General features: G+C 46.5%; 3 protein-coding genes across 8 annotated transcripts; all 3 read right to left on the bottom strand.

Annotated features, from left to right (window-relative positions):
* Positions 1 to 22,687: 22,687 nt before the first annotated feature.
* LOC123135917 (laccase-12) lies at positions 22,688 to 25,265 on the bottom strand. 2 transcript variants are annotated; one of them, XM_044555166.1, is made up of 3 exons: positions 25,108 to 25,265; positions 23,305 to 24,817; positions 22,688 to 23,163 (listed from the first exon to the last, which is right to left on the bottom strand). In XM_044555166.1, the coding sequence occupies exons 1-3, from the start codon at positions 25,216 to 25,218 to the stop codon at positions 23,033 to 23,035; spliced, it is 1,755 nt and encodes a 584-aa protein (XP_044411101.1). In that variant the 5' UTR covers positions 25,219 to 25,265; the 3' UTR covers positions 22,688 to 23,032. The 2 variants fall into 2 exon arrangements, with proteins under 2 accessions (XP_044411101.1, XP_044411108.1); XM_044555173.1 differs by having other exon boundaries at positions 22,688 to 23,215; positions 23,308 to 24,817; positions 25,108 to 25,255.
* A 4,859-nt stretch (positions 25,266 to 30,124) lies between these two features.
* LOC123135915 (ATP-dependent zinc metalloprotease FTSH 8, mitochondrial) lies at positions 30,125 to 36,175 on the bottom strand. The gene is made up of 8 exons (XM_044555164.1): positions 35,886 to 36,175; positions 35,576 to 35,777; positions 35,417 to 35,488; positions 34,857 to 34,990; positions 33,504 to 33,989; positions 32,562 to 33,329; positions 31,519 to 31,746; positions 30,125 to 30,924 (listed from the first exon to the last, which is right to left on the bottom strand). Exons 1-8 carry the CDS (start codon positions 35,946 to 35,948, stop codon positions 30,439 to 30,441), a joined length of 2,439 nt encoding a protein of 812 aa, XP_044411099.1. The 5' UTR covers positions 35,949 to 36,175; the 3' UTR covers positions 30,125 to 30,438.
* Positions 36,176 to 38,406: 2,231 nt separating this feature from the next.
* LOC123135888 (uncharacterized) lies at positions 38,407 to 42,709 on the bottom strand. 5 transcript variants are annotated; one of them, XM_044555146.1, is made up of 4 exons: positions 41,928 to 42,709; positions 41,447 to 41,717; positions 40,361 to 40,460; positions 38,407 to 39,903 (listed from the first exon to the last, which is right to left on the bottom strand). In XM_044555146.1, the coding sequence occupies exons 1-3, from the start codon at positions 42,639 to 42,641 to the stop codon at positions 40,408 to 40,410; spliced, it is 1,038 nt and encodes a 345-aa protein (XP_044411081.1). In that variant the 5' UTR covers positions 42,642 to 42,709; the 3' UTR covers positions 38,407 to 39,903; positions 40,361 to 40,407. The 5 variants fall into 5 exon arrangements, with proteins under 5 accessions (XP_044411081.1, XP_044411087.1, XP_044411074.1 ...); XM_044555152.1 differs by lacking the exon at positions 41,447 to 41,717 and adding an exon at positions 41,324 to 41,428; XM_044555139.1 differs by having other exon boundaries at positions 41,324 to 41,717; positions 41,928 to 42,708.
* Between the last annotated feature and the right edge of the window lie 28,849 nt (positions 42,710 to 71,558).

Raw genomic sequence — 71,558 nt, 5'->3', positions numbered from 1 at the left:
CGCTCCGTGTCCCGATCGGCGCCTGAAGGGAGGCGGCATCCAGCGGCCTCGAGAGAAGTGCCACGAGGGAGGCCGGCAGAAAACCGGTGGCGGTGGAGCCGGACGCAGCGGCGGACGTCATAGCAGTCGGGCGACGGCGACGGCGGTCGCGGCGGCGGCGGCGGTGGCGGCGGCGGCGGCGGCGGCGGTTTAGGGTTTTTAGGCGGAAGCGGACGTAACCTAGCGTGATACCATGTAAGACAATAGGCTTTGAGGGGAACCGGCACAACCCTCTAGGGATGGCCTATCACATATATATATAATGAGGTGGTATACAACGTTACAATATACACATGTAAATACAGTCTAACAATCAGGGGAGAGGAGTTGTGGATGCATCCATGGTCCAGTGTTGACTGATGGGTCGTGGGACAAGAGGCCATTAACCCAAAATGGGATTAATGTCCGGTGAGCTAGTCCGGAGCGGCCGTCGCGTCCGCGAGGTACCCTTCTCCTTTTCCTGAGCCCACGTACGGGGCGTGTCAACTTGGCTGCCCCAACCACCGAGCACGGCCTTGGACGGCAAGCGTGATGACCAGGGACCCTGTACGTGCGAGCCATGCATGTCGACCAAACTAAAGCCGGTCTTTTCTTATGCGGGGAGTGCGGACGTTCCACCCTACGTGAAGTGATGCGATGAGGCATGCGCCGATGCCAGCCGCCGGCTTCTCCTCCTGGGTGCATGCGCGTACGTGCATGAGAATCGCAGGTCGGCTACTTGCGTTGCTGTGGTGGTTCGACTACCTTTGTGCAACTCGCCGTGGCCTCCCTTTTCCTCTTCCCAAGCATGATCCAACCACGAAAAAGACGCTTCAACGAACCATACATATGGAATCGCAGCAGCTCTCTTGCTGTCTTTCAAAGAACGAACCATACATTCGTACAATGATCATCTTAACCACATGATGGTTAATTAGGGGCACTTCTATTGTAATTCTTAAAACCAGAAATTCTTCTTCAAATTTCAAAAAGAACACTTGTACTTGATGATGTTATGTATCTAGGGTAGGGTGACCTATCTAGGATACCATGCCCAAGGACATCTTTAGACGAAGCTACCTTCCAGTCGACCAAGAGAGACTCCACTCGACCGGCTAGAAGACACTCGACGAACCTAAAGACACTCGACCATGAAGACTCACTCGACCATCAGGAGTTCAGGATCTACTCTGTATCCAAACGGTCTGTAATTAAGTAGTCTTAATGGTCATGATGACACTTTATGTAGGGCGTTACCAGTAACGCCCGGCCTTAATGTACTTTAATCCTCTGCTACGTGGGTTGGCTGGGGTCCTGGCGTCCTCTATATAAGCCACCCCCCTCCACTCGTAGAAGGGTTCACACCCCTGTAATACTTATACACATAAACCAGTCGACCGCCTCTGGGCTCCGAGACGTAGGGCTATTACTTCCTAAGAGAAGGACCTGAACTCGTTAAACACTCGTGTGTACAACTACTCCATAGCTAGGATCTTGCCTCTCCATACCTACCCCCCATTCTACTGTCAGACTTAGAACCACGACAGTTGGCGCCCACCGTGGGGCGGGTGTCTTAGCGACTTTTTTGGAGAAGTTGCAATTTGTCCGATCGCCTTCATCATGGTTTCCGGCGGAGCTCTGGTCGAGGGCCGCGAGATCCGTCTCGGTGCGCTCGCTTTCATCGCCGACGACTCCGCTTGGCTCCAGGAGGCACCACTCGACATCGACGCGCTCCCCGTCCGCGGGGCGACGCACTTTCGGGCGTGTGTCCGCGGCGTCTTGCTGCGGCAGCCGTTGACCCCATACCGGTCGACTCCTGCGCCGTCCTCCCTCCCTGTCTCCCGCCAGCGCAAGCGCTCCGGTCGGTCGAGGCTCCAGCGATGGGTGCGACACGCAGTGACTCGCCAATCGGCCACCACCCAAGTCGCGGCAATTGAGCCTGACGAATCTCTCTACGGCATGTTCGACCTGTCGACTGGCTTCGTAGAGACTGCATCCGAGTGCGATAGCAGTGATCCAGCGGCGGAGGTCCTGATGATCAACGGGCCTCGTAGTCCTCCCGGTTTCCCCCGCGACGACGGGATGGACGACGGGGGCGACCCCGTTCAAGCCCACGAAGAGTATCGACCCGAGCCACTCACTTCTCAGCAGAGGGAAGAACTTCGCCGCCGGAACATGGATGCCCTGCATACTCCCATTGCAGGAGAAACTCCTGAGGCTCATGCCCTGGAAGAGGCGCGTTTAGCCAACCTGGCTGAATGCACTCGACTGGAGAACCTCCAGCGAGCACTCGACGAGCGTGCGCGTCAATGAGTGACCAACTCCAACCGACGTCAGCTCTTTCCACAACCGACTCAGGTATATCGAACCCCAATTCAGAATTTGGCAGCTGCGGCCCGTATAGCGGAGTCAATTCAGCCCTCTCAGTCAGAGGCTGGAAGAGGCTTGATGCAGATCAGAGATTTGCTCCGGGCGGCAGGAGATCAGAATTCAGCTGTGTCACAGTCGCGCAACAGGATTCACAGTCGATCCGTCGCTGCGAATACTGTTCAGTCGGCTCACAGTCCAAGGTCGCCTCCAAGGCGCGTGGGACGTGAAGGCCGGCGGGACCACTATGATGATCGATTTGATCGTGATGATAGGCGTTGAGTGCCCACTCCTCCCCCGAGAAGTGGGTCTAACGCCCATCGGCAGCAAGATGACAGATGCCAGCTCAGTGTTGGGCGGAGAGCTCCAGTCGACCCCAGAGAGCCAGGCTTTGACGCGAGATCCATCATCGTGCAAGGTTTGGTCGACCGGAACAGAGCTCATAGAGGTGGCCATGACAGAGATGTGCCAACAAGCAGCCGAGTCCACGTTTCAGGTCCAGAATGTTTTAGCAGAGCCATCAGAGCCGTAGTGATACCCCCCAACTTCAGGTTGGCGACTGGGGTGAGTAAGTTCACTGGAGAGTCTAAGCCTGAAACTTGGCTTGAAGACTACCGAGTGGCTGTTCAGATTGGTGGCGGTAATGATGAGGTGGCCATGAAACATTTGCCACTTATGCTAGAAGGTTCGGCCAGAGCGTGGTTGAATCAGTTAGCTCCTAGCAGCATTTACACCTGGGAAGATCTTTCTCGAGTGTTCGTCAGGACGTTCGAAGAAACACTGACAGATTACATCCAGAGATGGATCACTTTGCATCATACTGTAGAGAATGTGTCGAACCATCAAACGGTCTGCGCCTTCAAGGATGGTGTCAAGAACAGAGAGTTGAGCTTGAAGTTTGGTCGAACTGGAGATATGACCCTGAGTCGGATGATGGAAATAGCCACCAAGTACGCCAATGGCGAAGAAGAGGACCGACTCCGGAGCGGCAAGTACAAGCCGAGTCAGTCGGATAAAGGAAACTCCAGTCAGAAGCAAAAGCGGAAGGCCGAGCCAGCTGCTCCTGGAGAGGCTCTGGCCATGACTCAGGGCAAATTCAAAGTGAAGCCCAAAGGATCTTGGAACCCCAAGAAGGTAAAAGATAAGGAAGGTAATGACGTGATGGATCTACCGTGTCATATCCACACGAAGAAAGACGAAGAGGGTAACTTCATCTACCCAAAGCATACCACTCGCCAGTGTCGGCTCTTAATCCAGCAGTTTCAAGGGAAACAACCGAAGGACAAAGAGAAGGAGTCGGACAAGGCTGAGGACAAGGAGGACAGTGATGGAGAGTACCCTCATGTCAACTCCACTCTGATGATTTTTTCTGATGTAGAGAGCAAAAGTCGACTGAAAGTGATCAACCGTGAGGTCAATATGGTCGCCCCGGCGACACCAAACTATCTGAGATGGTTGCAAACTCCCATTACTTTCGACCAGTCTGACCATCCTGCTCACATTGCCACCCCTGGGAGGCAAGCGCTAGTGGTCGACCCAGTCGTTGAAGGCACTCGACTGACGAAGGTATTGATGGATGGCGGCAGTGGGTTCAATATACTATATGCAGAGACGCTCAAGGGAATGGGCATTCCGATGTCCGGGCTCAGTTCCAGCAACATGAGTTTTCACGGAGTCATCCCAGGAAAGAAGGCTGAGTCACTCGGCCAAATAGCTCTTGATGTAGTGTTCGGCGACTCGAAGCATTTCCGCAAAGAGAAGCTAACATTTGAAGTCGTGGATTTCCAAAGCTCCTACCATGCTATTTTGGGGAGACCAGCCTACGCCCGCTTCATGGCTCGACCATGTTATGTGTACCTCAAGTTAAAGATGCCTGGCCCCAAAGGCATGATCACCATCACTGGCAGCCGGAAGAAAGTAGAAGAGTGTTTCTAGAAAGGCTCAAAGATTGCGGATGACCAGATAACAGTGGTAGAGATGGAGGAATACAAGAAGAATGCAGATCCGGTTGATTTACTGCGGGCCAAGAAGCCCGCCACAGAGTCAGCATTTCAGTCGTCCGGTGAGACGAAGCCAGTTCATATCCAGCCGACTGACCCCACTGCAGCTCCGACCCATATTTCCACAACACTCGACTCTAAATAGGAAGAAGCGCTCATCCAGTTCCTCCGTGAGAACTGGGACATCTTTGCATGGAAGCCAGCTGACATGCCGGGTGTTCCCAGGGGGCTGGCTGAGCATCGCCTTAGAGTCGATTCAAAAGCAAAACCTGTTAAAGAACATCTTCGACGGTCCGCCGTTCAGAAGAAAAAAGCCATTGGCGAGGAGGTGGCTCGACTCCTTGCAGCAGAGTTCATCCGAGAGATATACCACTCCGAGTGGCTCGCCAATGTCGTCATGGTTCCCAAGAAGGACAATTCACTTCGTATGTGCATTGATTTCAAACATATCAATCGGGCCTGCCCGAAAGATCATTTTCCTCTCCCTCGCATCGACCAAATTGTCGACTCGACCGCAGGGTGCGAGAGATTGTCTTTTCTAGACGCTTATTCCGGGTATCATCAGATCCGTCTGTATGGGCCCGACGAAATCAAAACAGCTTTCATCACTCCATTCGGGTGCTTCTGCTATATCACCATGCCATTCGGCCTCAAGAATGCCGGAGCCACGTTCATGAGAATGATTCAAAAGTGTTTACTCACTCAAATCAGTCGGAATGTGGAAGCGTACATGGATGATATCATGGTCAAGTCGCAAAAGGGTTCCGACCTATTGACTGACCTAGCTGAAACATTTGCCAATCTCAAAAGGTATGATATCAAGCTCAATCCATCGAAGTGCACATTCGGAGTACCTGGCGGAAAGTTACTCGGTTTTCTCGTTTCAGAACGAGGAATCGATGCTAACCCAGAAAAAGTTGGCACCATACTCCGAATGAAACGCCCTGTGCATGTGCACGACGTCCAGAAGCTTACTGGATGCTTGCCGCTTTAAGTCGATTCATCTCTCGCCTCGGTGAAAAGGCATTGCCCCTTTACCGACTGATGAAGAAGGCAGACAAGTTCGAGTGGACTCCAGAAGCTGATGCAGCGTTTGCCGAGTTAAAAACTCTGCTCTCCACCCAGCCGGTGCTTGCTGCTCCAATCAGCAAAGAGCCTCTGTTGCTTTATATTGCAGCCACAGGACAAGTCGTCAGTACAGTACTTACGGTCGAGCGGGAAGAAGAAGGGAAAGCCTTCAAAGTTCAGCGCCCAGTGTATTATCTCTCTGAAGTTTTGACCCCATCGAAGCAAAGATATCCTCATTATCAGAAGCTCGTATATGGGATCTACATGACCATGAAGAAGGTTGCTCATTATTTCTCTGATCATGACATTACAGTCGTCAGCGACGCACCATTGTCAGAGATTCTGCACAACAGAGATGCAACTGGTCGAGTGGCTAAGTGGGCGATTGAACTCCTTCCCCTTGATGTCAAATTCGAGGCAAAGAAAGCCATTAAGTCCCAGGCTATAGCAGATTTCCTTGCCGAGTGGATTGAGCAACAGCAGCCGACTCAAGTTCACTCGGAGCATTGGACCATGTTCTTTGATGGCTCTAAGATGTTAAATGGTTCTGGTGCTGGGGTTGTTTTGGTTTCCCCCCGAGGAGACAAGCTCAGATATGTGCTCCAGATCCACTTTGATTCCTCCAACAATGAAGCAGAATATGAAGCACTCTTGTATGGGTTGCGCATGGCCATTTCACTCGGCGTCCGTCGCCTTATGGTTTATGGCGACTCAGATTTGGTGGTCAATCAGGTGATGAAGGAGTGGGACGTTAGAAGCCCAGCCATGACTGGATACTGCAATGCAGTGAGGAAGCTCGAAAAGAAGTTCGAAGGGTTAGAGCTCCACCACATACCCCGACTGAAAAATCAAGCAGCTGACGATCTGGCGAAGATAGGATCCAAGAGAGAAGCCATCCCCAGTGATGTGTTCTTGGAGCATATCCACACTCCGTCAGTCGTAGAAGATCCTTTTACCGATGAAGCTCCGCAACCTAAGAGTGTTACGGATCCGACTGAGGTTGAAGTCCCAGCAGTGGTCGACCTGATCATGGAAGTTTTAGTGATCACTCCAGATTGGACAGTACCATATATCGCGTATATCTTGAGGAAAGAACTCCCGGAGGACGAAGAAGAGGCTCGACAGATCGTCCGCCGATCTAAGGCCTTTACCGTGATAAGAGGACAGTTGTACAGAGAAAGCGCGACTGGAGTTGGTCAGAAATGCATAACACCGGAGGAAGGTCGAATAATCCTTGATGACATCCACTCGGGGACCTGTGGCCATCATGCGTCCTCTCGGACCATCGTGGCCAAAGCATACCGAGACGGATTTTATTGGCCAAGAGCGAATGAAATGGCGAAGGAGATAGTCGACAAGTGCGAGGGATGTCAATTTTACTCCAATATGTCGCACAAGCCCGCGTCAGCTTTGAAGACTATACCACTCGTCTGGCCCTTTGCGGTGTGGGGTTTGGATATGGTCGGTCCTTTGAGAACAGGCAGAAGCGGTTTTACCCATGTGCTGGTAGCAGTCGACAAGTTCACTAAGTGGATCGAAGCTAAACCCATCAAGAACCTCGATGCCGGTACTGCTGTTAGCTTCATCAGAGAATTGATATTCAGATATGGGGTCCCGCACAGCATCATCACTGACAACGGGTCAAACTTCGACTCCGAAGAGTTCAGAGCTTTCTGCACATCTCAAGGCACGCGAGTCGACTATGCTTCAGTCGCTCACCCACAGTCGAATGGACAAGCAGAACGAGCCAACGGTTTGATTCTCAAAGGGTTGAAACCCCGTTTGATGCGTGATCTTAAGCATGCGGCTGGTGCATGGGTCGACGAACTTCCCTCAGTGCTTTGGGGGTTAAGGACCACGCCCAACCGGTCGACTGGAAGAACTCCATTCTTCTTGGTCTACGGAGCTGAAGCAGTCTTGCCGAGTGACCTTCTCCACAATGCTCCCCGGGTCGAGCTCTACACTGAAGCTGAAGCAGAACAAGCGCGGCAGGATGCAGTCGACCTTTTAGAGGAAGAGAAGGGAGATGGCTCTGATCAGATCGACCATTTACCAACAAGACTTGCGTCGCTTCCACGCCAAAAACGTGAAGAGTCGAGCCTTCCAGGAAGGAGATTTAGTTCTCCGAGTGGATCAGCAGAAACCACACAAGCTTGCTCCTTCTTGGGAAGGTCCCTTCATCGTCACCAAGGTTCTCCACAATGGAGCATACCGTCTTTACAATGTCGAGCATCAGATCGACGAGCCCCGAGCTTGGAACGCGGAGCTTCTCTGCCCCTTTTACACCTAAGTATTCACTCGGATGAGTTGTAATAAAAGTACTTCTGTAGTTTATTTATCAAAGACAAGAGCTTTATAATCTTCCCAGTAATCGTTATTTCTTTTGTCCACTCAAAACAATCCCCCAGTGGGTGGCTTGGCTGCGAATCGATTCGCCCAAGTCTGTAAAAAAATCCTAACCGAGTGATGAGCCAGTCTCCCACACGAAGGCTTAGCTGCGAAATCCGTTTCGCCTAAGATAAACAAAATCCTACCGAGTGGTAAGCCAGCCTTCCACTCGGAGGCTTAGCTGCAGTCCAAGTACTCGCCTAAGATAAACAAAATCCTACCGAGTGGTAAGCCAGCCTTCCACTCGGAGGCTTAGCTGCAGTCCAAGCACTCGCCTAAGATAAATAAAATCCTACCGAGTGGTAAGCCAGCCTTCCACTCGGAGGCTTAGCTGCAGTCCAAGTGCTCGCCTAAGATAAACAAAATCCTGTCGAGTGGTAAGCCAGCCTTCCACTCGGAGGCTTAGCTGCAGCATTGCGCTCGCCTAAGTACAAATATAACATGCGCTACGCAAGGAGGACGAGGTGCAGGTCGACTGCTACCCTCTCCTTCCGAGCTACGCCACAAGTACAACATGCGCTCTGCAAGGAGGACGAGGTGCAGGTCTACTGCTACCCTCTCCTTCCGAACTACGCCACAAGTACAACATGCGCTCTGCAAGGAGGACGAGGTGCAGGTCGACTGCTACCCTCTCCTTCCGAGCTGCGCCACCAATTCAAAATCCTACCGAGTGGAGAGCAAACCTCCCACTCGGGGGCTTAGCTGCAGCCCAGTGCTCGCCTAAGTATTTGAAATCCTACCGAGTGGAGAGCAAACCTCCCACTCGGGGGCTTAGCTGCAGCCCAGTGCTCGCCTAAGTATCTGAAATCCTACCGAGTGGAGAGCAAACCTCCCACTCGGGGGCTTAGCTGCAGCCCAGTGCTCGCCTAAGTATCTGAAGTCCTACCGAGTGGAGAGCAGACCTCCCACTCGGGGGCTTAGCTGCAGCCCAGTGCTCGCCTAAGTGTTTGGAATCCTACCGAGTGGAGAGCAAACCTCCCACTCGAAGGCTTAGCTACAGCCCAGTGCTCGCCTAAGTATCTGAAATCCTACCGAGTGGAGAGCAGACCTCCCACTCGGGGGCTTAGCTGCAGCCTAGTGCTCGCCTAAGTATGTGAAAATCCTACCGAGTGGAGAGCAAACCTCCCACTCGGGGGCTTAGCTGCAGCCCAGTGCTCGCCTAAGTATCTAAAAATCCTACCGAGTGGAGAGCAAACCTCTCACTCGGGGGCTTAGCTGCAGCCCAGTGCTCGCCTAAGTGTATTGGGGAACAAGTCGATTGCAATAAGTGCTTCGCTTTAACCTGCAAAAGACACCTCAAACCAAATGCAAACATATTCAACGACGAATCCAAGTTCGGATAACACCTAACGGAACCGAAAGTGCTCAGGCGCTAGGCCTGTTAAGGTTTGTCGGTTACAAAACTCACTCGGCATACCGAGGCAAATTTAAAGTATCAAGCTCAGAAGTTTTTCACCCCTCCTGTGGAGGGCTGGAAGGTGCCACAAACTCATCCAGATCAATTCCATCTGCAATCCGAGTGGCAGCGGGAATGAAGGTCTCTATGAAAGATCTGAAATCATGCTTCTTGGTGTTAGCCACCTTAAGAGCCACCAGCTTGTCCTCTCGTGCATCCTTGCAGTGAACGCGGACCAGAGACAGAGCAACATCCGCACCGCACCTGGCCAAAGACTTCTTCCACTCCTGCACTCGACTTGGAACCTCGTTCGGTCGAGTCATCAGGGACTCGAGGTCGTTCTGGAGTGTCTCTCTTGGCCAGAGTGTTGTGTCGATGCGAGAAGTTGCGACCTTCAGCCTTGCGAGATAGTCGATGACAGCAGCAACACGAGATTCAAGCCGGAGCACGTTCATGGCGACTTCATCTTTCACAGGAGAGTTGATGGGGTCCAGGTTTACTTCCAGTCGACCAGTCTCCTCTTCAAAGTTCTGACAAAATTCTGCAAGCACAACCACCGAGTCAAGACAAACAGTCGGAGGTTACAATTAAAATATTTGTTTGATACAAAGGATTACCTTCAAGCATGAGGAACAACTTCTTGGCGAGTCCACCCAGATAAGCCTCTAGATCGTTCTTCTTTCTCTTCAACTCACTGGCCTTGTCATTCAGGGTGGTCTTGTCACTTTTCAGTCGACTGACCTCCTGGTTGGCAGCATCAAGAGCAGCTTTCAGATTGGTGTTTTCTTCTTCAAGCTTGGTCACTGAAGCCAGCTTCTCATCCGCAAGCCTGGTCTTCTCTAAAGCAGTTTTTTGCATCTCAGCCAAGTCAAGCTCTTGCTTCTTCAGGGCATCCCTCACTTTGTCTGCAAAGTTACAGTGAGATTAGATTCGGAAACAAGTGAGAGGCAAAGGCAGTCGTCAAAGGCCTCACCAAGCATACCTTTAGCTTCCTCCTTCGCCTTCGTCAAGTTCTCTTGGGCCAGTTTCAGATCGAGCTCGAGCTGAATGTGTTTGTTCTCCAACTCAGTATAACGAGCCGCAAGGTCACAGGATTTCTACGAAGAACCAATCGACAGATGTCAAAGACAATTCACTTCCGAGTGAGTAAGGAAAAATCATAGCGTTTCTAAGACTACGGCCGAATGCAAACATTCGACCATAGTCTCGGGGACTACACCCAGTGGGTGCACTCAGCGTGCCCCCACTAGTTTCATCAGTTAGAGTCGACCAGTCGACCAACAACACAAAAAAACGGGAGATGTTCTTCAGACTATAGTCAACTGCCCGCAGTCGACCACAGTCTCGGGGACTACACCCAGTGGGTGCACTCAGCGTGCCCCCACCGGTCTATGAATCTATTTGACCTAGTCGAGTAAGGAAAAAACTTAAGACATAAAGCCTATGGTCAACTGCCAGCAGTCGACCATAGCCTTGGGGACTACACCCAGTGGGTGCACTCAGCGTGCCCCCACTAATCCGGAATTTCAATCGACACACCCAGTGGGTGTAGGACAAACTCTAAGAATTTCAGAAGGAAGAGTTTGCAGATATCATATTCTAACAGAATAGGCAGTGACCGACTGACCTGAACATTACTCTGAAGAGCCGAACTGGCGTCATAGGCGGCCTGGCTGGCTTCTCGTATTGCCTTCACTTGCTCCATCATGACCCCCGCTTGGCGGATTGCTTCTTTAGCAGCACTAGCTTGGTCTTCAGGAACAGGGTAGGTTGAGAAAAGCGAGGGTTGAGCAGCACTCGACGACGAAGGACGAGCACTCGTCAACGGCACCGCAAAGGTTACGGTAGGCCGAGTGACATTGTCTCCCTCCACGACCAACGTCTCGGGTGCTGGCACGTCCTGAGTCGCATTGCCAGCAGACGCCTTTTTGCTCCTCCTCTGCCTTGGTGGTTCCTCGTCATCGTCATCGGGAAGATCGATAACGATGTTAGATGAAGCTGAAGAAAGAATCAAAATTAGAGACAATAAGTCAGTCGACTGAAAGCGGCATCACAAGAGTCATACCAGGTTTTGAGGTAGCAGCATCCTCCATCTCGTGGTATTCAGCCCTGGCCGAAGTATCGGAAGTAGCAGCACTGCAGTTCCAAAAGTCAGTCGATTGGCCCATGAGTCGACCAAGAACAAGTTCATGAAACGGGGAAAACTCAAGACTACCATTACCCTGAGATAGTGGGGATCACCATCTTCATCTTCGGCAAGACCTTCGCAGGTTTCGACGGTGCCACTTGAGATTGCTTCGGAGCCTTCTCAGTCGGCGCCGGAGAAGTAGTCTGAGGGCGCTTGGTCGACTGGGTAGCGGTCGCGACCCCCTTACCACGCTCAGTCGTGGGATCATGGACAAGCTTCGAGCGTCTTTCCGAGCGGGGAGGTACAACTTCCTCCTCCCCCTCCTCTTCTTCCTCCTCACCAGAGTCATCGCCCTCGTCATCGTCGTCAGCATCCGAATCCCACTCCTCCGGGCTTTCGCCCCCGCTTCCTTCCTCCTCCTCAGTCGGCGTCTGCGCTCCATTGGGCATCGAGTATAATTCAGTGGTGGCCTGTCAGACAACAAAGCAAAACAAAGATCAATCGACCAATTCGCGGCAAAGCAGAATGGATGAAGCAAGATTACAATCGGAGATAAGTGGCCATACGGCGTCCGGCGTATAAGTACAGTCGAGTGGCGGGATCCTCCTAGCCCCTCGAGGGTTGTCCTTGTTCCCTGTGATGGCGGCCACCCACCTCTCCAGCGTGGCATCATCGACTGCTTCTGGATGGACCCGAGTGGTGTCTTCGGTACCGCAGTACAGCCACATCGGGTGGCCTCGGTACTGAAGCGGTTGGATGCGCCGCCTAAGGAAGACTTCCAGAAGATCCATGCCCGTCACTCCGTCCCGAACGAGTTGGACCACGCGCTCCATCAACATTTTTACCTCGGCTTTCTCCTCAGGAAGCACCTTCAGAGAAGACGGTTTGTCCACTCGGTCCATGGAGAACGGAGGGAGACCAGTCGACTGCCCCGGCGTCGACTCGTCTTGGCAGTAGAACCAAGTCGACTGCCACCCTCTGACCGACTCAGGAAGGGTCATGGCCGGGAAAGTGCTCTTATTCCTCAACTGAATCCCAAGACCCCCGCACATCTGAATAACCTTGGTCCTCTCATCGTCCGGACTCGCCTTTTTCACTGTCTGTGAGCGACAGGTGAATATGTGCTTGAAGAGACCCCAGTGTGGTCGACAACCCAGGAAGTTCTCGCACATGGACACAAAGGCAGCAAGATAGGCGATGGAATTGGGATTGAAATGGTGGAGTTGCGCCCCAAAGAAATTCAGAAACCCTCGGAAGAAAACACTCAGCGGCAGAGAAAAACCACGGTCTACATGAGTGGCTAAGAGAATGCACTCACCCTCCTGCGGTTGCGGCTGACACTCGGTCCCCGGAAGCCTTGCTGACCCGTGGGGGATCAGTCCCTCATTGGCCAGGTCGTTGAGATCTTTCTCAGTGATGGTCGAGCGGATCCAATCCCCTTGGACCCAACCCTTTGGCAGGCGGGACCTTGACGACGATCCGCCCCGACTGGACGGTCTCCCCTTCGCTTTCCCCGTCACCGTCGCCTTCTTCGCGCGCTCTAGGGCCGCCTTCTTCTCCTTCACCATTGTCGCCGGTGAAGCGCGCGAGGAGTGGATAGGCGGAGGTGAGAGCAGGCGCAGTGGGCGGAGGCAAAGAGGGAGGAGAGAAGAATGGGAAGGCATTGTTCAAAAAACCCTCCCCCGGCGCTTTATATAAGGACGCTTCCGAGTGGCTGACGAGTGGGTCCGGGCGATCCTGTCACATCCTGAAACAGTCGCGCATGCACGATATGTGGCGAAAAAGGCGGTGCGGAAATCGAGGCGTCCACGCCTTATCCCATCCGATTGACGCGGTCCGCCCCGCTTCGTGCGCTTCCCAAATTTCGGATCCCGCAGAATCCGCTAAACAGCAGATCAATTTGTCAGACGATATCTTTCCTGCGATCCATCGCTCGGAAGTTCACCAAAGTTCAAAAAGTTCACTCGACAGAAGACAAGAATGGATCAAGGCGACTGAAGTAAAAGTTGATGCCAACGCCGAAAGAAAAATCGCCGATCCAAGATACGACATAATCAAAGCACAGGAAATGAGTCGGAGAAAATCATCAACTCCTTCCTCACTCGAACCTCGATCCATTCGGGGGCTAATGATGATGTTATGTACCTAGGGTAGGGTCATGGACCTATCTAGGATACCATGCCCAAGGACATCTTTAGACGAAGCTACCTTCTAGTCGACCAAGAGAGACTCCACTCGACCGGCTAGAAGACACTCGACGAACCTAAAGACACTCGACCATGAAGACTCACTCGACCATCAGGAGTTCAGGATCTACTCTGTATCCAAACGGTCTGTAATTAAGTAGTCTTAATGGTCATGATGACACTTTATGTAGGGCGTTACCAGTAACGCCCGGCCTTAATGTACTTTAATCCTCTGCTACGTGGGTTGGCTGGGGTCCTGGCGTCCTCTATATAAGCCACCCCGCTCCACTGGTAGAAGGGTTCGCACCCCTGTAACTCATATACACATAAACCAGTCGACCGCCTCCGGGCTCCGAGACGTAGGGCTATTACTTCCTCAGAGAAGGGCCTGAACTCGTTAAACACTCGTGTGTACAACTACTCCATAGCTAGGATCTTGCCTCTCCATACCTACCCCCCATTCTACTGTCAGACTTAGAACCACGACAGTACTAACTTGTCAGACTTTTCATTCTAGGCAGGGTTTCCGAAGGCACGATAGAGCAACACATCGACTTGGAACTGATTCTCAAAAAAATAAAAATCGACTTGGAACTGTGGCAGCGGTGCGTGCTCAAGGTGGTAGATGCGATATGGTCGGGTGGTGTCTAGGGTTCACTTTTCTTCCTCATATAGCCGATCGGATAATAAGGGGGTGGGGGAGGGGGAGGTAAACCCAATTTTTCAAGTCGCTAAGAGCATCTACAGCCGGGTGCCCCAAATCGGCCTCAAACGCCTGGGCTGCCCGGCACACCCCTCATATCCAGCCCAAATATGGGGCGGATATCGGGCGTCCGGACACGTCCGGGCCTCAAACATGCCTCAAATGTCTGGGCTGTCCGGCATCCCTCATATCCAGCCCAAATATAGGGCGAATATGGGGTCGTCAGGGCACGCCCGGGCGCGTCCGCCATGTTAGCCCGACCCACCACGATCCCACGCCGTCCCCATATATATCCCAATCCAGAAACGCTAACTCACTCCATTCTCGCTCCATCTCTTCTTCTCCCCTCCGATTCGATCCATCTGACAACTCTGGCGACCATGTTGAGCGCCGGCAGCTGCTTCGACTTTGACATGGACATCGACGAGGAGCTCGCCCTCTGCATTGCCCTCGAGAGGTCCAAGGTGGACATAGGAGGCAGTTCCTGATCGGCTCCCTCGCCTCTCCCTCATCGGCGCTGGCTCCTCCCGGCCCGCCGCAGTTACGCAAGGGCTGCGCAGTCCGCCCTGACCCCCACACCGTCCCCTGTACCCCTCCCCCCCCCCCGGCTGTTGCTCCCCCTCGTGGGTAGCGTTGGGTGCTTGTGCCCGCCCCGCCGGCCGGGATGCGCACGCCGGAGTTGGAGGCGCGCGCCGCCCGCCGCGAGAGGCAGCGGGCAAGCAGGGCCGGTCTTGAGATTTTGGGGGCCCGGAGCGAGACTAAAACCCGGGGCCCTTAATCTAGACATCATAACAATAAAAATTAATTTGCATATGTATGAAATATTGCCAATAACACCTATATGCATCGAAAATCAGTATATATATATATATATATCAAATAATTTACACATATTACCTAAAAATGTCCTAATCCATCATGTGCTGAGGTTCTCTAATTCGTGCTAATGGTAGACATGAAGATCTTATAGTAGAAGCAAAAAAATTGTCATCCTTTGGAATAAACTCCTACTAATGCTGGACTTGAAGATCTTACAGCGGAAGCAAAAAGCTTTGTCGACATCTTTTGAATAAACTAGACATTTTTATCACGTTCCTCTCCATTGCTTAATTTCCTATGATAATGAGCATATGAAAAACATCTTCCTGCATCATGTAGATGGTATGGCATTTTCTGTCCTCTCTCATAGACCCTTCCTCAAGTAAGATGTTTCTTGTATTTTTATCAAGATTATCCTTATTTATTCATAAATATCAGTAGCATAAACTAGTTGTTCATGATCACTAGCTGACTGTGCATGTACATCCAATGAATTACATACATACTCAGAGGTCAGAGCCACTTACGTTCTTATCGTTGCTGTTGTTGTCGATATTTTCTTTTCGCTGATCAAATTTTGAATTACCATTAGTTGGTTGCCCTTCCTCTATGGCACAACTCTCTTAGAAAAAAATATGAATATTTCCACTGTGATTGTACTAATTGATCCACAACTTTCTTACGAATGACAGGATATATAAGACACAATGCCGAAAATAAATAAGTAATAGCATCAATTGATAATTGTTGAACAGTGTCGATGTGTCAGCTATTCATCTAGGAGACTAGGAACCTCCATGATAAGCAAAGTCTCAAGTTTGGCGACTGGCTATACGCTGACGGTCCTACCAGGCCGAGGCCTGAGCAAACCCCCAGCAGGGGAGACAAATCTCGCCCGACAAAGATTGGCAGCCCTAGCGCACCTTTGGACCCTGGCCTCAAGGCTATGGATCCCGAGACGCTTGACACAGCAACAAGCCCCGTGAAGAACCCGGGGACAGTCATGGATGTTGATAGGGATGCGAGGAAAAGATTGAATATGGATAGTGCTGGAGATAAAAATCTAATCAAACCAAAAGGCATGAATGAGATGCTGGCCATTACGGATGGCAGCGGTCAAGATTTAGGAGAGAATGCCTCGCCAACGAGCAGCTCTTCTAGCAGTAAACGTGCAAAGCTAACCAAGGATCTTGCGTCCACTCAGAGATCGGCGGCTTCCCTCGAGGAAGACCACCGAGCACAATGAATACCCTAGTTTGGAACTGCCGGGGGGGGGGGGGACCGCCGGACAGTTCATGAGGTTTTGGCCCTCTCAAAAGCCAATAACCCCAAGCTTGTCTTCCTGTGCGAGACGAGGCAAGCTACTGTGAAAATAGAGAAGATACGTTGGAGACTCGGTCTGAAAGGATTTCATGGTGTGAGTAGTGATGGGAGGAGTGGGGGCTTAGCCCTTTTCTGGGATGAGTCCCTCTCGGTCACGGTGAATGATTCCTGTAATCGTTTTATTGATGTTAGTGTGGTCGATGGTGGATCGGGCACGTCTTGGAGGTGCACCTTTGTCTATGGGGAGCCTCGTGTGGAAAACCGTTATCGCATGTGGGAGCATCTCTGCCGGCTTCGAGCTCTCTCGCGCGAGCCGTGGATGGTGTGTGGTGACTTTAATGAAGCTTTGTGGCAACATGAGCACTTGTCAAGGACAGAACGTTCGGAGGCTCAAATGGTGGCCTTTAGAGATTGCTTGGAGATGTGTGAGCTCGAAGACCTAGGCTTCATGGGGATTCCGTTCACGTATAACAATGGCCAGGATTCAGACCGTAATGTTCAGGTCCGATTGGACCAGGCTTGTGCTGATGAAGCTTGGCGGGATATGTTTCCGTTGGCAAAGGTGGTTCATTTGGCCACCTCATGTTCGGATCATTGCCCCCTGTTGATACACTTGGAGGGTCTGTAGGACCAGCAGCGTCGTCCCACCTCCTTGCGTTATGAAATCATGTGGGAACATGATACTGGCCTGCCTCAAGTGATTGCTGATGCATGGAACACACACAAAACTACAGGCGGCATGGGGTCGGTGGCCAGGTCCCTCCGGGAGGTTCTGAAGGATATGAAAGAATGGAGTAAGAAGCAGTTTGGCAATGTGTTGAAGGATATTGAGAGGCTCTGCACGCAACTGGGCTGGGAGCAGACCGTACTGTAGTCCGGGATAAAATGAACCAGCTCGATGAGCTCCTCTACAGGAGGAGATGCTATGGCTCCAGCGATCGCGGATCACTTGGCTGAAGGAAGGTGAGCGCAACACCAAATATTTGCATCGGAGAGCTATTTGGTGGGCCCATAGGAATCTTATACAACGCCTACGGAAGCAGGATGGATCATGGTGCAGCGTGCCATCGGATATGGAGAGGATGGCCCACTCCTATTTCAAGGAGATTTTCACAAAAGATCCTACCCTATCCCCGGATGAGGTGTTGGATTGCATTGCTCCAAAAGTTACAGAGGAAATGAACATGATGTTATGTAGGCCTTATTCAGAAGAGGAGATTTCTAATGCTTTATTTCAGATCGGGCCTCTAAAAGCTCCAGGATGTGATGGACTACCTGCAAGGTTTTTCCAACGGAATTGGGCTCTACTCAAAACTGAAATTGTTGCTGCGGTTCGTGAGTTCTTTGCGTCTGGGGTTATGCCGGATGCTGTCAATGATACGACTATAGTGCTAATCCCTAAGGTTCCTTTTCCCAAGGACCTGAAAGATTTTAGGCCAATAAGCTTGTGCAACGTTATATACAAGATCATCTCAAAATGCATGGTCAACAGATTGCGTCCTATTCTCAATGAGCTCATATCTGAAAATCAGAGCGCCTTCATCCCGGGGAGGCTGATCTCTGATAATTCTATAATTGCGTTTGAATGTATTAACCATATCCAGTCAATAAGGAACAATGCAGTTGATCTTTGTGCTTACAAACTTGATCTCTCCAAGGCCTATGACAGGGTGGATTGGGTGTTCTTGGAAAAGGCCTTGGCCAAATGGGGCTTCTCACCTGCCTGGATTGCTCGAGTTATGGCATGTGTGTCGTCGGTGAAATACTCGGTAAAATTTAATGGGAAGCTGTTGGAGCCCTTCTCTCCGTCGAGGGGCCTCCGCCAAGGTGATCCTTTGTCGCCCTTCCTCTTTTTATTTGTGGCTGAAGCTCTTTCTGCGTTGGTGGAAAAGGCAGCAAGGGAGGAAGGCCTGAGTGGAATCAAGATCAGTAGAAGTGCTCCGGTGATTACACACCTCTTATTTGCGGATGATTCACTCCTATTTTTCCATGCTACTAATCAGCAGGCATTGTTAGTGAAAGGGGTGTTGAACACATTTGCGACGGCGACTGGACAACTCATAAACCCGTCGAAGTGTTCCATTCTTTTCTCAAGCCAATGCCAACCGGATGTGATACAAGAGGTCAAAAACACGCTGGATATCACCCTAGAAGCATTCGAGCCCAAGTACTTGGGTCTGCCGGTTCCGGAAGGGAGAATGCATAAGGGGAAATTTGAGACTCTCCAAGAGCGTTTGAGGAAAGTTCTTGTGGATTGGAGTGAGCAGTACATGTCTTCGGGGAACAAGGAGATTCTTATTAAATCAGTGGCACAGGCCATACCTGCATATGCAATGAGTGTCTTCAAACTCCCGGCTTCGGTGTGTGATGATCTAACAAGAATGATACGCCAGTATTGGTGGGGGTTGAGAACGGGAAGAAGAAGATGGCATGGATGAGTTGGGATAAGCTGCGTTTGCCCAAACCCATGGGAGGCATGGGGTTTAGGGATATGAGGGCGTTTAACCAGGCGCTACTTGCTAAGCAGGCCTGGCGGCTCCTGGATAGGCCTGATAGCCTATGTGCGCAGTTGCTGAAGGCAAAATACTATCCGTCTGATCAGCTTCTGGATACGGTGTTCCCAAGCTCCGGATCTGAGGTATGGAAGGGAATCCTACATGGCCTTGAGCTGGTCAAGAAAGGCGTCATTTGGAGAGTTGGCAATGGCTTGAAGATTCGTACTTGGCGCGACCCTTGGCTACCCCGGCCTTCCTCCTTCCGCCCGATAACTCCAAAAGGAAACTGTCGCTTTAACAGAGTCTCTGACTTTTTGGATGACAATGGCGCACGGAATCAAGCTCGGCTGAGGGAGTTCTTTTGGCAAATGGATGTTGATCACATCCTGAAAATTAGAACTTTGCCTCGACAACGTGAGGACTTTTTGGCCTGGTTTCCGGAAAAGAGTGGGGGATTCACGGTGAGAAGTTCATACAAACTGGCTACATATGACCATAATGTTATTACGGCATAGGGTGCTTCAAGTAATGCCCCAGATGGGAACCGTTCGGGATGGAACTACATTTGGAAGTCCGGGGTTCCTCAGAAAATGAAGATCAATGCATGGCGTTGTGCAACGGGGACTATGGCAACACAGAGTTGCAAGGCTTACAGACATCTGACGACGCGCTCAACCTGTCAGTTATGTGGGTTGGAGGAGGAGGATTCATTCCATGCCTTAGTAACTTGCTCACATGCACGAAGCCTCTGGATCAACATGCGTCGCCGCTGGCCACTCCCGGAGGATGATTTCCTGATTCATGATGGGAAAGAATGGCTAACTTCTTTGCTGGCGAAGTGTACGACCGATGTCCGAGATATGCTGCTTATGTTTATTTGGCGGATTTGGCAGCTCCGCAATGACTTGACCCATGGAAAGGAGGTCCCCCCTGTACCAGCCACCGTCGACTTCCTTGACAGTTATTACAAGTCCATAAAGCTTGCGGCATGTCACACTACGGAGGAGATTATTAAAGGAAAAATGTCAACCGGGGAGAAGCCGTTGCCAGACCAAGGGGGCAGGGTCATATCGACTCCCTGGCCGGCGCCGCAGCTAGGCCGGGTGGCCCTATCAGTTGATGGCTCGTTCCTGAAGGAGGATGGCTCTGCAGCTGTCGGTATGGTGCTTAGAAACGATAAAGGAGATGTTCTAATGGCAGCCTACCGCTTCATTTTCTTCTGCAATGACCCGCCGGTGGAAGCAGAACTACATGCGATCATGCAAGGTTTGGCCCTAGCAATACAACACTCTGACTTACCGGTGGTGGTTCAATCGGACTCGGCTGAAGCGTTATCTAGCTTGACAAATGATGCACTTCGTCGTTCGGCGTATGGACAGATCGTCATGGAGATTAAAGCACTTCTAGGTACTAGGGAGTTTTTTCCTCAAAAGATTACTAGACTTCAAAATAGAGTTGCCGATCGGTTGGCTAAGTATAGCCGTACTGAGCGTGCCACAGCTGTCTGGCTGGGCTCGGTTTCACCTTGTATTGAGGACTTGTGGCCTCTCGACTGTAACTCTATTACTCTTCAATAAAGCTCCCTTTACACTCGCAAAAAAAAGGAGACTAGGAACCTCAGTATGAATAGAAGATATACCTCGGATGGTCGAACGGTTGATGGACGGAGAGCAAAGCAGGGTTCCGAGGAAGGAAAATTTGTTTTAGAAGGAAAGGGAAAGAAGCGCCGAACTCGCAGTCGCCGAGAGATGAAGCATCGCTGGCCGCTGAGAAATTAGGAATCGCTGCGTGAACTGCATGCGAGATGGACGAAAGGATCAATCTGTTCCTTTTTTATCGACATGCACGTACTAACCTAGGAAATAATCGGAAAGGATCAATCAGTTCCTTTTTTTTGACCTGCACGTAGTAACTACAGTAGGAACGAACGAATCGATCGCTGGCTCCCTTCCTAGCGAGATGCGTACGTTCCATCGTGCCGCCTGAGGCCCAGCCATCTAGTCCACAGAATTTTTTTGATGACCGGAAATATGTTGGACCATAGTCTACATGTTACCTGGGGAGGGGCCCCCCGATCTTGGGGACCCGGGGAGGCCGGCCCTGCGGGTAAGGGAGAGGGACGTAGCGGAGGGCTCTGTCCGCCGCCATCACGGGTTACCGGCGGAGCCCGATGAGGACGAGCGGCTCCTTGCGTGGGTCTACCTCCAGTCGCTTACGACGGCGGAGACGAACGCTCGGCGGCTCCTCTGAAAGAACGCGAAGGCTCTCTCGCTTGCCATCGAGCAGTCCAAGCGGGATGCGAAGGAGAAGGCGACGGAGGCGGCTCGGCTGGCCAAACTCGGGCGCCAACAGGATCGGGCCGTCCAGTGCCTGAAGGGCCTCATCATCGTCTCCTCCTCCTCGCCCGACGATCCTCCACCAGGCGCCGAAGGCTACAGTTGCACCGGCGACCGGAAGGGGAAAGGGCCGGCCCGGAAGTGGTGAAGTTCAATTTCATTTCAAGTATTAGGTGCAGTATAAAATTGTCCGTCGTTTATGTGAACTTTAGTGGACCTGTGAACAACCGTTCGTGATCTTTTGATGAACTATTGTGCTATCCTATATCTGATTCTATGTCAGGTCAGCTGATCTACGTAGTTTGATCGACATTGTATAATTTAGTATGGATATAAGGGTTCGGATATGAGATCCACGGATGTCGACGTGATTTAAGGGGTGCCCGGTCAGTGTTCAGGCGCGTCCGCAGGCGTTTGAGGGGACGGATTTGTCAAGTCCGGCTGTAGATGCTCTAACACCTTGTCACCCATCTCAGCTCGGCTCGGGGGAGTGCATTTCGAGCGAGCGAGCGCGCACAAATTATTGCTACATCTTCTCATTCTCTAAGGAGCTGTGCAAGAGTGTTTTTTGTCATATGTTCCACTCATCTCCCCTCACTCTGCAAGTTTTTTTACAAGTCGGACTAAAACATAGGAGATGTCAAGCAAACATTAATGGATCTTTTAGATTTATCCAGTAATTATTTGTTGGGAGCCTCTATTTATAAGATGCCTGAAAAAATGGTTTATCAGTCTTTTATATGGACCTTCCGATTTTCATCCAGCCGCCCAAAATAGATCTAGTATTGTTCATCTTCTTCCTCCCGCATGCTCCCATCTTGCCCCGCCCCAACCGCCGGCATCACCACCCATGGCCGGCGGGCGCTACCGTTCACCACCTCCACGCCCTGCCCTCCCCTCAACCTCCCCCTATTGTCGTTGCTGGCCGCCACCTCGGCCATCCATCTAAGCCCTGCACTGGTAAACAACTCTCGCGACAGCCCCAGCACCCCGCACCCCTAAGATAGATAACGGGGTTGCTGCTTTTCGGCGAACTTGCACCCCCCCCCCCCCCACACACACACACACACACATCCCTAAGATAGATAGTGATGCTACTTCTTTGCCGAGGTTGCTTCTTTTCTGGCGAGGTCTGGCCTTCCATTTCGCTCGTTCGGGAAGAAGGAAAAAGTGTCTGACGCCAACTAAAATTCCAGGCACCTAAAGTTTAACAAAACCGTTATTTGTTAAATCAGTCTTACTAAGTCTCAGTCGATGCTATATTCGTAAGATCTTACATTGAGATTCATGAAAAAAATTCTTTTTAATTTTTTCATTTTCGCTTTTGCATGTTATGTCACTTGACCGAGACTTGGTTAAATCTCAGTCGACTGAGACCAAGCCACACCCTTATTAAATAGCTAGAACCCATAAACATAAAAAAATGCTCTCCTAATAAAGTGTGCAAACAAAATTTATCCTGACAATGAACATATCTAGGCTTTATTTCGAAATACTCTGCAGATACATACAGATAGGGAAAAAAAGGCACACACAAGCTTTCTGTTACAACTTACAAAGAAGCCCAGCCAATTAAGAAAACTCCTCACAACACCGTGGCAATTAATAAAGTGCATACACCAAGCACGGCGAATCGCCTGAAAAATGAATTAGCGTAGAAAAGAATACATCACTATATTGGAGACAAATCACGAAGAACTCGCTGGACACGCGAGAGCAAAAGCTTGCGGATAACAAAGTGAGGCGGTGGCGAAGCAATGAAGCGACCAATCTTCTTCACCGACGATCGATCTTGATAATCACGCCTAGCATTTCGGGAGATCTGCCGGCGGCGGCGGGAGCTTCTGGTTCGGAAGGCTGCCGTCCAGCACCAGCCACGCCATCTTCAGCCCCCAGCTCATGTGCACCTCCAAATGGCAATGCATGAACCAAACACCTGCCAGAGTAATGCAAGATCCCGTGTCCGTACATGCGAGCAGTTAGCGTTGATCCATGCACATAGTGTACGTTAATGAAGAATGAAGCTCCATGCATGCATGCATGCATGCATGCATGCGTATGTGCGAACGGAACGGACCTGGGTTGTCGGCGCGGAAGCGGATGGCGACCCAGCCGCCGGCGGGGACGCCGACGGTGTTGCGCTCGACGGGGTCGACGAGGTTGAACTTGGCCGGGTCCTTGGCCGGGTCGTAGTTCCCGAAGCCCTGGCCGACGACGAAGAAGTTGAAGCCGTGCAGGTGCAGCGGGTGGCTCTCGGCGCCGAGGATGCTGGTGTCCTGCATCACCAGCTCCACGGCGGTGCCGAACGGCAGCACCAGCGCCTTGGTCCCGGTCATCACGTTCGTGTTGTTGGGCGGCGTGCCCGTGTAGTTGAACGGGTGCGGCGGCGCGAAGGGGAAGTTGGAGGCGTACACGCCCTTGGACATCCCGGTGTAGTGCGACTGCAGCAGCGCCGTGGTCGGGAGCACGAAGGAGACGTTGTTGATGGACGCCGCGAACCGGGACGTCCCGTTGGGGCCCTGGCAAGTGCTCCCGTTCACGGGGGAGCCCGGCGCGCACGGGTGGGTGCCGAGGCCGACGGTGAAGAGGAACTCCCGGTCCACCACCTGCGGCACGGACGCCGGGTACGCGGCGCTCGCCAGGCTGCGCAGCTTGGCGGTGTAGTTGGACACGGCGCTGGTGTCGTTGATCTGCGGCAGGGTCGGCCTGAAGATGGGCAGGTTCTTGCCGTTGCCAGTGGCGGTGGCGGGGTCGTCATGCTCGTACTCGAGGATGCCGGCAACGGTGGTGTTGTCGAAGGTGCCCTGCGTGTTGGTGTAGGGGCGGGCCAGCATGTAGTACCTGGCGCCGGGGTAGGCGGGCTTGGCGGTGAGGAGCACGTTGCTGGTCTGTCCGGGCGCGATGATGAGGGTCTCGACGGCGAAGGGCTTGACGTAGAGCGCGTCGACGTCGACGACGGTGAGCGTGTGGTTGGCTACGGCGAAGAAGAGCTCGTCGTTGAGCGCGGCGTTGATGAGCCGGAGCATGTACGTCTTGCCAGGCTTCACCTTGAGCCTAAACGTGTCCTTCGCCGAGCAGGCGTAGAGCGGGCCGGGGAGTCCGTTCATGGTGTAGGCGTCGGACACATTAGGCCCCCCGCCGGTCTGCAGCGCCTGGGCGATGACCGCCTCGGTGTCGTTCCTCCACCACTCGCCGAACATGAGGGGCACCTCGGCCTCCGGCGCCGGGAACGGGTAGGGCACGCCGGCGGGCGGGAGGATGACGATGGGCCCGTGCACGGTGGCGCGGAGCCAGGAGATGTGCGCGTGCCACCAGAGCGTGCCCCGCTGCCCGACGATCTGGAACCGGTAGACGTAGCTCTGGCCCGGCTGGATCGGGCACTGCGTGACGTAGGAGGGCCCGTCGTACCACCCGCTGAGCAGCTGCCGCACGCCGTGCCAGTGGATGCTCATGTTGTAGGGGGAGTTGTTGACCACGTTGACCTCCACGTGGTCGCCCTCCCGCGCGTGCAGCGTCGGCCCCGGGAACTGCCCGTTCACCGTGGCGATGCTCTTGGTGCCGCACAGCCGCGTCACGCTCGTCATTTGCACCTGCGTACGTGCCATGCATGCCGCCATTATGGTCAGTACGTCGCTGGTTAGCCCTGCATGCACGGCCGATCGGCACGCGTGCATGTCTGCTTGCAACAACCTCAATAATAATCGCAGAGCAGTGCTATTCATACGTAAAAGTTTGATGGAATTGTTACGTGCAACATTCAACAACAGATAGCAATCTAAAAATCAACTACTGTGGTACGTAAGAATAAGATTTTTTTTTCGATAATAATTAACGAAGCCGGACACATGTACGTGCATCATGCATGTATGCACACACTTACATCGAACTGGTACTTCCTCGTCGTGACGGCTTGGGCCGCGGCCAGCGTCGCCGTCGCGCAGAGCAGCAGCGCCGCGGCGAGGAGAAGAGACGGCGAGCTGGGGACGGCCATTGCTAGCTGCTTCCTCTCTTGTGTCGAGTGGGGCTCTGCTCTGCTTGGTGATTGCAATGGTGGCGCTCGGGCTCTCTATATATACTGGAAAACCATTGGTCGATGAGATACATGATGATGATGAGTGGGGCCCAAGCAACCTAATTACTTTTGTTTTCGGCCCTGTTTAGTTACTTTCGATCGTTTGGTGGGTGTGCCTTTGTGTTTGGATTTACGACGAGGACGACGATGATGATGACGAGCATGGGGGTATGCACGCGGGGGTTGGGCTCGACGTCGCGGCTGGCGGCAGTTGAACGTACGGGGCTGGCCCATGCACGCATATTACATGGACTTGTAGCTTTGGAGTGTGGCCAAATTAAAGTCAACCTGATCTTCTATATGGGCTGTGTCCTGTTGTTTAAGACAACTACTGCTCTTCCTCGTTCCTTACTTGTCACGCACGATTTGTTTCTGGCATGTACTAAGCACGGCATTTATAATATTCCACCCAAAGGACGAACTCGAGGCTGTCGTGATTATGTACATGCATTTTGTGCTGTAGCGCGTACTGTAAGTAGGACGAGAATTAAATGCAGAAATTCATCTCCCGCGATTATCGTAATATAATTAAGGTGGAAAGACGTCCCACCGGTGCCTTTCTGTCTGACATGGAGTACCATCGGATGGAACTATCGGACCATCTGTCGTCAAAATCACCGCTTCATGTCGGGGTTACCAATTATTGTCATGGCTTTTATTGTTGAAAGTCGCTAGGGACGAATACATCATTACCCTGTTAAGCGCGTTGTCTACTTGCTATTGTCTTGACCTTCTTCACTAGCTCGTCTTGATAATCAGGATAAATGTTCTTGTCCAGACCGTCTCCGATCAGACATGGCAACGATGACATGGGGACATTTATCACTTCTTAAAGGGGTTGTTACGAAAGAAGTAGACTCAGTAGTAACCGTTAATTTCATAGCTTGTAATGGCGTGGCAGTGGTTGTCTTTGTTCTACTATGTTTAATATTAATAAAAATAATCATGTGCATCACAATTATTAGGGATGCAAATTTAGAACCTACGGGGTACCCTCCGATCCTACTTAGTTCTACCAAATCAACTAAGTTTTTCAGAAATGAGGTCAATTTTGAAAATTTAGTTCATTTAGTTGAACTACGTAAGGTCAGAGGGTACCCTTTAGGTTGTTTATTTGGTTCAACTAAGTAGGGTCGGAGGATACCCTGTAGGTTTCAAATTTGCATCCCTATTCCCTAACAATGATGAAAAGTTCAGGAGGGTTCAGCCTCCTTTTCAAAAGGAAAAAAGAATGAAAATCTGTTTAGAAATCGAAGATATGGCTGATCAAGTAGAATACTGGCAACTGAAAAAAAAAGTGTGATGAACAGAAGAGACACTAGTACATTGCCAATTGACTTGTCTAGAAGAAATAATGGTTTGGTTTATTAACCGATTCCTTTTGGCTAGCTCCCACCTGCGGCCAATTTTCATGTTTTGACCCTTTTGTCAAACAAAATCGGGATTTGACCCCCCTTTGAAAAAAATTCAACATTTGACCCTTTTTGCTACCGCCAGGATGCCCGACGGTAGGATTACCTAGGCTACCGCCGGACACCGCGGCGGTAGGAAACTTATCCACGTCAGCAGCGTTAACGGCCTCCGTCCCACCCTACCACCCCCAGTCATGGCGGTAGCCTGTCCGATCCTACCGCCGGGGTACCTGGCGGTAGGGTGCGGGCAGTTATAAGTCGCCGGCCGCCCCACCCCTCCCCTTCTCCCCCAACCACCCGCCCCAAGAACAGAGGAGTTCTTCCTCTCGCCCCTCTCTCTTCTCCTCCACTCCCCCCCCCCCCTCAGATCTTCGTCGTTTCTTCACCATTTTTGCGGATCGAGATGGCCCCGAAGAAAGAAAAGTAAGCTCCTTCGATCCCTCCAATTAGTTTTAGTCAAATAGCTTCCGATTCGTCGCATTATTTGATTCAAATCACCCCCTTCTTGAACTATTTTAAATATTCAAATCACCATTATTTGATTCGTCGCATTAGTTCTTAGTTCTTAGTTCTTAGTTCTTAGTTCTTTAGTAAGCATGTTAATATGATGCAAGTACTGGATTTGGTTGGAGTAAATATGATATGATATGATTTTGCATTTGACACATCTTGATATATGTATTTTATTTATTTCATCCATATGTTTAGGTTTGCAATAGTGGCGCAGCCATCGCCCCTTCATCTCCAACACGACCCGTCCGGCTTGCCACTTCCGTACGTGTACGAGGCCTACCCCGAGCTTCTGCTGCCGGTGACCGTTTTTTTAGACGAGTTCCTACAGGAGACGAGGGCAGTGCGGTGGCACGAGAGGGCGGAGCGGATCTACGATGATCAGAAGTGTTGGGCAGAGAGTGTGAAGGAGTGGAAGAGAGTGATTGTAGAGATGGAGGGAGATACAACTATCTCCCAAGAACGTCGGGAATGGAACATTGAAGCTGCCAAGCAGCGCTCCAACCGGGAGCTGCGCAATTTGGGCCGGAGGGTCTACTTCGAGAGCAATGCGGAGGAGAGAGCCAGGATGCCGCCCCCAAGTGCATCGGCGTTTGATATCATCAACTGGGCAAGGGTTGAGGCAAAAACTCCAGCGGGCAAGGCAAGGTGGGACTGCTTGAATGGTCGGATGCCGACCAGCGTTCCGCCTCCGCCTGAACCGGTGGATCCACTGTCGTATCTGTCTCCACGCCCATGCCTAACATACGAGGGGGGAGGTTTGTCCGCCCCATAAACATGTCGATTGCATATGTATCTCTGTTTTCGTAGGGGTTGTCAAACTATGTGGACAAGTTTGCTATTTGCTATGTGTAAACTGTTTGATAATTGCTATGTGGAACCATCATCATTATGTGAGCTCATATTTTGCTATTTGTGATGTGAGCTCATATTTTGCTATTTGTAACAAAACAAATTATGTGAAACCGTTTGTTGGATTTCTTTGTGAGCTCATATTTTACAAAAGAAACAATCACTAAAAAAAATGTGAGCTCATATTTTAGGGCCACCCTACCGCCACCCTCCCCCCACGCCCCCCCCCCCTTCTGTGACCAAAAACTCGAACAACTCAGCGGTAGGGTTGTACGCCCTACCGCTAGGGCTCATGGCGGTATGATGCTACCGCTCGAGTTCCTCGGCGGTAGGGTGTACAACCCTGCCGCTGAGCTGTTTGAGTTTTTGGTCACAGAAACTTAACACATGCTCCAACCCTACCGCCAGGGCTCTCGGCGGTAGGTTTGTGCTGACTACCGCCTTGGCTTATGGCGGTAGGTCCGTAAGCAGCCGTTAACGGTTTAACGGCCGTCAGCCACACCTATCGCCAGACCCTGCGGCGGTAGACTGTGCAATCCTACCGCCTGAACGCCTGGCGGTAGCAAAAGGGTCAGATCTCAAAAAGATTTCAAACTAGGGTCACATCTCGATTTTGTTTTAAAAAAGGGTCAAAACACGAAATTTAGCCCCCCACCTAACCCTTTATTAGAGAATGCGTTAAATCAGCAGTGGTTGAACTGAACCTTCCCTTTTGAGAAGGGATGGGAGGCGGACTAGGCGAGCTAAAGCTCAGACACGATCTAGCCAGTGACCGCGAGTGCACTGCACCTCTCGCCCCAAGGTCAGGCCTGATGCAGCTTTTTCTCCAGCTAACCCCAACTTACATGCCAAGCGACTGCACGCAAGCAACTCAAAAGGGGCTTCGTGAAGACACGGACGTGACCAGATCGGAGGGAGGAAGGTGATACTTGTTTGTCTGCTGCCGGTCCCGTGGCCGCAGCTTTGTTTGCACTTTTGTGCTGTTACAGACAAACATTCTGAACTCTCAACAGAGATGGATGGATACTTTGTGATCGATCGAGAGAGAGAAAGAGAGACGGGGGCGGGCTGGGTAGATAAGGGTCCTTCTCCGTGTGCGTGATGGTTAGCAGGTACTCACACGGCCACGCTCGTGCCTTTTCCTCCTCTTCCAATCCTCCTCTCCTCCCATGGGCTGGGCGGGCGCGGAAGGGGATGGCTGAACCGACCCAACCCGGCCTTGCTTGCTCGCCGCGCCATGCATCTTCCTCCCTTTTGCCTTTCCAGCCGCCTTTCCTTTCTCCGAGCCGCTTTTCAGCGCGTGTACGTGCATGGAATAGATGTACAGTAGATGCAATCTAATCAGATTCAGATAGCGTCCGTCCACTATTATTAATACTCGCTAGTCGTCGTTTGGTAGCAGCAATGCACCCACTCGACAACTCTTTTTCTGGAGAACGCGTACAACCCCCTTCTTGGCTACTTGTGATAATGTGGTGTCCAGCAAAGGTAGATTGACAGGATGCCACGGTTATGTCTAAAGGCTATGATTAGTTGATTACGCTGCGTTGAACTACACATAGGTTCTACTGTAGTACGAGCTGACTACCGTGGACCTAAGTACTCCCTCCGTCCGAAAATACTTATCATCAAAATGAACAAAAAGGAATGTATCTAAAACTAAAATACATCTAGATACAACCCCTTTTATACATTTAGATACATTCCTTTTATTTATTTTGATGACAAGTATTTCCGGACGGAGGGAGTATTTAGCTAGATACCAAACACATCATCTCGAGAAAACATAGTACGTGCTTTGTACCGCCGGCTGAAGATAAGTAAAGCAAACCTTCTACTCCCTCTGTTCCTAAATATAAGTCTTTTTAGTGGTTTCAAATGAACTACAACATACGGATGTATATAGACATAGACATATTTTAGATGTAAATTCACTCATTTTGCTTCGTATGTAGTCCCTTGTTAAAATCTCTAAAAAAGACTTATATTTAGGAACGGAGGGAGTAGAATGCAACTCGTTCTACTTGAGACGGTTCGAACTCTGCTGCTTGTAGATCGACGAAATCTTCTTTATAGTAAAATCAAGAGAAATACAGGATCCGTCAAAAACGTCTGGCGACGCCAATACAAGCTCAGAGCATGAACCTCGACCAGCAGCTCATCGTACTGAAGAACAACAGGGCCACGCCAGCTGCGGAAAGCCTACTGCATTCCTTCCAGCTAATAAATAAAACTGGCATGGCTGATTTTTAGACGAGGGCGCTGATTTATACAGTTTTTTCCTTCTTATGCTGCAACAACAAAACCAGAATCTATCGGATGAGAGCATGCCATGTACAGCGGGGTAGATGTTCGCCCTGGATTCCTATGTCGGCACGACGACGTCGGGAAGTGCGGCTGCCGGTCCATCGTCATCGGGAACCTCGGCGTTCTTGGCAGGCTCTGCGGTCTTGCCCTCTTCATCCTGGAACCCCTGCTTGAAGAGGTCGTAGTTTGTTAGCTCGGCTGCCTTGAAGGGTCGGTCTCCTAATACCCTGGTCAGATCGTCCTGGTGGAGGACCTCCTTCTCGAGCAGCAACTCCGCGATCAGAGCTACTTGTTCCTTCTTCTCCGTCAACAGTTCAACGGTTCTTTTGTAGGCCTTGGCGACCCATTCCCTCACCTCAGTATCGATGATGGATGCTGTTTGGTTGCTGTAAGGCTTGTTCATTTCAAAGCCATCCTCCCGCTGAGGGAAGGATAGAAGACCAACCTTATCGCTGAAACCATACACAGCAACTTGCGCATATGTCATCTTTGTAACTTTCTCCAGATCATTCTGGGCACCAGTCGAGATTCTTCCAATCAAAACCTGAAAAAAAAGCACAAACAAAGCCTTTCCATTGGCGCACTTTCATCGGCAATGTTGTGAATAATTTCACAGCCATCCATGCTTATGTATAAGTGAATAAAAATACAACACTACACGAGGCGTTGAGCTTGATACAGGGGATATTAATTATGGCATATAAACATGTATTTTATGCAGTAACCTTAGATTGCATATCCATATTTAAAAAGAAAACAAGCCTGTACCTCAAGTAGAAATATACCATGCACTGGTGTATGTCGAGAAACTCATGATAACAGAGTAAAGTATTTTGATTTACCTAGGCCCGCCAAATTGGGTAACATTGTGCATATTCACAGGTTCACCATAATGGAAGAGGTGAATCATTAACCTAACAACTAGAGTTACTGTACTTCTGATCTTGTCAGATGCAGCACTCAGAAAAGTGCCCTGTATTCATTCTACTCAAAACCCACATATTCACTTGAACAGCTGCTTTAGTGATGGAGACAATCCACCAATGGAGCTAAATAGTACAGATTTTGAGAGATGCCCATGAATCTAAGATACTTAACATAAATCTGCATCACTAAAAATACGTAGGGAATGGCATACCTCCTCCGCAGCTCGGCCACCTAACGTCATGCATGTCATATCAAAGAGCTGCTCCTTTGTCATCAAAAGATTCTCATTTGGTACATACTGTGCAAAGCCTAAAGCAGCTGTTCCACGGGGAACAATTGTAACTTTCAGAAGAGGCTCTGCATGTTCTAAAAACCATCCGGCAACAGCATGCCCAGCTTCATGGTAAGCAACAGTACGGCGCTCCAGTTTGCTAATTACCTGCAATCAAGTGACATGTACAGGCCAGAATCAACATCGAGGGAAATGTAAGATATAACAAGTATCAATACAAAACAAGTTGCATTGTGTAATAAACAAAAAACAAATGTAATAGCTAGGGCACTCCCATGGAAAGTGTACTGCAGACAATCCACCAATTAATAAATTTGTGATCCAACTTTGACGCAAAATGGAGCATGAGGCATGCCAGTGCATGTAGAACTGTAGGTTCGTCCCTCTCTTGCCCTTGTTTATTTAATTAATTCAACCCCTAAAACATTTACTTAGGTTTCTCGTATTTCCAGAGCACTTAGTTGACATCTGCTAGAGAAATCAAGCTACAACATGTAGAACTGTAGGTTCGTGCCGCTCTTGCCCTTGTTTATTTATTAATTCAATCTAAACAATTTGCTTATGAGTGCCCACGCAAAAGATGACCGCTCGTATTTCAGTTGCACTTAGCAGACGTCCGCTAGAAACTGACACACTTTTTATTCCATGTTCATGGCCCACCAAGAACATCATTGCCATTGTGCCCAGTCAATACAACCTATAAAAAGAACATCCTATTTGCTCACATGAAAGCATCATCATAAACAAAGTGACAGTAATGTGTGAATTTTCTCCACAAGAAAATGTGTAAATCAGGCATGTATAAACTTTCTTAGGTTGCATGTCGGTTTGCAACAGTAATACTATTACGAGCAAGAAATTGGCAAATTTTACCCTACAACTTTGGTTTCATTGGTCGCAATGGAACATGAAGTGCTGTCCCTCTGCACACAAAAGATTAAAATAGCATACGATCACGTTACCTTGTTTTTCTTCTCTAAACCACCAATAATCCTATCAATTGCAGACTCAAAATGCTGCATTGTAATCTGAGTTTCATCAGTTCTTGCAGCAATCAAAGCAGCTTCATTACAAACATTCGCAATGTCAGCTCCAGCAAACCCAGGTGTCAAAGCAGCTAGCCTTTGCGAAAAATATGTTGGGTCATTGTCCAATTTAAGTTTTGTAAGATATATGCGGAATATCTGATCACGGCCCTTTATATCTGGTTTGTCAATTGTTATCTGGCGATCAAATCTTCCAGGCCTTAGCAGTGCCTTGTCAAGGATGTCAGGTCTATTTGTACCAGCAAGAACAACAACACCGGCAGTTGTGCCAAATCCATCCATCTCTACAAGCAGCTGGTTCAAAGTACTTTCTCGCTCATCATTTGAACCAGAAAAACCTCCACGGCCTCTCGCGCGACCGATTGCATCGATCTCATCAATAAATACGATACTGGGTGCACACTGACGAGCTTCTTGGAATAAGTTTCTTACCCTGGATGGTCCAACACCTACAAACATTTCCATGAAATCGGAACCAGAGATGGACATAAAGGGCACGCCAGACTCTCCTGCTGTAGCTTTAGCAAGTAGTGTCTTTCCAGTTCCAGGAGGACCTACAAGCAGAGCACCTTTGGGTATCTTAGCTCCCAACTCTTCATACTTCTTGGGATTCTTAAGGAAATGCACAAACTCCATTATTTCTTGTTTAGCTTCATCACAGCCAGCTACATCCTTAAAAAACACCTGTGCCAACCAAAGAGCAGGACTTGTCAGAGAGATACAACCAATATCATGTAGACCAAAAGCTAATGCTACTGCAAATCTAAACAATGGAGACTGTTGGAGCTCCAGAATTACTTCAGTAGACTTTTTTGGATTGCCTCTATTTTGGAGTATATGGAACAAGAAAGAACTAACCTTATTTTTGGAATTCTTGTCCATCTTTGTTACTGTTGCTTTTCCAATGTTAAAGATACCACGGCTACCCTTCCCAGGACCACCTCCAATATTAAATCCACTCTGCATCCTTTTCCCCATAAAATATAGTAGTCCAACAAGGAACGCTGTTGGGGCAAATCGCATCACTTCTTGGAACCAATTTACTTCAGCAACATAAGTTACTGGAACATAATCATGTGAATCTATACCCAAATTTTCCTGGGCTTCCTCTAACTTTTCTTCAAACGACTCAACACTTCCAATATTGAAGAAATACTTGTATTTGCTGGGAGCCTGTCTGCCTGGAACATCAACGGTCGTAATCTGCGTATCAGTATTTTGGCTTTGGCCGTTCGCCTGTGGTGAAGTCCTGACATAGACCTTCGCCACTGATTTATTTGAAACAACAATACGGTCAACTAGGCCAGGTTCCAGTAACTTGTTCTTGAATTCTTGGAAGCTTATCTGCAGAAATTAAAAGCACAAGATATTTTCATGACCATTAAACTAAAGATTCTGCAACATCCATAAATTCAAAGTGAACAAATATGCAAACCAAGAAACACAATATTACAATTAATAAAAACAAAAACTGATACTCCCTCTGTAAAGAAATATAAGAGCACTTAGATCACTAAAGTAGTGATCTAAACGCTCTTATATTTCTTTACGGAGGGAGTAGTTCTGAAGTTGCATTTGCACTCAAAGGTAAGAATAGGAAACTACAAATACAAGGCGCACGTTAGCAATTCGCCACACCAGGTACACATGCGTACAAGCAAGAATTAATTAGTGAGAACAACCTCTAAGTGGGCTATAGAATCAAACATCATCTATTCTACAAAATAGCACATCATCTCTATGAACATATTTTGGCAAACATCTGCAGCCTTACATATTGCATAATGATCACAGCCTGCTATCTGTTATCTGGTGTTGCACACATTACTTATAAACATCTAAAGAGAAAGTGTGGGTATTTTCTCTGCCATCCCATTTGTGAAACCAATAAGAAGACCTCATGGTGGGAAATATGGTCCTACTGTCTGCTGCTGCTTGCCACAATTATTGGATAATAATGCTTAACTAACCTCCAAATTTTGATTGGAGGTGACAGGGTACATACAGATTGTATAGTCCTTATGGTAGCAAAAAAGTTTTCTGTTTTCTTGGGGTTTTCAACACATAGCCATGATTTAGGGATTCAACAAAGAAAGCAAATATATTTGACAACAGAACAGCAACTTGCAGAATTCTTTGCGTCAGAATAAACATATTAGTTTACAGTTAAAAACACTATGGCCAATTTGCCAGGAAGGAGATGAAAACTACCTCCTTCTGGTCTGATGAGCTTGAAGACAAGGATGAGAACATCAGGCCCAAAAGCAATAGAGGTCCCAGGAAGTTCTGCAGCTGCTTGAAAGTACCATCCTGGAAATTCCATTGACCATCTGTATCGGATTCCTCTGCATATCAGAGAATTACAATTTAATCACACTTGAAATTGGCAGCACTTGGAACTGAGAAGTTAAACTACCATCAGACATGGTTGTGACCAATCCATTATCCAGTTATATCCTATTACCTCTGTCCGAAATTACTTGTCTTAGATTTTATAGATACGGATGTACCTAACAGTAAAATGTATCTAGATACATCCGTATCTAGACAAATTTAAGACAAGTAATTTGGGATGGAGGAAGTATTATCCCATTGTTACATCAAAAGCTGCCGGGCACTCATAGGGCAAGGAGATCATCGCGTACATAGTTAACCCATCTTGTTGGCCAAGCACATTCAGTAATAGTGTGTCGTAAGTGAATAATTCACTGGACTCGACACAAACTTCTCTACACGAACAAGATGCACAGATAAGAAAGGCGGCGACTTACGCTTGGAATCCTTGTTGCTCCCATCCCCTTTGGGCGCCTCCTTCTTCCCCTTGGGGTAGTAATTCTCGTAATCTGAAAGCGCAAAAGGATGCATATTTCAGCAGTGCCAGGAGACACCCGACCCGGACTGACCGAAAAATAAGGCACGACAACACTCACTCTTCTTAGAGCCGCTGCAGAAGAGCCTGCGGAACTGCGGGCTGGCGAGGAGGTACCTCCACTCCGAGGTCTTAACCGCGGCAGGGCTACCCAGCGACGCCGTCAGGTACCCGCGCACGAGCCCCAGCGACCCGGCGTCCCCGCCGTGGGCCGGCGGGAGCGGCGGCGATGGCGGCGCCCGGAGCCCGCCCAGGGAGAAACCCTAAGAGAACGAACAGCACAGAAAAAGAATTCATACACTTTTCATGGCCCACCCAGACGCGCGGGGGATTCGGAGAAAGAGACGGTGTGCAGGGGCGGGAGCGCTTGCCTGGCGCGGGCGGGAGGAGCGCGCGGACCGGGCGGCGGCGCGGGCGAGGGAGGCGAGGCTCATGGCTGCTAGGACCACGACGGCGCCGTGCGCATGGGGCGGGGGATCCGCGCGGGACGAGCTCGAGATGCGTTCCGCCGATATGTCCTCGTTCTCCTCTTCTTGTTCCGGTTGCGTGCGCCGTGTGGAGGCCTGGACTGGAGGTGGAGGTGGAGGAAGCGCCGCGGCGGCGAGGGTGGGGGGGAAGGGGGAGCCTGGTTTTTTTACCGGGGCGAGACGAGGGGGAGAAAGGAAACGAGATGCGGCTGCGGTTTCGCTCGACCGACGACGCGCTCACGGGATTGCCGGGGGGGTGGGTAGTGTGCTGCGTGGGCTCTTCCCGCTGGATAAGACCGAGTTTACCGGCTGGGTCCGGGCCCGGCCGTCACCGACCCGTTCGGAGAGGCTGGCGTGGAGTCTCTCATCGACCAGATTCAGGATGTGGACGAACTTGTTTCCGATGATCGCCAAAAAAGAAAGTTGTTTGTTTCCGGGTGATGAACTGCCTTCTTGTTCGATACTGCAGCCGAGATTAGATTTTTGTTTCTGTTTGTTACAGTATACTACGTATACAAGGGAGCTGACCGCGAGATAGGACTCCAAGTAGTAGTACAACATAAATATCAGCTGCTTGTGATTGTGACATAAGAGGCGATGCAAGCTAAAACGTGTCAGGCCAGGGTCCAACTGTTGATCTTTTTGAAGAGAAAAAAATGGGAACGGGATACCCTTTGCATAGGGCAATTCATTCATCTAGAAAACGAGATAGCAGCATCTGACAGAGACAGCAGGAGTAGTTAATCAGCGTTCGATGCTCTCGCCGCTTCAAGGATCCATCTTGTTCCCCAAGAAAGAAAGGCTGATGCTTAATTAGTGAGGCAGACTTGGCTTGCCGGGAATCAAACGATGCGGCGGGGAGCGAAAATAGCAAAGCAGTGACGTTGGTGTGGAGCGAAAATAGCCGTACGTGCGTGCGTGTGGGCAGCGGCACCATCCATCCATGCCTATGGCTTTCCTTTGCCTCCTTGGGAGGCACAAGCTGAGCTGCCGTATCTGCCTTTTGTGTGCGTGCCACCGCTTCTTTAGGGTTTGATTGACAAGGTGTATGAGGGTAAAAGCCCTCACTCTAATTCATTTTTGCTTGTTTGATAAGGTGCACGGGTTCATCTGGGTTATGCCCATCTGATGCAAAAAAGGGTCCTCATCATGCTCATAGAGAGGGTGCATGGAGGTAGCCATGCTCACCCCGACCCTCGTCCTCACCCACCAGGCCACGCCAAGACATTTTTAAATTTTCAAAAAATATATATAATTTTTTTAAAAAAATTCAAAAAAATATTCAGAATTTCAAAAAAGAAAAAAATCAAAATATTTCAGAATTTCAAAAAAAGGAAAATTCGAAAATGTTCAGAATTTCAAATTTATTTAAATTTTCAAAAAATATTCAGAACTTTAATTTTTGATTAAATTTTCAAGAATGTTCAGAATTTTAAAAATGTTCAAAATTTCCAAAAAATAGAATTTAAAATTTTGTTTAAATTTTTAATAGAAGTTCAGAATTTCAAAATATATTTACATTTTTGTTCGCATTTTTTCAATTTTGTACACCATTCAAAAAAATATTCAAAATGTGAATGTGTTCAGTATTTCCAAACACATGCAGGCTGCCAAATAAAGTCTCAGCGCATACACCGCTGCCCAACAACAGCAAATGCATGGACTCAACATGTATCAGAGGAGGACAACTAGGCTAGATCCATACATGCTACCAAACATACCCTTAGAGCATCAACAACCGGACTTGTAAATTCGACCTTCTCAAACGCTCGTGGACACGCATGCGGACACTGACCGGTCAAGCCTCAAATTACTCATCTTACGACCGGACACCTCAATTAGCATATCTCAAATCCATGCAAACCCATGCAACTATGTAAACGATGCTATATCGCTCGACTACTACAACATTGCCATCGGACTATCAAAATTTGGCATGTTTGGCTATGGTGGAGAAGATCATCCATGGCTGCTCTTGCTCTTCCTTGGTGCCCGTGGAAGTACCGGTCGAAGACATAGTAGGGATCGACCCGGATCTACTTGTCACCTGAGCTGTCCTCACCATCGATGTTGAGCGGCCATGAGGCCGTGAGCCGCCGATAGGATCTACTCCCTCTGTTCAGAATTACTTGTCGTAGAAATGGATGTATCTAGATGTATTTTAGTTCTAGATACATCCATTTTCAAGACAAGTAATTCCGAACGGAGGGAGTAGTATTTGCCATCGTTGGCACGCACCATACGAACGTCTACTCCTCCCATCCACAATACGCGTTAAATGAGCCAGCGTACATGCCTTAAAATACCGCATGCGTCGCATATCTCGCAATTACGTGACCAGGCGAGCTCGTCCACGCCTATGAATATTATACCTACCTGCTTATAGAGAATGCCACGGAATGTTCTATTACAACAGAAAACAAAGTTTGGACCCAAAGGATATATCTCAATTTTGTATGATGTAGTGCCAAATACAGTACAAGTGGATACACTTTCAGAAAAGACAACCCCAAACCACAAAATATTCCCTCTTACCCGGGTTTACAACATCCAAGCTTCTATCAAGTTTTACTTTACAACAGTTGTCATAAAAACAAAAGCTCAAAGGCAGAACAAGAAGGTAGCTGACTGAGCATCTGTCAATTGCCCCTCAAAAAGATAACTATGGTATGAAAAAGACAATGTAGTTTCTTGTAGTCAGCAAGCAATGTGGAAGCCTTGAGTTGCACGTGAGCCTAACTGAGCTACATAAGACTCCTATTTGAACAATCACCTTCTTTTCCAAGTTTTTTCAGAAAAGGAATCTTTCAGATTGCGCCGGAGTCAGCTTGGCATCCTCGTTGATGTTTACATTAGTGGGTGGGTTTTTAAGCTCTTCAGGAATTAATGGCGAGGGCAGCATTAAATCAAAATGAGAACGCTGGACACAATTCCGATTTCCAAGTACCAGGGAGCATATAAGAATAGATATACACCTTCAACGAGTAGCAGCCGTCGCGCGCCCGCCTGCCGCACAATATATATCCTGCAACCTCTACTCCCAAGCAGACCTAAAACCAACTCCAAGGCAGACCTACAACCAACTCCCAGGCAGACCTGTACTTCTTTTCATCGTGCAACCAACTCCCAGCACGATCTAGCATAATATAATGTTTCCATCATACACAAGTCTGGATCGATTAAGCAAGGAGCGAAACAGACACCTGGGAGATAATCAGAGATTGATCCATCTAAAGAATTACATTCGGTTCTACTGCATTCCTGATTTAATATGCGTTAACTTCAGTAGTATAAAAAATGTTGAAATCACTGAGAAGTCCAGCAGAGAATGATTAACAGACAAATGCAATATCAAACCCTCCCAGGGTAAGAATGCAACCTCCAGCTGCCCAGTTACTATGGTTTCAAGTATGGTTATCATCAGGTCCCATACCTTCAGCCGCAAACAGTTGAGTTAATTATGAGTACTCTGGCTCGTCTGAACCATTAAAAGGTAAATATTGCACAAGCTGCAGCAAAGCAAAACTCATTCTCACTCGGGACAAAACAGCATGGGCAGATCATGGTAGATCATGATCATATTTAATCGATGGCAATGACATGCTTTTCAAACCACAGCTGACAAGTACACTCAAACACACAAGTTTTGGTAATACATGGGACTGAAACTATCATGGCTCAGGAGAAGAGCTGTCAGGCACAAATACATAACAAAAACAAGAGACGACGAAATCCAGCCTGAAATAATACTGGGTTAAGCTGAAATTCACTGGATCAGGCATTCAAAAGCATCTTGCTAATAGAGACTTGGCTAGACTAAGGCACGGTAAGTCGTTTTAGATAACATATAGACACTGCTGACGACATTGATGCAATGCGACAAATTCAGTGTCAACTAACAAGTGCAGCAGCCCTTCTTCACCTGGGGAAAAAGCACTAATCTGTCACTAACTTGATACATACATACATAACCTAATAGTAGCACCTAGGAGTATGTAACAGTGTATAAACAAGGTATGTGAACTCATCATCAGCTCAGCAACATAAATAAGAGCCATATAATGCCCATAACGATCTCATGCTACTAATATGTTGCTTTCAAACTATAGATTATGAAACAGCTAAACTAAGGGAGAACTCTGGGAATATAACATTTGGATTATTTGCATATCATTTATGGTCCAATAAAGGACTCATCTTTTTCCTTAGCATCACCAGCATTTTAATAGTTTGTCTTTGTTACTAGCATGTGTCCATCCCTATAGCCAAAAGGATAGCAGTTTGAGGGTGCATGCTACCCACAATGGCCGCTAGATATTTTCCAAAGAGAAAATCAAACAGTTCAAATCTTACAAACTATATTCAGATGATTTTCTTACCTGCTGAACCGTTTCAGCACATTAGAACATCAAACCAGACAGTCATCCTATGTATCGTGCAACATTTCAGCTCCATCGCATGCACCAGCAATGGTTGTGCCTAGAAACGCAAGGCAGACATTTAATAAAGTTTTAAGAAATAGACATATGGATATTAGAAGGCAACAGTGCGTCTGTTACATAGGTGAATTCATAAATATAAGAAGAGAAATTAACTCTTTTATGTTTATAGCTCACTACTGATGATGGTACCAGATAAAAAACACATATGTTGCATTTTGCAAGGAATACTGTTGAAAGCAGTATGCATATCAACCTCATAATGAAGAATTTAGCTTATAAGAAAGCAAGACATGGTCTAGCATTTATCTCATTTAACTCATCCCTCCCGATGTCAAGAAGCGAAAACTCTAGTACTCAACCAGAATAAGTGATCTTGGGCTTCAGGTTAAATAAAAGGTGTGTTACATGCAAGATAGTCTTGAATAAGTGAAAATGAAAACTATTATTTCGGAAACAGTTTGGATGAAAAATCTTCTATGGAGTTAGCACGATTAAAAGTATTGGATAGAAGAATATAGCCAGCTGGGGTTAAAAACATGCCGAATGAGTTAACCATTTGACATTTTATTTCACATTATTACTCACTTGTTATTTGATTTGTTATCTCCTATATATGAAGACAATTAAACTGAACGACAACGCAGAAGGCTATAAGCTCGTCTATCTAGCAAACGAATAGTGAAGAGTGAAGATGACTATATTGAATGATAACATATACTCCCTCCGTCCCATAATGTAAGACACTTTTTGATACTAATGGGACGGAGGGAGTACTACACAATATGGCTATAAGTTTGAACACTTGAGAATCACAACGAAGGTATTCGAACATACATGTACATAACACAACAAGAAGATTAAGTTACTCCTGCAATATGATGACTAAGGATGAACAATCACCTGGCGGATAGAAACTCTTGAACGAATGATAGTAAGTATAACCACGGTTTTCACAAAGTTTCCTAGACTGCATCGAATTAAGTTGAACCATATAGACATCACAGCCTACAAATAGATATATACCATCAGTATCCTCAATGCATCCCGCTATACGTATCATGTGTGTCTTCTCTCCTTCAATCTGGGGAGGGAGCCCATGAATGGTATGCATGTCAATGGTCTTCCATAACACCCATGTGGCAACACCATGGACATTTATAATCCTCTGCCACATTTGTAAGTGACTGCAAGTCAATATGGCGAAGCCAACAGCACCATCCTCAGCCTGGACGATCCAATGGCTGGCATGGCGGAAATCATCTGTAATGGGAGGCCCCTTGATCACAGCTAGGCTCTGCTGATCCAAATCAAACTCAAGTATGTCATCGGTCATAAAATCCATCAACCAGTAAAGTGCATTACCAACAAGCACCCCAGGGGTATCAGCACAAAAAGTTACAGGTGGAACGGCTGTTGAGATGATATCACTCCATACTCCAGTCTCCGAGGAGTAAACACAAGCAAAGAATCGATTATCCTCTCCAACATCGGAGATCAACACTACCTTGAAGGGGCTCGAGTGGCAGCTTCCGTGCACATGGTCATGGTCGCTGGCAGCGCAGAGCACAGCCCCGTTGACATCATCGGTGAATTCGAACTCCGACGGAATTGGCAGGTGGCGCTGCTCGCCGGTGATGGGGGTGGACACGATGGCCTCATCCCGCTTCACGTCAATGAGAAGGACGCGACCGTGGCGACAATCGAGCAGTAAGAGCACCACCTCCGTGCTGCTAATAAGGTCGAATCGCTGAGGAGGGATGCGGTCGGGTGCGTCCAGTATTGGGGTGAAGACGATATCATCCCTGTTGCGCACGTGAAAGACGCCGAGGAGGGGCGGCTTCCGGTGGTGCGTGCGGAAGCGGTGGAGAAACTTGGGGTCGGTGGCGGCGCATCGCCACTGCTTGCAGACGGCGGAGGCCCGGAGTAGCGAGGAGGGCTGCGGCGGGAGACGGAGGAGAATCTCCCTCAGGAGGTCGTCGTCTTCGAACGGCGAGGCCAGCGCCGCCGGAATGCTGACGCAACAGATCACTCCGGCGCCCTCGCCGGTCGCGTGGATCTGGGAACGAGGGCGGGCGCGGGGGCGCGTACGGCGCCCGCGAGCCACTCCCGCTCCCTCCTCGCCCGCGTGAACCTGAGGATGGAGGCGGGCCACTCCGTCTGCCTCGTCGTGGGTTTGGGAACGGCGGCGGCGGCGGGCGCCGTCCTCGCTTGCGTTCATTTGGGCGCCGTCCTCGCCACACACGGACGGGAAGCGGAGTTGGAGTTTTTTTTAGCGTAAGCGGAGTTGTAGCACTGAGTTCACCTGTGGTTGTGGCACTGGGCCTTCACTGCCAAAGTGGTGGTGTTGGGCCCCCGCTCACTCAAGAAAAAAAACCCTGAAAAAATTCATTTTTTATTCAGTTTCCTCATACATTTCCAGACATTGTTTTAAACCGGCTACAAAGACTAGTTGAATGCCCGTCCGTTGCTACGGATGACAATACTGCTAAATGAACAACCAATCAATTAAGTGACATGAATAAGTAGTTTAAAAAGTGAAGTCATGGCTTGCATTATGCATTAATTGCAGTATGGTCAACATAAGGAGCTCCATCCATCTGATAGTACTTAATTCACACACAAACTTCACACAGTATCCATATCAACAATTACATTTGAGCAATTTCATTAACAATAGGTGAACAATTATTTGATATCACAATATTCTCCTTCACCTTAAAGTCATAGAAAGAGGGTGCACAGTCTCCTTTAGCTTGATAACACTATTTTTTAAAAGCATGGCATTCAATGGTGTATTGATCTTTCAATGGGGTACACTTGTCCTAATTTGAATTAATAAGTAGTTGAGAAAATCAAACACATATCCCATTTACTATAAATATTATGTGTCTGATTCTACTGATCACAATATATCAATCAATCTGTAAAATCTCTACTACTATAGTTCATATTTTTTTGAATATTTGAATCTACTCTCATCTCATCTGTTCTGCCCGCCTCTTCCAACATGAAGTCATTTGTAGCCGTCGGATCTATTGGATCGAACGGCTCAGAGCGCATGGATTCGCCACTCACGTTTCTCCCGCCAACCTACAAACACTCGGGCCTTCTGGAAGACTCCACAACCCATGGTCGCCTCCTGGTCCTGACTGGATGCATGGAGAAAATTGATTGCTGAGCCCATTCGGTGTGGAGACGTGGGGCGTCTGGCTGCTGAGGAACGGGATGCATGCGCTGCGTCTACGGGGGAAGGCAGGAATGGAGATCTGATTCTTTTATTCTTTTGAGGAAAAGGAACGGGATCTGATGAAGGGCGTGGTGGTGTGCTGACGCTCTGCTTTTTTTTACAGTGGCTATAGCTGCCTAATGGCAGGCTTAGTGGCCCGTATGGCCGAGTGTCAACCAAATTTCGTAGTTCAGTCCAGGCGGAAAGGTGAATGACTATTTGACACGCTTTTCACGAGTATTAGATAATACAAAAAAGCTTTTCTCCAAAAAAAAAGATAATACAAAAAAGCTACTACCATGCATATACATGTATATATATGGACTTTCCAAAAAAAATGTGTATATATGGATACATGTCGGTGAAGATTTTTGGGACAAGGTTCTAGACGCAGCCTATATAACATTAAAAAAATAATATCAAGAAGAAGAATCAGAAAATGTTCTCTTTGCAAATATGATTGAGTGCTCTACTCACGTACGAAGTTTAATGAAGAAATGACTATGGTGTTCATCTAGGCTAGAAAATAAATTTGCAACTTACAAAGTTGAATGGTATTTTTGTAAAAGGAAAAAAATATACAAATAGTAAGTAATCTATTTTTAAAAGAGAAAATCAGATTGTAAGTTTTATATATAGAAATATTTTTTTAACAGAGGATCATAAAAATCATTTCTTCTCGAACCTATACACATGAATATAACACTAGACCATATTCGTTAAAACAAGTTTTAGAATTGTTTACCTTTTTGAATATTTTTTAATTAGGGCGCACCTATAACCAGGTTCCATTATGTATTTTCATATATATCCATTTTTTGCGCAATTCTTTCTGGATATACGACCCTTTAATATCTTGCCTAGCCTCCGGCTGTATTCCATCTACGCCCAGGTGATGTAGAATGCATAGAGATGATCATTTTCTCAGCAAAATATGATTCCATGACGTGAACTACCATTTTGTGAATATTGAATGCAGGTTTGTGAAGTAGTGCTTCCTCCGTAAAGAAATATAAGTCTAAAAAGTCTTATATTTCTTTACAGAGAGAGCATGCACTAACCAACATTTCTTGACATATTTTGGCAATTTGAGAAAATGAAAAATTATCAAGACATCATAACTTGGTACAGGTTGCAAAGCTAAAACAATCCATATAAAAGGTGCTCAGTTTGTATTGAAAATCTGCTTTTTGTGTGAATCTTTTTATTAAGAATGTACACGTGCAAAGCACGTGCCTTCGACTAGTAGGAAATAGTATTTCTCAAAAAAAAAAGACTAGTAGGAAATAGTACATAAAGTCGTGCAATGCACATGTCCGGTAGTATAAACTTAATAGTTAATCAAGCATACATATAACACAACTAATTCAAAAGTCATACTCAAAAAAGTGCAATTACGCCTCTATTAGCACCATCCTGGCGTGGGTCACACCATTCTTTGAGGGTCAGCTCGGCCAAGGATTAATCCCGACCAACCCCAAATTAAGCATTGGTTACTCATGACCCGAAATAAAGCCCTATCCAATCTCTTCTGAACTCACCAATTCCATGGGTAAAGTATCTTCTAGGACCCATGGATTAACATAAATGTTTCAAAAGAGAACTTATGAAATGAAAATTTCAAGATAAATTATAAGAGAACATAATGTTGTTAACATATCTTCCAAGACTAGCACTAAGGAAATATAATTTTATGAATGGAATACTATTCTATCTGCAAATCATGATAAATGTTGCACATTTTGCAAGTATAAAAACATCAATGTAAAAAGAAATGGGATAGGGAATATGTGCCACCAATTATCGATGCCTAGTATGACTCATGTAAGAAGCACTCACACCACAACAAACTTACAATCCAAGAATCGCTTAAATGTGTCAAGTGTAAAACCATCTCGATGCACTGCTAGTGGACATGTTCAGCTTGAAAGTCTTCAATTTCACATACGGCAACAATATGTAAGGATGCTAGTTAGGAATCAAGATTTAATTGAACCTTACAAATGTTTTTCTTATGCTTATTGTGAGATGACTTCTCCTTTTTGGCTTCTTTCTCCATATCCATTCTGCTCCATTGAGTTCCTCCGCTTAAGCTCAACGATACTGTACGTTCAGAAAATATTCATCATGAAAATTTTAAACAAGGCAAATTTCAGTAGGTTTAGATGTACTCCATTACAAGGGAATTTGAGTTTAAGTAGTTCAGCTTTGGACCCACACCATACAATCTACAATCCACCCTAGAATCTTGCTTCATACATGAGCAAGGCTTTTGAAAATTGGAATGTCTACCCAACCATGATTTATTTCCATGGATATGCTAGAATCCATGTGTACTGACACCACACTTACCTTGAGTTCAGGTTTCAATCAACTCCATTTTCCTCTTGCACTTTTGTTTTCTTGTGTACAACAGGTTCTAAAAGATCCATCAAATTGAGCTAATGCGTAATCACTAAGGAAATTTATATTCACTAGTAAAGCAAAAAAGAACAACATTGCTAATATGAGTTGGCGATTACCATCACCTGCAAGAGCAAGATGAATGAATGGACACCCAAGTGTGCTGAATATCGTCTTGCTAAGTCAAGGCATGAACCTATAATCGTCAAGGGGAAAGGTTTCCAGCTCATCTTGAGAATAGGGGCGCCCAACGCCGACTTGCAGAGAGGCGATGGAGAGACACACTGGTGCGGAGCGTGCGTGGCAGCACTGAAAGTGGAGGCAGTGATAGCGGGAGGGCATTTGAGCATGCCGAAGAACATGCACGGTGTGCAACATGGTTGCATACCATCTCTAGGACACCGGATGACAGGGCCCCTGGTTCCATGTCATCTGCCTCGGCGACGTCATCATTGGCGGATTATCCCTAATGGCCAAAGACAACCGCTACCGCCCGGAGATCGGGCTCCTGCATGCTTGAGCACTCCCAGGGCATGGTGGCCGCTGCGGCCATGAGGCGCTCAACGAATGGCGACCTGTAGGGCTTGGACCATGTGGAGGAGCTGGCGGATGCCTATGATGCCATGCCTGACGCGCGCTTGAGGAGGTCGTGTTTTAGTCGGCGCCCTCTACCTACTCTTCCTCCCTCCCTCTATGCACTTCCTCCTCCGGACAGGCCATGGGTGGGGGGAGCATCAAGATGAAACCGAAGATCAAATGTGGCAGGAGAAGAGAAGGTGGGTGGAAAGGGGTTGCTGAGACTAGCAGGCTCACTTGGCAGGCGATCGTGGGAGCCTCGCAGGAGGGGATCATGTGTGCATGGGTTTGTTTAGCATCCTACTTTTTTGTGTGGAGGATGGCAGGAGCTGCGGGAGGATGGTTGAACCATCACAACGATAATAGATTCCCCTTTAATAGTAGAGATTAGTATGACTAGTACTGACTAATATATTGGTGCCAGATGATGGCAAAAAGAAAAAAATAACAAATTAGTGACAGGTCATTTCATTTCATGCTAATTTACATGTGACCATCTATTCATCTTCCTTGTCCCAATCGGTTTCTTGCATCTATTCATCTTCCTTGTCCCAGTCGGGTTTCTTGGTGTAGAACTGCACGCACTAGCCAATTCACACGAAAGCTCAAGTTTATGAGCAAAGGTGGGCTATGCATTTATATGTCAACATTCCCCCTCACGTGTTGCTTCGTCAGGCCTAAACATGGACCAAAAGTGGGCTGCAATTTAATTGCGCTAACTTGGTCTTGAACTCAAGACCTCTTGGCTCTGATACCATGTAGAACTGCATGCACTAGCCAATTCACCCAAAAGCTCAAGCTTATGGGGAAAGGTGTACTATGCATTTATACGTCAACACTTGGGGTGACGGGTTCGAAGTTTCCGCAAAGAGCTTCTTCATCAGGTAAGAATGCATGGCCTCTTTGCTTTGTGTCAGGCAATCTGGTTGTCTTATCTAGGTGTATATATATGAGGCAAAGTTTGATCACGACATTATTTCACGTACTGACATATGGAGTGATCTAGCAATTGGAGTATTGCATCCGTCAATTCAGCATTAATCGTTGCAAGGCAAGTGAGCTAGCAATTGCTCAAACGAGGGGGGGGGGGTCATCATCGTCACTGGGGTTGTGTTTCGCGCTGCAGACAAGGGACCCAAGTTCCTTTATCTCCTCTGGGGAAGTTCCCGATAAGGGACCGAAGTTCCCTCTGTCTCCTGTGGGGAAGTTTATGCCTCAAGATTTTTTTTCTTATGTGCGGATTTCCAGAGATGATATCATACCTCAATCTTAAACCTCACCATGTGTATTGTTTCAACAAAACTATCACGATGGAATACAATTCTTCTTCCTTTAATTCATTGAATAGAGCGTCATTTCGAACAATGGCTGGGTTCAATTTATATCCGTCAGAATATGTAGAACAAGGAAAGGAATGCTTGCTCGGGGAGAGCGGCAATAGGGCGGACGAGCTTGCCTGATCCTGTTATGTGGACCAATAACACAACATCCTAATGGGGCTAGCATTTATTGTGGATGGAAATCCTGTCGAGTATATGAGGCAATGGAGTGGTGCATTGCCATGACGGGATGTATGTCTGAAGAAAGGACCAACACGGACGGAACGCGATTCAAGTCACCATTTGCTGGGGCTGACAGAAATACCTCCTTCCAACTATAAGAAAAAAATGTTCTCCAGATAATGGCAAGTTTAGAAACTTTTGTAGTGTGCAAATGGCGAATTTATAGAAGAAAAAAATTGCAGTCCAACTCTAGCTCGTTGGTGCACGGAGATGCGACAATGGAATCAGGCACCATGTGTGCGATCAATGACCAGGTGCCTACGCGTGTCATTGCGGTAGTAGTACATAGTCCCGAACCGCTAACTCAACAACCACCATGGCTGCTAAGTGCCCCGCGTACGGCTCCTGCCACCTGGAGAAATCGCATCCACAGAAGGTGCTTCATCATGATAAAAAATGTGAGCAAGGCATGTCTGGCAGCCCATATTGGGCCCAACTAGGCCCACGCGAGAATAAAATGGCCCATATCATTGAATGGGATGCATCTACTTCTCGGGCTACACGAACTTAAAGTATCCCCGGGCCAGGCCTAGGAGGAACGACCGAATCAGTAGTTTTTACGAGCCAGGCTCGCTGCACGGCTCGGGGAGTGCGGGAGAAGGACGAGATGTCTCATAACTCCCCTTCCTCTCTCATATCACCGCTCCCTGTCACTCTCCTCACCGCCCCTTGCTCCTCTCTCCTCCGATGGTTCGCCCGCCGCCGCGCCACCCCTGACCCCCATTATCGCTGGCAGCAACATCATCCAAGACCATGGGTGGCTGGCCTCGCAAACTCAGGCATTTACCTAATGGCGGCCATCTGCACGCCCTCGCCCTTCTGCACCAGCCCCCCTCGTCGTCCCAATGAGGTGTTGGCCACTCCAGCTCCGCCGCTGTATTCGGACCTGGTGGTCATGGGTGTGGTGGTGCCGTCGGAGGGGGCATCGGGTGCGCCACTGCTCGAAACCCCAGCGGGCAGAGGGTTTCTTTACCCCCATTCAAGGGTTTTCTCCGGGCAGTGCAGTAGGGACATGGACGATGATGCCCTCTTTGTCGACCTCCTGCATGACCATGGGCACCGGCACATCGCCGATGGCCCGCAACATTGTCGACTCATCCTCTTCGGGTCGGCCCCTTCTTCCCGCCGGGGTTTTCTCCTTAGTCGGCATACGCTCCATCGACACCCGCTCTGGTAAGTAGCATTTTCCCCCTTTGCTCCTAGATGTAGATTAGGTTTTGCATTGTACTATGCATGGATTGGATTGGATTGGATTCGTATCCAATCGATTGCTTCTTGACTGTTACTGTAGATTAGTGCACTGCCTCATTGTTGTTAGATTGCTAGATTAGTGCACTGCATTGATGCAAACTAGGATGCTGATGTTATAGATTCGTGCTTGCAAGATAGGTAGTCACTTGGATTGATGTTCATGCTAGATTGGTATTGAGCTTTGCTTGATGTTCATGACAATTGCTTGATGTTCATGCTGCACATGTTGTACTATTCAATGTTTTTTGTTGTTCGTGGTTAGGGTTTTGAAAGTGCAACTAATCCCCGGGTGGTTTTGATAATTCATAACAACATATAGCTCATTGAACTAATATCCATTCAAGTTAAATATTTAAGAAAGTTTAATGATTGGCATGGCATGGACTAGAGATGTGGACCCTCAAAATGCTAAGGACAAAGATTGGCAACGGCTTAAGACTCTTCATTTCCATTTTAGTGATCCAAGATCACATTGAGTCCATAGGAAAGCCAATACTATTAAAAGGGTACGAGGTGTTGCTTAATGGTCTACTTGCTCAAAGTGCTTTGTGATCTTGCTCCAAAACCCTCAGCCGCTTTCTCATTTCCACATATGTCTAAAATCCAAAGTCAAACTCGGCCCCACCGATTTGATCTATCCGGCGCCACCGAGTTCATTTGACCTAGCCACTGCCAAAAACCCTAGACAACTTGGTCTCACCGATCGGTATCTCAGTCTCACCGAGATGGCATTGCAAACTCTCTATTTCCCTTTGTAACACTTCGGTCTCACTGAAATGAGCGATCGGTCCCATCGAGTTTGCATGACAAAATCTCTATTTCCCTTGGTGACATTTTGGTCTCACCGAAATGAGCGATCTATCCCACCGAGTTTGCCTGACCAACTCTCTGTTTGCTCATTGTTGAAATCGGTCTTACCGATTTCATGCAATCGGTCTCACTGAGATGAGGTTTTGCTCTAACCCTAGCACATCAGTCACATCGAGTTGGTCATGTCGGTCCCGCCGAGATTCCTAACATTCACATTTTGAACTGAATCGGTCTCACCGAGTTCTTCTATTCGGTCTGACTGAGTTGGGCCAAATGTGTGTAACGGTCGGATTTTGTGTGGAGGTTATATATACCCCTCCACCCCATCTCCATTCAAGAGAGAGCAATCAGAACGTGCCTACACTTCCACTACTCATTTTCTGAGAGAGAACCACCTACTCATGTGTTGAGACCAAGACATTCCAATTCAACCACAAGAATCTTGATCTCTAGCCTTCCGCAAGTTGCTTTCTGATGTCTGCTAGAACTACGTCGATATTTCCCAAAGAGGAAGGGATGATGCAGTATAGCGATGGTAGGTATTTCCCTCAGTGATGAGACCAAGGTTATCGAACCAGTAGGAGAACCTCCTCACACCACGTAAACAACACATGCACACAAATAACAAATACTCACAATCCGACGTGTTAAAGGGGTTGTCAATCCCTTTCGGGTACGTCGCCTCAAGATAGGCAAACAACGTGAGGTAAAAGTGGTAGATAGGATAAACAGATCGCGGAACAAATAAACTCCAACAAAGTATTTTTGTATTTTTGGTCTAATAGATCTGAAAATAAATGCAAACCAAAATAGATCGCAAAGGCAAATATGATGAAAAGAGACTCGGGGGCCATAGGTTTCACTAGTGGCTTCTCTCGAGAAAAATAACAAACGGTGGAAAAACAATTACTGCTGGGCAATTGATAGAACTTCAAATAATCACGACGATATCCAGGCAATGATCATTATATAGGCATCACGTCCTATATTAGAAGACCGACTCCTGCCTGCATCTACTACTATTACTCCACACATCGACCGCTATCCAGCATGCATCTAGTGTATTAAGTTCATGGAAAAACGGAGTAATGCAATAAGAACGATGACATGATGTAGACAAGATCCGTTTATCTATTATGAAGATATAGATCCCATCTTGTTATCCTTAGTAGCAATGATACATACGTGTCGCTTCCCCTTCTATCACTAGGATCAAGAACCGTAAGATTGAACCCACTACAAAGCACCTCTTCCCATTGCAAGATAAATAGATCAAGTTGCCCAAACAAAACCCAAATATCGCAGAAGAAATACGAGGCTATAAGCAATCATGCATATAAGAGATCAAAGAAGACTCAAATAACTTTCATGGATAAAAACATAGATCTGATCATAAACTCAAAGTTCATCGGATCCCAACAAACACACTGCAAAAAGGCTTACACCATATGCATCTCCAAGAGACCATTGTATTGATAATCAAGAGAGAGAGAGAGGAAGCCATCTAGCTACTAACTACGGACCTGTAGGTCTACAAAGAACTACTCACGCATCATTGGAGAGGCACCAATGGAAGTGGTGAACCCCTCCATGATGATGTCTAGATTGGATCTGGTGGTTCTGGACTCTGCGGCGGCTAGAATTGATTTTCGTCGACTCCCCTAGGGTTTCTGGAATATTGGGGGTATTTATAGAGCAACGAGGCGGTTCAGGGGGCACTCGAGGTGGGCACAACCCACCAGGGCGCGCCTGGGACTCCTGACGTCCCCAAGTGGGTGCTGCTCCCCTCGAGCCACCCCAGGTGCTTCCTCGGCCCACTAGATGTATTCTGGCCCAAAAAAACTCTCCAGGAGTTTCGTCGCATTTCGAGTGCATTTGATATTGATTTCCTGCGGTGTTAAAAACATGCAGAAAACAGCAGCTGGCACTAGGCACTATGTTAATAGGTTAGTACCAAAAATGGTATAAAATGACTATAAAATGATTGTAAAACATCCAAGAATGATAATATAACAACATGGAACAATAAAAAATTATAGATACATTGGAGACGTATCAGCATCCCCAAGCTTAATTCCTGCTCGTCCTCGAGTAGGTAATGATAAAAATAGAATTGTTGATGTGGAATGCTGCCTAACATGTTCATCACATTTCTTTTCTTTATAGCATGGACATATGGACTTTTATATGATTCAGAGCAATAGTCTAGTTTTGAAATGAAGACTTTAATACTCAAGCATATCAACAAGCGACCATGTCTTTCAAAATATCAACACTAAAGCAAGTTATCCCTAGCCCATTATGCTCAATCATTGATCCATTCATGAAACGCACTCGAATATTAGCTACACACAATGCTCAAATATGATCACAATGCCCCTTAGTTGGTTCTTTATAAGATAAGATGGAGACTCAAATTCAAAAATAAAATTTGCATAAGTAAAGAAAGGCCCTTCGTGGAGGGAAGTAGGGATTTGTAGAGGTGCTAGAGCTCAAAGCTTAAATTGAGAGATAAAACAAATTTTGAGAGGCATACTTTTCCCACCAACGAAAACGACTTAGAGATCTCAACACTTTCCATGCTAGATACATCATAGGCGGTTCCCAAACAGAAAATAAAATTTATTCCTTTTTCCACCATTATTTTCACTTTCCATGGCTAACCGTATCCACGGGTGCCCTCCATACCAACACTTTCCAAGGAATTTATTATTTGACAACATAAAGTAAATTCATTATTCATTTCGGGACTGGGCATCCCTAATACCTTTGTCGTACTCTCGTGCAATGACAAGTGAATAAACACTCATCGTGAGAATAACACATCTAGCATGGAAAATATTGGTCACTCTTCACTGCCTCATGAGCGGTGGAGCACACAAAAGGGAAATTTATTTTGAAAGTTAGAGATGGCACATGCAAATTTTCTAAGAACGGCATGGAAATACCTCATATAGATAGGTATAGTGGACTCATAAGGCAAAACTGGTTTAAAGGGTTTTGGATGCACAAGTAGTGATCATACTTAATGCAAAATGAAGGCTAGCAAAAGATTGAGAAGCGACCAACCAAAAAGCAAAAAATCTCGTACCCAAGCATTAAGCATAAGTAATACCGAATAATGCACCATAAGTAGGATATAAATTTCATTGCATAACTATTGACTTTCGTGCTTGCATAGGGAATCACAAACCTTAACATTAATATTCTTACTAAAGAACAATTACTCATCAACATGACTCACATATCATATCGTCATATCTCAAAACCATTACTAAGAATCAAGTTTATTTTGTCCAATGATCTTCATGAAAGTTTTTATTATATCCTCCTTGGATATCTATCACTTTGGGACTATTTTTTATATGTTGCTTTTGATAAGCTCAAACAAATATAAGTGAAGAACATGAGCCTAATTTTTCTTTCTCTCAAAATAATCTAAGTGAAGCAAGAGAGAATTTCTTAAAATTTACTAACTCCCAAATAAATCTAAGTGAAGCATGAGAGCATTTCTTCAAAAATAACAAAGCACACCGTGCTCAAAAAGATATAAGTGAAGCACTAGAGCAAATCCATGGCTCTAAAAATTTAAGTGAAGCATAGGAGCAAGCATAACATAATTTTTGGCTCTCTCAAAAATGTGTGTCCAGCAATGATTCGATACTTAGAACACAAAGCAAAACAAGCAAAGACTCATATCATACAATACGCCCCAAGCAAAACTCATATTATGTGACAAATAAAAATATAGCTTCAAGTAAAATACCGATGGTTGTTAGAAGAAAGCGGGGATGCCACTCAGGGGCATCCCCAAGCTTAGTTGCTAGATACTTATTTGAATATTATCTTGGGGTTCCTCGGGCATCCCCAAGCCTAGCCTTTTGCTAATCCTTATTCCTTCATCCATCGTAAGATCACCCAAAATTTGAAAACTTCAATCACACAAAACTCAAACAAAACCTCTGTGAGATTCGTTAGTACAAGAAAGCAAACCACTACTATAAGTACTATAGAAAAGCTATTTTTATTTTGCTTTGAATTATATCTACCATATTCCAACTTTTCTATGGCAAAAACTCATCAAACAAAACCATAGAATCATCAAAACAAGCACACAACACAAAGAAAACAGAATCTGTCAAAAACAGAACAGTCTGTAGCAATCTGAATATTTCGAATATTTTTGTAACTAAAAAAATTCTTAAATAAATTGATGGACGTGAGGAATTTGTCTATTAATCTTCTTCAAGAAGAATCAACTTAAAATCACTCTTATGTTAAAAATGAAAAATAATCTCGTGAGCGCAAAAGTTTCTGTTTTTCAGCAAGATGAAATCAACTTTCACCCAAGTCTTCCCAAAGGCCTTGCTTGGTACAAACACTAATTAAAACACACAAAACACAATCATAACAGTAGCATATGCATACACTCAAGAACAGAAAGCAAAAAACAAAAATAAATTTATTCATTGGGTTGCCTCCCAACAAGCGCTATCGTTTTACGCCCCTAGCTAGGCATAATATTTTATTGATGCTCACAATAAAGATAATAATTGAAATACGAAGAGAGCATCATATAGCATATGGCAAACAAATTTAAGTCTAACATACTTCCTATTCATAGGAATTTTACAGGAAAACAAATTAGCAAGACAAGCAAGATCTAGCATATGAAAGGAAGAAGAAAGAAACAATAGCAATCTCAACACGAAGAGAAGTAACTTAGTGACATGAAGATTTCCACAACCATATTTCCACATCTCATAATAATTATATGTGGGATCATACTCAAATTCAACAATATAGCTATCACATAACATATTTTATACATGATCCGCATGCATGCAAAGTTGACACTCTTCCAAAATAATGGGATTAACATTAACTAAAGTCATGACCTCTCAAAACCCACTTTTATCAAAAATTTCATAAGATTGAACATTCCCCAAAGTAGTGGTATCTAAAGTTGACACTCTTCCAAACCCACTTTCTGTATTATTGCAAACACTATTATCAATCTCATATTCATCACGGGGCTTAAATAAATTTTCAAGATCATAAGAAGAATCACCCCAATCATGATCATTGCAATAAGTAGTGGACATAGCAAAATTAGCATCCCCAAGCTTGGGGTTTCGCATATTATTAGCACAATTGACATTAGTAGAATTTATAATAAAATCATTGCAATCATGCTTTTCATTCAAAGAGCTACCATGAATCACTTCATAAATTTCTTCATCACAATTTTCAGATTCACGAATCTCAAGCAAAACTTCATAAAGTTAATCTAGTGTACTCAAATCACTAGAAATTTGTTCATGATAATTGGGTCTCTTAAAAAGATTAGAAAGTGGATGAGGATCCATATCAAGAGATATTTAGCAAGCAAAGATGCAAGCAAATAGAAGACACATTGCACACAAGCAAAGAAGAGATCTGACAAGAAAACAGCGGACGAAAAAGAGGGCGAATAAAATGACAAATTTTGTGAAGTGGGGAAGAGGAAAACGAGAGGCAAATGGCAAATAATGTAAATTGCGAGGAGATGAGATTTGTGATTATAAACCTGGTTGATGTTGAAGATCCTCCCCGAAAACAACGCCATAAATTCCTTTTGATGTCTGCTAGAACTACGTCGGTATTTCCCCAAAGAGGAAGGGATGATGCAGCATAGCGACGGTAGGTATTTACCTCAGTGATGAGACCAAGGTTATCGAACCAGTAGGAGAACCTCCTCACACCACGTAAACAAAACCTGCACAAAAATAACAAATACTCGCAAACCGACGTGTTAAAGGGGTTGTCAATCCCTTTCGGGTACGACGCCTCAAGATAGGCAAATAACGTGAGGTAAAAGTGGTAGATAGGATAAATAGATTGTGGCACAAATAAATTGCAGCAAGGTATTTTTATATTTTTTGTTTAATAGATCTGAAAATAAATGCAAAGGAAAATAGATCTCAAAGGCAAATATGATGAAAAGAGACCCGGGGGCCGTAGGTTTCACTAGTGGCTTCTCTCGAGAAAAATAGCAAACGGTGGGAAAACAATTCCTGTTGGGCAATTGATAGAACTTCAAATAATCATGATGATATCCAGGCAATGATCATTATATAGGCATCACGTCCAAGATTAGTAGACCGACTCCTACCTGCATCTACTACTATTACTCCACACATCGACCGCTATCCAGCATGCATCTAGTGTATTAAGTTCATGCAAAACGGAGTAATGCAATAAGAACGATGACATGATGTAGACAAGATACGTTTATCTATTATGAAGATATAGATCCCATTTTGTTATCCTTAGTAGCAACGATACATACGTGTCGGTTCCCCTTCTGTCACTGGGATCAAGCACCATAAGAACGAACCCACTACAAAGCACCTCTTCCCATTGCAAGATAAATAGATCAAGTTGCCCAAACAAAACCCAAATATCAGAGAAGAAATACGAGGCTATAAGCAATCATGCATATAAGAGATCAAAGAAGACTCAAATAACTTTCATGGATAAAAACATAGATCTGATCATAAACTCTAAGTTCATAGGATCCCAACAAACAGACCGCGAAAAGGCTTACATCATATGGATCTCCAAGAGACCATTGTATTGATAATCAAGAGAGAGAGAGAGGAAGCCATCTAGCTACTAACTACGGACCCGTAGGTCTACAAAGAACTACTCACGCATCATCGGAGAGGCACCAATGGAAGTGGTGAACCCCTCCGTGATGGTGTCTAGATTGGATCTGGTGGTTCTGGACTCTCCTGCGGCTGGAATTGATTTTCGTCGACTCCCCTAGGGTTTTTGGAATATTAGGGTATTCATAGAGCAAAGAGGCGGTTCAGGGGGCACCCGAGGTGGGCACAACCCACCAGGGCGTGCCCTGGCCTCCTGGCGCACCCTGGTGGGTGCTGCTCCCCTCGAGCCACCCCCAGGTGCTTCCTTGGCCCACTGGATGTCTTCTGGCCCAAAAAATCCTCCAGGAGTTTCGCTGCATTTGGACTTCGTTTGATATTGACTTCCTGCAATGTAAAAAGATGCAGAAAACAACAACTGGCACTGGGCACTATGTCAATAGGTTAGTACCAAAAAATGATATAAAATGACTATAAAATGATTGTAAAACATCCAAGAATGATAATATAACAACATGGAACAATAAAAAAATATAGATACATTGGAGACATATCACTTTCCACTCGAATCATCTTTCCACCATATAGCCAAATCTGTGAGAGGGAGTTGAGTGTTGGGGAGACTATCATTTGGAGCACAAGAGCAAGGAGTTCATCATCATCACACCATCTATTACCTTTCGGAGAGTGGTGTCTCTTAGATTGGTTAGGTGTCACTTGGGAGCCTTCGACAAGATTGTGGAGTTGAACCAAGGAGTTTGTAAGGGCAAGGAGATCACCTTCTTCATGAAGATCTACCCGAGTGAGGCAAGTCCTTCATGGGCGATGGCCATGGTGGGATAGACAAGGTTGCTTATTCATGGACCCTTCATGGGTGGAGCCCTCCGTGGACTCGCGCAACCGTTACCCTTCATGGGTTGAAGTCTCCATCAACATGGATGTACGATAGCACCACCTATCGGAACCACGCCAAAAATCTCCGTGTCTACATTGCGTTTGCCTTCTCAAACCCTTCCCTTTACCTTCATATGCAATGTTTTACTTTCCGCTGCTACACTCTTAGAATTGCATGTGTAGGTTGATTGCTTGACTTGTGCTAAGTTGCTAAAATCTACCAAGACTTAAATTTGGGAAAAGGTTAGATTTTTATTTGGTCAAGTAGTCTAATCACCCCCTCTAGAACTACTTTCGATCCTACAAGTGTATCAGACCATTGGTATCCATTTGCCTTGATTTCCATAGCTTTGGTGATCATAACCTTGGTTTCACAACCTAGGAGAGTATGGCATCTAGCGAGGGAAATTACCACCTTAGAGGTCCTTACTTTGATGGTACTAATTTTGCTAGTTGGAAGCATAAGATGAAAATGCATATTCTTGGTCATAACCCCACCATTCGGGCTATTGTGCATATTGGCTTGCAAGGGGAATACTTCGAGGATGGAAGAGAACCGTATCGTGAAGCATTCGTGGAAGAATTGAAGATGTTGCAATACAATGCTCAAGCTTCCGATATTCTTTTCAACGGATTGTGCCCCGAAGAATTCAACAAAACCAGCCGTCTTGAGAAGGCAAAGGAAATTTGGGATACTTTGGTTGATATGCACGAAGGTACCGAGTCCGTCAAGGAATCCAAATTGGATGTGCTTCAAAGTCAACTTGACAAGTTCAAAATGAAGGATGGTGAAGGAGTCGCCGAAATGTAATCTAGGCTTGCTCTCATGACAAATGAGATTGCCGGCTTAGGAAACGAAGAGATGACCAACAAATTCATCATCAAGAAGATCCTAAGAGCCTTGGATGGAAAATATGATACCGTGTGTGTAAGTGCATCTAGTGCCCCTTAGTGATTTTGGTGTATTGAAGACTTATAGATTAAGGGACTAATATGTTTGTGAGTGTACACATGATCTATAAGTAGATGAGAGGAGTTTGATATTTACAATGAAAGTCGACCCCTAAAAATGTATGTCTTCAGCTAAAGACTTTGGTTCTCCTGAAGACTTTGAAAGTGAAGAAATTGGTGTGACCTTGAAGACTTGGATATTCATGTGAGGATTATGAAGCATGAAGACTTTTGTTTTCGTAGTTTCATTTTGTCTTTCTTGAGTGATAGGAAACACGACACTGTTAAAGGGGGTCAAGGTAATCCTAAGGAAACTGATTTCCAAGTGATGCTCATCTCAAAATCCTACACCCACCAAATCCTTTCGAGTGAAGCCATTGGAAATCTCATATCAGTTCAGTCAATTTCTTCAGTGACAGAGACGAAGATCTTCTAGTCTCTGAGGAATTTGTTTTGATTGAGGAGTTAGGAATTCGCCAATGCAGATTGCCTACACAGTGAGGAACATGATAGCCCTGAGGAATTTGAACCTCAAATATCCGACCGTTGCTATGCTATGCGCCAGCTGTCCAAAAATATCTACCCACCTAACAGTCATATCATTAAAGGGCATTTATGTCTTATCATGTCGGGCTGCTCCCTAGGCTATAAATAGCCGCCCCCTACAACCACTAGCTGGTTGGCTGCTTTGAGAGAAACTGACACTTGTCATTGAGAGCATCTACAACCTCAAACTGACACTTTGAGCGAAAATCATCAAGTGAGGAAAACCCAAAACCCAAACCCAAACACCTACAAACCCAAAGTGATTGAGCATCACTGAAGAGATTGTTCCTGTGTGGAACCGATGCTTGTTACCTTTGAGGACTATGTATCCTCCAGACGGTTAGGCATCATGGTCTGAGCATCCAAGAGGAATTGTGGATCGCCGAGTGACCAAGTCTGTGAAGGTTTGGAAGTCACCTAAAGACTTACCACGAGTGATTGGGCGAGGTCTGTGTGACTTTAGCTCAAGGAGAATACGGTGAGGACTGTGTGTCCTCGAGTTTAAATACTCAGCCGCTCCAACCAGACGTACAACTCTCACAACAGTTGGAACTGGTCTACCAAATCATTGTCTTCACCAAGCCAACTGGTTCTATTTCCTAAAACCTTTCATTTCCTCATTCATGCGTTGATGGACCTGATAATTACTGTTTGAAGATTTTGACTGAAGACTTTCTCTATTTCCTCAATCCTAATTCTTCAGTCACATAGTCTTCTGCCTGCTTATCCTGTTATCACGCTATCTGTACTCTGTGCTTGTTTTCATTTCATCATGATGACTATGCTATTGCTCTGTTATGTTTATACCTGAGTACTTATTCCCTGCTAGTGTGTCATTTCTTAGGAATTTCTTCACCTAGAAATTCCTCAGTGACGAATTTGTAAAAATCACCTATTCACCCCCCTCTAGTCGATATAACGCACTTTTATGTGCACCTTGATCCAAATGATGCCCAACTACAAAGACCTCAAGCCAACGGAAGTCATTGGTAGAATTGTTGCTCATGAGATGTCACTCATGGATAAGGAAGAGCTTCACAACAAGTCTAGTGGTGCTTACAAAGCTTCATGTGATGCGCCTACAACATCAAGTGAGAAACAGGTCTTCAATGAAGAACTAAGCTTAATGGTGAAGAACTTCAACAAGTTCTACAAGAGTGGAATCAAAGAGAGAAGTTCCAAGTCAAGGTCCTACAATGACAAAAGATATTCTAGTCGTGATCGTAGTTGCTACAACTGTGGAAGACCCGGACACTACTCTAGTGAGTGTATGGCTCCCCACAAAAAAAGAGAAGACTCACCTAAAAGGAGAAGTAAAAGAGAGGAATCACCACCAAGAGAGAGAAGGATTAGAGATGATTGTTAGGAACAAAGACCATCTCGTAGAAGCAAGGATTTGGAAAGGAAGGACAAGTCGTCAAAGAGCTACACAAGACGAAGACATCAATCTCACGTTGGTGAATGGGTATCCGGTTCCAACTCTGACAAGTACTCTGAGAGAAGTTATCACTCCGACTCTGAATATACTCAAGATGAAGGTGTTGCTGGTCTTGCACTTGTGTCATCCAACTCCTACGACATATTCGACTCACCAAATGAAGGAATTGGAAGATGCTTCATGGCTAAAGGCCCTAAGGTATCACACCCCGAGTATGTTGACTTCAATAGTGATGAAAACTATGATGAAATTTCTATTAATCATATTAATCAATATAAAACGAATGACAATGATAAAAAGGAGATTGAGCGTCTAACTAAAGAACTAAACACTCTTAAGTTAGCTCATGAAACTACTTTAGAGGATCATCGAGAGCTTTTTGAAACTCATGAGAAGCTACGTTTTGAGAAGCTCAATTTAGAGCAAGAGCATGGGTTCTTAAAGGCAATCAATGATGATCTTCGAAAGAAAAGCTCTTCTTACATTGCCAAGCGTTTACTCTTGTCTACTTACATGCCACAAGTAAAATCTAGCAACAAGAGCAAGAAAGATTCTTCTTCTAGTAGTAATAATAATCATGCTAAATTGAATATTGTTGCTTCTAGTAGTTCTCTTGATTCCACTAATGATTCTCTTAGCCAAGTTACACTTGAGCAAGCAAATAGCTTATTGAAGGGAATTATAGAGAAATGTGTTTACAAGAGCCTTCCGGAAGTAAGCAATTTGAGGAAATTGTATGCAAGCAAGGAAGGCACCGGAAGAATCAAGGTGTTGATTTTGAACGCAAGTTCAATGCCAATGGAGTTGAGTGGGAAGAAGATCAATACCCCAAGACGAAGTTTGTTCCTTAACAAGAGAAGTATGACCCTACTTCTTTCAAGGGAACACAAGCTCAAGATGATCTTACACCACAAGACCATAAGCTAAAAGGCAAGGACAAGCTTCAAGAAGAGATTGATTCATTTGAAGAAGCTCCAAAGGCCTTGGTTAACTGGGTTCCCAAGACTATATCAAGTTCTACTTCATCAAGTACGACTACAACTCCAAGGATTCCCATCAAGTTGATGTGGGTCCCAAAGAAGAAGAACTAGAGAGTTCTTGACGGTGACTCCTCTAACATACTTCACTCACACTCATTTTGGAAAGGACAAGTGCAATCAACTTCCATATCTTGCATTAGTTCAAGAAGTCACAAACCCTCTTGTTGGTAAGACAAGGGACATGGTAACCTAATGCTTTCATGGACATCATCATATGTGTATTTCACTCTATGTCTATGGATATCCTTGTGTGTTCCTTGTGGGCCAACCCATGTAGGTATTGAAAGTGCAACTCACTCCAATGGATTGCTCCAAATGATCTACATCAACATTGAGCATCCACATCTTCAACATCTACATGAAGTCATCATCGATAAAACCCAAGGTTAGTTCATCCCTCTTTGGGGGGTTATCACATCTAGGGGGAGCTTTGCTCTAAGAATCGAGTTAAAGAAACTCTAATGATGTGGACACAACAATGCTTTATGTAAAAGTGTAACCCCACTTGTGCTTAAACGATGAGTATGACCCATGATCAAATGTTCTCATTTGACTCCTCAGTCAATATACTCATATATAGATGACCTAGTCATCGCCAATTGCTTGATAGATGCTAGAGTGCTTGTGCATGCTTTGCCACATATTTTATTTGTTATCTTATTGTGTGAGCATGTTGGTTGCATAATTTTCTCCATTCAAGGACATCCATTTGTTGCTTTGATTGTTTGGTTTTTCTGTTACCAAATGGATGGACAAGAATGCCTAAGTACTCCCTCTAGCTATTTATGCTTTTCTCGGCTCCAACTCTATTCATGCTACATCACAAAGCTTGAACAAGTCGAACTTGGACTCTCCGGGTGAGGAGCACTCAGAGCCACCAATCCGTCAAGGGATTAAACTTCCAAAACCTCTTAATGCATCCCGGTCAGACCAACTCATTACACTCGGTCTCACCGAATTTATTAAATTGATCTAGGTTTTTATCTCGGTGCAACCGATTTGAACAATTTGGTCACACTGAGTTGCTGTAACTGCTAGCAGTTTTGCATCTCGGTGCCACCGAGTCCTTGCATCGACAGTGACTGGATATATATACCGCAGGTTGAAATTTTGAAAATTCCTCCAAACCACTCGTCCACGCCTCCCAGTTCTGCCGCCCCCTTGGTCTCCGGATTGTCTCCATCGTCGCCAGCGTCCTCCTACCGATGGTCTCCATCACCGTCAACGGCAATCTCACTGCCGTTGTCGCTGTAGCGAGTTCGTTGCCAAGTTATGGTACGGACTCGACCTCTTTGTGTGTTCTCCTTTTCCGATCCTTGCACAAAGATCATAGCCATTATTCTTACCACAAATGAGATCAATCTATCCACCGAAAAGTTCCATTTGAATAGATTTGATGCAAAAACTTAGGGTTAGGTTTCTGCCGAACACATCTCGGACCGACTGATCTGAGGATCCCGGTCTCACCGATTTGGCTCAGGCCATTGCACAAGTACAACTCGGTCTGACCGAAGCGTACTAATCGGTGTGACCGAAATCACTTACTCTATGAAACCCTGGCATCTCGGAGTCACCGAACTGCATTTCGGTCTGACCGAAATTGCATGTTTAGATTCTATTAATGCTTCGGTGTCATCGAGTTTGTCATATCGGTAGCTTTGAAATGCTTTCTACAGAAAACTAAAGTTAAGTTCTTGTCTCAATATTTTCGCAAAATAGCTGTGCTTTGTGATGCTCATCCACTCTACCTATACCTATCTATTCACATGGTTAGTTTTAGAGATGTCAGAGGGCAGTGACAGTCAGAATAGGTCTGAGGAGCATGTGAATCTCAGTGAGGCCACTAGTCCCTCCAATAGCAGTTATGAAGATGGTAGCAGAAGCACTCCAAGCAACTTGCCTAAGGCTGCTATTAGGCAAAGGAAAAAGAGAACATCAGAATCTGAGGATGAGGACTTTGTTGTTGATGAGGAGGTGACCTCAAAGAAGAAAGTGCTCAAGAAGGAATATGCTGCTGCTGCCACAAAGCCTTGTATGCAAAAGGAAGCTCCTGCTAAGAGGAAGCCTATGTCAAAAGCAAGAACCTCAACTCAAGTGCAAGCACAACCAACAAGTGGTGCTGGAAAAGAGAAGAAGGAAATAAAAAGAGGGAGATGGTGCAAGCTTGTTGATCCAATGGCTGAATTTGAGAAGCACTCATCTGATGAAGAAGAGGAGGAGGAGGAAGAGGCTGCTGCACCTCCACCAAAAACTCAAAAGCTCATGGGGGATGCTATAAGATCAGGGGTTGCTCCATCTAAGCCCAAGTTTGTCCCCAAGCCTCCAACTCAAGCTCAAGATCCAAAACCTTCTGCACCCAAGAGATCCACTAGGAGCATTTCTACTGCTGAGAAGAACAAGGCCCCAGTGCCAGAGGTTCAAGAAGAGGAAGAACCCCAAGTGCTTAGAAAGCTGAAGCCAAAGATCCCAGATCATAGTGATGATCATCAAGTGGCTGAAAATATGAAGCTAAGGAAGGATGTAGGTCTGAGATTGTGGAGACATACTGATCCTTATGCCACCAGGAGAAGGACTACTGTAGATTATCGTTTCCACACCAAGGAACAATAGGACTTCTATGAGATTGTCTTGCTAGACAAGAAGCCTATTATCAGTGATATGAGATGGGTTGATTGGACATATATTGATGACAATGAGGACTGCTTCCTAGGCGTGCATGAGAGCTTCAGGATGAATGACGTGGACAAGTTTGTTGGACAAAAGTTGACAAAATGGAATGATGAAAAGATAATGCAATTCTACTCAACTGCTCATTTCTATCCAGATGGCAAGATTGTCTGGATGACAGAAGGCACCAAGTATCAATCTACAGTCTCTGAATGGGCCAAGTTGATCAATGCCCCTAAGGAAGATGAAAATGACATGGATGTATATGCCAAGCCAAGGAAGGATCATAAATCCATGGCAAACATGTACAAGACCATTCCAGATGATGCCTTGGAGACTCACAAGCTTGGGTCCATATACTATCTGCTGTCAAGATTGACCACCATTAACACCATCTCGAGGCACACTCTGTTGTGCAAGTCAGGAGATCATAGGATGATCCGTTGTCACTCCATAAACTTGCTCCATATGTTTAGTGTGCCACAGAAGTTCAAAGTGATGACTCTGATTGTTGAAAGAGTGAAGAGAACTGCAGCTGACCAGAAGAGATCATGTAGATATGCCCCTCACATACAGATGCTAATCAACTCCAATATGGGGACAAGGACATATCTTCTTGATAAAGAGCATCTTCCCCTAAGGCCAGAATTTGAAGACAATGAGATTGTCATGGATGATCCAACCAGTGCAGAAGCTCAGGAGAAGAGAGAGAGAGAGAGAGAGAGAGAGAGAGAGAGAGAGAGAGAGAGCAAAGGCTGCTAAAGTAGCAAGGGCAGCTAGTGTACCAGATGCTTCACAAGTGATGATCAAGACCAAGCAAGATCAACTCAGTTATCTACTTGAGGTTACTGTGAGGATTGAGAAGAGCTTGGCCACCCTGACTCAGAATCAAGAAAGTCTTGAGAGGATCATTGGGACCAAATTCCATGATCTAGATGTGAAGGTTACAGAGATCCAGACTACTGTGGAGAAGCTCCAGGAAGAAGTTGAGGACAGGAGTGATATGCCAACCACTGATGCTTTTCAGAGAGTGCCAAGGGCACAAAGATCTACAAATGTGCCAGTTGTTCGAGACTCTGGGACTACCATTTCAGCACCTGCAACAACTACCTCAGTCATACCTCCAGTTTCAACTCCTCCAACTCAACAAACGTCAGCTGAAGCTTTTGTAGACGGACTCCTCTGCATGCCATCTACACACACCGGAGCAAGCGGCCAGAAAGAGCACTTCAGGAGCTCCCGAAGATCATGCCTAGAGTGCCGCATAACACTATGCATTTTCAAGCTTTTTGGTAACTTGTTGCCAAAGGGGGAGAAAGTGTATGGATCATTAGGCTTTGAGAGAGAGAGAGAGAGCGTTTTGTCTTTTATTGCTTCTCTTTCTACTTTGATCATTTGCTTTGATCGTTTGATTCCTATGCTACATTATTTGTGCTTGTTTGTGAGATACTCTTGTGATCATGTGTTTGATCACACTATACTTTAATGTGTGCTTGCATGATGATATCTATGATATTTGTGTATGATCAATCATGTTTTCCCTTGGTGATGAGTGCATGTTCTTTATAGTTTTTGATTTTGAGCACTCCACCAAGATGTATGTGACATGGAAGAGTGACCTATGATCCTAATAGATTGTGCATTTGCATTCAAAAGCAAATTTTAGATAATGCACAAATTTAGGGGGAGCTCTTGCTTATCACATACTTCTCAAAGCGATGATGTATTTCATTCATATTATCATTTGTCGAAGCTTTGATCTGTATGTTGTCATCAATTACCAAAAAGGGGGAGATTGAAAGTGCAACTAATCCCCGTGTGGTTTTGGTAATTCATAACAACATATAGCTCATTGAACTAATATCCATTCAAGTTAAATATTTCTGAAAGTTCAATGATTGCATGGCATGGACTAGAGATGTGGACCCCTCAAAATGCTAAGGACAAAGATTGGCAAAGGCTCAAGACTCTTCATTTTCATTTTAGTGATCCAAGATCACATTGAGTCCATAGGAAAGTCAATACTATTAAAAGAGGATGAGGTGTTGCTTAATGGTTACTTGCTCAAAGTGGTTAGTGATATTGCTCCAAAACCCTCAGCCACTTTCTCATTTCCACATATGTCCAAAACCCAAAGTCAAACTTGGCCCCACCGGTTTGATCTATCCGGCGCCACCGAGTTCATTTGACCTAGCCACTGCCAGAAACCCTAGACAATTCGGTCTCACCGATCAGGATCTCGGTCTCATGGAGATGGCATTGCAAACTCTCTGTTTCCCTTCATAACACTTCGGTCTCACCGAAATGAGCGATCGGTCCCACCGAGTTTGTATGACAAACTCTCTATTTCCCTTCGTAACATTTCGGTCTCATCGAAATGAGCGATCGGTCCCACCGAGTTTGCTTGAGCAACTCTCTATTTGCTCATTGCTGAAATCGGTCTTGCCGAGTTCATGCAATCGGTCTCACCGAGATGAGGTTTTTCCCTAACCCTAGCACATCGGTCACACCGAGTTGATCATGTTGGTCCCACCGAGATTCCTAACGTTCACATGTTGAACTGAATCGGTCTCACCGAGTTCTTCTATTCAGTCTGACCGAGTTGAGTCAAATGTGTGTAACAGTTAGATTCTGTGTGGAGGCTATATATACCTCTTCACCCCGTCTCCATTCAAGAGAGAGCCATCAGAACATGCACTACAAAAAAAGACACATCTGTGACATTTTGGGCCGAACAATTTTTTTCTGTCATACTTATGACACTTCTATGATGATAATTGTGACAAAACCCGGTATCATCATAGATGTGGTGGGCTCCTACTTCTATGACAAAAAATCATGACAGAAAATGGGCTTTTCGTCCTGGGCATGCCGGACACGCAGCTGCATGACATTCTTTGGGCCGTCCATGACGGAAAAACCATGGTAGAAGCGAGGACGAGGAAAATTTTGGGGAGTTCCTGGTTACGATGGGTGGTCGGGAGCCGAGCGATGCGCGTTTCTCTCGTACACGTACACGCGTGTGTGCAAGGCGTTGGCTCTAACTGAACCCGAGTGAGGCGTTGGGCTCTAACTGAACCCGAGCAATTGCACTGCAGGCTACGCGTTACTGAACCCGAGTGATCGATCGATGGCTGTTAACTGAATCCGATGGAGCGATTCCTTCACTACTGTTGCTAACTAAAGTTGATCGATGCTGCCTCTGGATGAACAGTGAGCATTGCGGGGGGGGGGGGGGGGGTGGATGAACAGTGAGCGGTGGGGGTGGATGAACAGGACCCCGTGGCGTTGCCTCTAGATGAACAGGACCCCGATTGATCGAGCTGGTTGGGGCTGGATGAACAGGACCCCGTGGAGGGCTGGATGATCAGGACGACCCCATGGAGGGCTGGATGAACAGTAGACGGTGGAGGGGTGGATGAATAGTAGCCCGTGGAGGGATGGTTGAATAGGAGCCCGTGGAGAGGGGTGGTTGAACAGTAGCCGATGGAGTAGCGCACGGTGGAGGCTGGATGAACAGGTGCCCGTTGAGGCTGGAGGAGGTTGACGGTGGATGAACAGTAGCCCGTGAGGCTGGAGGAGGTCGATGGTAGAGATGAGCAGTATCCCGTGGAGTCCCGTTTTACGGTACGCCACATCCCTCCCGATGAACAGGACCCCCGTTTCGACCGTAGCGCTCCAACACAAGTCTGTTTCGTCCGTTTTGCGGTACGCCACACCCCTCCCGATTGACATGACCCCTGGTCCTGGGACGAGAGAAGGATCTAAAGGACGAAGAGAGGAAGAAGCCCGCCGTGATCCAGGTTTGCGTGCATGACTTATGCTTGGTCTACCACATATGCCATGCCGATGTTGAATGCCTGGATTTTAAGGACTTCCTCGAGAGCAACCTAGTCAAATTCATTACTGTAGACTTTGGTAACGATAAAGAAGTCCTGGGTTGGATAGGCCTCGTTGTAGGCAACACCTTCGACCTCCAGAAGAATCGGTTGGTGTCCTCTCGTCAGCCTTCAATGCTGACCCTGGCAGGAGCCATGGTTTATCCTTCGTATGGTAAACTGGAGAAACCTCCATACACATTTCATCGTTATGCATGGCAGTGGAATGTACTAGATATAGACCACATCCACTACGCTGTAATGGATGGCTACCTTTGTTTCAATATCTACAAGGGTTGGATGAAGAGCAAGAGCCAAGTGTGCGATTCAAGCAAAGAAGTATCGGCCAAGAGGAAGAGGGACAAGGACGAAGTCGAGGACATGGATGAGGACTCCGAGTAAGGTGGCAGTGTCGTTGCTCATGGTGGTTCTAATGCAGTGTCTCTGAAATAGTTGCAAAGTTTAATTTCAGGTGTGCTTAATTTAATTTGAGGGGTGTGTTGTGCTGAGCCCCCAGCAGAACTATGTTATGTTTCTTCTCATTACTTTAACTCTCCAGTACGTACATACTAGTATTTCTTACATTTCATCTTTTAGTTGGTATAGTACTACCACTCATTTCTTCACATTATATACATACAATATATATGGCCAACATCATATAGCCAATAGTTTAGTTGTCAAAGAATTTCAGGGTGCTTAGTTTTGTCAAAGAATTCTAGGATGCTTAGTTTTATTTGAGGGGTGGGTTGTGCTGGACACCATTATTGTGACTAGCCTTTTTAATACTACTATATGCATAATTTGGCGACGAGCGCTCTCTATATGTACCAACTTTTTTTTAATTTCAAGTTTTGCTCCATGGCACAATCCATCGATACTACCACTGTACAAAAGTATACATTTATTAAAAGGCTAGAGGGCGGGGCAGTCTAGCTTGGTCGGTTTGATGAGAGGCGAGGGCCTTTGTGATTTGACGGCTCATTACTGCTGGAAGGCGGGGCCTTGTGATTTGACTGCTCGTATAAATGTGCCGACGACCTGAGGAGGAGCAAAGAACTGTGCGGTATACTCAAGTTTTCCACTGGAGTAGTACTACGACGGAGGAGCACGAAACACAACAGCCTAGTGCCATATGGCGATAAAAAATGATCTAATTTGCTAGTCATCTCATTGTTAGCATTGTTCTATTCATTCCTTCAAAAAAAGCATTGTTCTATTCATGCCTTGCAGAGAACGTGACACGCGCGGCGAAACACCCGAAGCAAAAGATGAAACACATGAGCAAAAGAAGAAGGAAAATTATCACCCCAAATGATCTAATTCACCGCAGAGTCGTAACTGCTTCTTCATCGCCTCCACGACCTCCATCTCCTTGCGCATCTCCTCCGCCATCTTCTTCATTCTGTCCATGACGCGGGATTTCTCGACGCAAGCCTTCATCATCTATTCCACGGCCGCATTACGTACCTTGACAACAGTCGGGTGCTCGATGCGGAGCTTCACCAACTCCTCCTTCTGTTCCATGACGATGGCATGCAACATCTTCATCGAGGAACTACTATTCTCATGCAGCTTCTTCTAGCCGGCGTTCTTCTCCTTCAACAGGTCGATCTTGTGGCAGAGCTTCGCCTTGTCCTCTTGAAGTCGCAGGATTTCACCGGTCGCCTTCTTCTCTGAGGCAATGCTCTTCTTCAGCAGCATCACCAAGCCGGCAGTCAACTCCCCCTGCTTATTGGGCTCAGCGGGCATGTCGTCGAGGCTCTCCTTCAGCAGCTCCACCAAGCCTTGGATGAACTCCTTTTGCTTATTGAGGTGCTTATTGAGCTGATCGGGCATGCCGTCGAGGGATAATGACTCCCGCGCCGCCGGCTCGGCATGTTCGCCTCCGCGGCTAGGGCGCTCCTGGGAGCCATCGCCTGCCCGTGAGAGATCTTTCGAGGTATCTGCGTGGCGGCGAGCCTTCTTTTTTTCCGCAGCCTTGGTTGTCGCTCCCTTGTTATGAGTAGTTCTCGACCTAGAGCTCTGCTCACCGGCCATGGCAAGGACGGATGAAGAAGAAGCACTTATGAGGAGGAAAGGTAGAGTAATTTTCTGTTAGGCAGTTCCCCTTTTTATAACCGAAGTACTAGCACTAGTACTAATACCTGCATAGTGGGAACACATTCAGGTTTGGTACGTACTAGTAGGTGTGAGCAGGCTTTCAAATGTGATGGGAACAAGGTAATGATTAATTGATGGTTTTGGTTTCGAGGCCTGAAACAGCTCCCGATGAGTTTAGCGGAACATAAATTTCAAGTAGACTACACTGCTCAAATGCGTAAATATTATGTTACTGTCAAAAATTAGCAAAAAATACGAAGGAGACCAATGGAAGTACTACTAGCAACCCATGATTTAACTACTCGCATGCGCGCATTGGAGTAAGGCTAGCCATAGTGGGGGTAACATAAGTAGTATCATGCGCTTGGGACTCGCAAACATGCTTATGTGGCAGGTAATTAAAGAAGAGAGAGATGGTTATAGTAACATAGGTAGATAACATAACATAATAAATCTGTTGCTACTATGTGTCATGCATGGCAATAAATGAGACCTCCTATGATACTAATGTATGATACTATGCACTATAGAGGTAGTAACATAGACTAGTAACATATGCATGTTACTAGTCTAAGTTACTCTCCACTATGACCAACCTAATAATGTCTTTCTTCCGCCCTCATGTCCACTCAATTTGCATGCGCTGTATTAATTAACCATCAATGAAGTGAACGACTTTACACATGTCAAATTATCACATGGGGTGGATCTTGGTACAAAATTGCGCCCGCCCGTGTACCCGCGTGTGCGTGCGAGGGAATGTGTGCGTGCGTGGCGTGCGTGCACATCTTTGCTTCATGCATGTATCGCCAGTATGGCTCAGGGAGGACGAGTACATTCTTCTAGAACCAGCAACACGTCACTGTGATCAATCCACGCAAGGAGGTCGCGACAACGCCTCCACATGTGCCACGTGGCTTCATGAACTATAAGAGAGACACTGTGTAGCATGCTATTGGAATTCTAATTTATGTGTTTTGCACATACACGAAGTACTAGTAAGGTACACGTGCATTGCACGCATCAGATTTTGCAACCAAATTATGAATAAATACCACACTATAGCATGTAAGCTCTGAGTCATATATGCCTGATGTAGACCTTCGTTTAATTCTTATAGTTCATCTCATTCAAAATCAATTA

The sequence above is a fragment of the Triticum aestivum genome, chromosome 1B (assembly GCF_018294505.1).
Source record: "Triticum aestivum cultivar Chinese Spring chromosome 1B, IWGSC CS RefSeq v2.1, whole genome shotgun sequence".
Lineage (NCBI taxonomy): Eukaryota > Viridiplantae > Streptophyta > Magnoliopsida > Poales > Poaceae > Triticum > Triticum aestivum.
The sequence above is the reverse complement of the archived record's forward strand: the minus strand, read 5'-3'. Positions and strand labels throughout refer to the sequence as shown.

Bases quoted from the DNA above. Each gene is read 5' to 3' on its own strand.
- LOC123135917 (XM_044555173.1), bottom strand. From the start codon at position 25,218: ATGGCCGTCCCCAGCTCGCCGTCTCTTCTCCTCGCCGCGGCGCTGCTG. The intron at 24,818-25,107 runs GTAAGTGTGTGC...GCACGTACGCAG, and splicing joins CGAGGAAGTACCAGTTCGAT to GTGCAAATGACGAGCGTGAC. The intron at 23,216-23,307 runs CAGGTCCGTTCC...ATGTGCATGGAT, and splicing joins CCGCTTCCGCGCCGACAACC to CAACGCTAACTGCTCGCATG.
- LOC123135915 (XM_044555164.1), bottom strand. From the start codon at position 35,948: ATGAGCCTCGCCTCCCTCGCCCGCGCCGCCGCCCGGTCCGCGCGCTCC. The intron at 35,778-35,885 runs GCAAGCGCTCCC...TCGTTCTCTTAG, and splicing joins GCTCCTCCCGCCCGCGCCAG to GGTTTCTCCCTGGGCGGGCT. The intron at 34,991-35,416 runs GTAAGTCGCCGC...TCTGATATGCAG, and splicing joins GAGCAACAAGGATTCCAAGC to AGGAATCCGATACAGATGGT.
- LOC123135888 (XM_044555128.1), bottom strand. From the start codon at position 42,641: ATGAACGCAAGCGAGGACGGCGCCCGCCGCCGCCGCCGTTCCCAAACC. The intron at 40,461-41,323 runs GTGATTGTTCAT...TTGCGTTTCTAG, and splicing joins CAAGAGTTTCTATCCGCCAG to GCACAACCATTGCTGGTGCA.